Source organism: Protopterus annectens, chromosome 3.part0 (genome assembly GCF_019279795.1).
Source record: "Protopterus annectens isolate FY-2018-M chromosome 3.part0, PAN1.0, whole genome shotgun sequence".
Classification (NCBI taxonomy): domain Eukaryota; kingdom Metazoa; phylum Chordata; order Ceratodontiformes; family Protopteridae; genus Protopterus; species Protopterus annectens.
In genome coordinates this window covers 1,142,365,386-1,142,437,474 of record NC_056731.1, presented here as the reverse complement: position 1 = coordinate 1,142,437,474, position 72,089 = coordinate 1,142,365,386, and positions in this window count along the sequence as shown.

Sequence of the window (72,089 nt, the reverse complement as noted above, 5' to 3'; positions counted from 1 at the left end):
ACACCTGCAGCAGCTGGAGAGACCATAGAGGTATGTCACCACGAAAATTCAGGGCCTCCAAAACATGACCTATATGGAAAGAGTGAAAGCCCTGTCACTGTACTGTGTATCCTGCAGACTGCTGAGAGGTGACTTGTGCCTGGCTTACAAAGCAGTGTCTGACCCTGCCCTAATGGAAATGCTACAGATCTGCAAATCAAATGGGACAAGAGTCACTCACTCCACGGATCTCAAGCTAGCCTGTGATATTAACAGAACATGTTGGAGAGACAGAGGTATCTCCCAGAGATTGCCGCTCCTCTGGAATAAACTCCCAATTCACATGAAGCAGAGCTCCTAAATGAGCCTATTCAAGTGCAACCTGGACAATTGTATGGGAGACTGTAAATTCCCCCCAGGGATGGCACCTATGTCCCTCATGGACAGGGGTGGTTGGTGCTGATCATAGACTCGCTCTGCTAATAATGACCATCTAACCAAGGTCAGTTAGGAAACATGGGTATAACATGGCTAGGGTTGTAAAGGCCCTAGGGCCATTAGCGTAATAAACTCCTGTGAACCTATGAACCTGTAAATAAAATGCCCAGCCTAAATATATGTCACATCAGTGCTCAAAGCATTTGCAGCAAGCTTTCAGAAATGCACTTATTGATAATTCAAAGAAACTAGAATATTGTAAGGTAACACTGCAAATACTAGATTTTCCCAAACCAAAAATCCTCCTAACCCAGAGCCATAGCTAAGTCAGGTGTCATCCTGGGCAGTCTCCAGACTAGTACCCCCTCCTTAAGACAGAGTTGAGGACTTAAACAATGAAGCTGAAAATAAAAAAAAGTAGATAAGAGCTTATGCAAGCTCCTTGCTACAGTTATTAACTACTAAACACATTCATTTAAACAGATACACTATGAGTCTTGGTACTGACTCACACATGGTTGACAAATTTTCAGCACTGCAAATTATTTGCCCTAGCAACCTCCACTCTGGGCAGCTGTTCCACCCTAGTTACAATACTGCCCTAACCACCCTTAAATTGAGTACCCATAGAACACTTTGTATAGTACTGCCTATATACATTCCAACCAAATACTACCATCACTGAAGACTTTCTGCCATGGATAAGTACTGCCATCAAACAGAATGTTGTCATTCTGGGCAACTTATACATAGAGGGGCTAAGAGACCATATATATGCTACAACAAACTACTCAGACATTAACAGCCTTGTCCATCTAAGTCAATTTATAACCATACTAACTTGAATAGTCACATTATCAGGTAAGGAGAGCTTACTATGCTGAATTCTTACAACAAATTTAAGTAAATTCACTCAGTCTATATTTATGCCATACTCAGTAAGTGACCACCATCCTGCTGCGTGAGACCATACCAAAATGCATAAAAGAGTATGTGACAATGCAGTCTGTACTTCACCACATTTTAATGAAGAAACTTTCAGATCACCACTCTACTGTTGTCAGTAGGTCCCCTCGGAAGGCCTCCCGTTTGATGATGGTATAATTTACTTTAATGGAATTTTTCTCAATATAGTTAACTCTACAGTCACACAGTGCAGTTATATAGAGAAAAACCAGTCCCCTGTGGTTATGTGCTGATATCAGGCATGCACCTCACAGGTAAACCATGCCCCTAGCATCCCTCAGAAATATAGACAACTAAGGAACCAAGCAAAATCCTTGTTCAAAAATGACAGGAAAATACGACATCAGCCATGAGAATAACACAATACGCTTCATTACCTCATATAATAGACAGCTCATGCCAGGCAAAAAGTCTAACCCAATCCATTCCCTTCCAAATACAACTTTAGTATAACTTGCAAATTCAATTACACTTTATAAATCCTGATGTTTCTCTGGAGGGAAATCAATTATCTTCCTAGACAACTGCAGAGATATCTGCAGGGAAATGAGTTATCCAGTTGTCCTCCTAGTGGGCCACAGTGATTTCTGCAAGGAAATCATTTATGTGTCAGAGGGAAAGCTCATTAAACTATGAAAATAAGAAGCTTATATCTACTTATTAAAAAAAAACTGAAACATTTACCGAATGATTTAGAAAGTAAGCCAAAGGATTTTTTCCAGTCACACTGAGTTTGCTAAATCAATAGCTAAAAGTATTCTCCACTTGTACACTTTGGTATAGAACATTTAGTTTGACTGCACCTACAGTTCATAGAAGTCGAGGACACTTTTTTTCTGAATACCCCATCACCTACATCAAAGGTAAATCCTCAGCCGCCAACTTCTTCCCTGCACTGAGAAAGTGGACGCCATTATGCCACTCTGAAAATTAGGCCCATCAGACAAACATGAATCTTACAGTCCAAATTCCCTGGCCTATTCCCTCTCTAGAATTCTGGAAAAGACAGTATCACCACAAGTAAACCAGCACATCACTGACCAAGGGCTGTTTTCTAACTAACAATGTGACGCTGCAAAAGCCAAAGCACTGCCAGGATTTTGCTTGCTCTTACTAGCAATTATAAAGGTATCAATACAGGTGAATTAAATGGTGTGATCTTTGAGGATATACAAAAGGCCTTGATACTGTGAACCAAACCAAAAATGACTTTTATAAGAGCTCAACTCTTAAATACATTATATGGAAAGAAATAAAACAGTTTGTTTAACACGCACGATCATGAGAAGTGTTTAGTCAGTACTGAAACATTCTGGTTCGGCACACATGCACATAGACACTACTGACTCACAGATCATGCTTATCCAGTATAATGCCTATTATTACATTGTTCCGTCTTAAAGAAAAGAATATTTCTCGTAACTTTTAACACAGCAGCTGTATCATTAGTATTTTGTACTAGAATGCAATGTAGGCCACTTAAAATAATTATTACATTCTCAGTTTTGTTGTAGAATGACTCTAAAACTCCATCAGGCCACTTTCTGTGTCATACTGAAACTCTTGACTTATTGTACTGGTAATAGCTGGTAGCAGCTGTCCACAGGTAAGGCAATGGCATACACTTTTTTTATTCATTTCTTGTCTCAGAACTGGCAACATGAATCTTATGGTTGTTTCTTTTAGATGTTCCCTGTGATTTCTCTGTACTACAGTGCCTTCTGTTGGTCGAGACCATATGATTGAAGTTTTAGAACTTCGAAATTCTGAACGGAGATCTGCATACAGCGCGGAATGGGAGATTTCCCTTTTCCAGGCAGTAGTATGATCTCGAAGTGGGTATGTTTAAGTAGCGGGGGTGTGGGGGTGCAGAGGGGCTTGCCCCCCTGTAGAAATGTTGAAAAAGTTTTTTTTTTTTTATGTTGGATTTATTTTGGAATCTCGACATTCCGAAAAAAAAAAAAAAAAAAAAAAAAAATATATATATATATATATATATATATATATATATATATACACACACACACACACACACACACACACACACACACACACACACACACACACACACACACACACACACACACACACACATTTATTTATTTATATATGTATATTTCTCTTTACGTTCACAACTTTTGTACCTAATAGGTTTTATATTATTTATATCAATTGTATTTTTTGTGTTTGCCTTTGATTATCTAATTATTTTGAATTTATTGTAACTGTGGAGCTTTCCTCCCTGGGACTCCTCTGAAAAGGGGCAGAAGCACAGCCACACTATCGTTGTCAACAAATGGAACAAATAAATGCATAACTATAATAATATGTGCCCTTCATATTTAAAAAAGAACATAAAGCCATAAGAGTAAGTGGATTGTCAGAAGATAATAATTTATATAAGAGATTTAGAGAGAGAGAGAGAAGGTATCCAACCCCTCTTGCAGAAAATCTGTTAGGGAGGTTAAACAAGCTATGGATGGTAAATATAAACCCTGCATCCCAGATAATTCCCAAGACAATACAATGGATTCTAGAACCTCTGTAGAGAAATCCATGGCCCTGATTGTTTCATATATGGTAGATTTTAAGACCATTATGGGCATGCTACTTAATACTGGAAAGTACACAACTGGCCATTATGAAGACATTTGGTGACAGTCCCCAGTTTGTGTATGATGTGCCAGAATTTTAAGGATAATTTTCAGTCTCTTAAAACAGTATCATTCAGTATTCAGTATGGCAAGAAAGGCCTTCTCTGATGTGGCTTTTGCAAACATTATCAATATACTAATAAAAGTAAAGAGTTTTGTATTGTCCAAGGTTTCTTTAACTGCTCGTCAAAATGTTATATCTATATCTATCTAAATATATATCTATATCTGTATCATATCTATCAATCTATATATCTATATTTTTCTATTTATCTACCTATCTATCTGTCTGTCTATCTATCTATCTATCTATCTATTTATCTATCTATATACAGGCTGTTTATACGTTTATGAGCATGTGCATGCCATTCAAATAGCCGGTAACACTAACACATTATGTAGACATGATAAGAGATGTCCACATTTTACAGAATTTTATTTCTCTGTTATAGATTTTGTTGGTCCTGATGTTATGGACAAAGTTATAAAAGTCATGATATAGTACAAGAATATAAGTGATTGCTTACCTTAGATGTTTACTGCATAACAGACATCAACTGAATGGTAAATTTCAATGTTTGATTACCACAAGCTATATCTAACAAGTGATTATATTTCAGTTAGCATAAGCTACAGATTTAATGTCAGTTAACTGATATGCTTTTCTTACAGATTGTTGTATGCAGCATTCCTTTAAATACAAGTTTTTAATTTCATAATTACTTTTGTTGTCACATGACATGTGAAGTTTCATACTATTAGATGACCTAATATCACATGCTTTTTAAAATAAGTATTTAAATGGTACTTCATATCGATTATCTCACACTCTGATAAGTTCTTAGTGATGAAAATGCCAACTGGGAGAGTCTTTGCTTTAATAAACAGTATTCACACTGGTCCACAGAGTCGGTTTATTTATTTATTGGAACTATCAAAGTACAAAACACTCAAATTTGCTTCTGGAACATATCTGGTTTGTTAAATAGGTTGAATTAAAAAAAAGTGACACTAACAGCATTCTGAAAAGTATGTTGAATATTCTAATATCAATTGTTCAGCCTTTTATAGTGTAATATTCTATACTAAATGGATACCTTCTGCATGGCATTTTATTTCCAGTTTTATTTGCTTATAATGTCAACTGCTTATTTCTGCAGTCCTTTTACATTTTTTTTATTTATGATTTGTTAATTGAATTAATCCTACTAGGTATGTGGTCAGTTTACATGGGAGACCTGGATAAAATACTGTGGCTCCACCTGGGAAAACTACTCTAGTACCAAATGATTCTATCCACACACATTTTAAAATATTTTGCATTACAAAGTATAGAGTTAAATCTCATCCATGCACAGCATGAGATATTAATGTATGCATAATTTTACTTATAAATATAAAAAAAAAAAAAAAAAATATATATATATATATATATATATATATATATACAGTTTGCAGATTGAGTCAATAAAGTGAAGGTTAAGAAGGGTAGCAGTTTCCTGAGGAGTGTTATTTGAGTAAAGGTTAGGGGTTGTAGGGCTACCTGGGTGAAGAATTTTGATGATGGTGCTCCAGACATTTTTTTGATTAAGTAGTGGTTGGTTTGGGCCTTATTGTCGAACTGTTTCTTGTCCTTACTGATTTTGTTTGGTAAGGTTTCTAAGTTTTTGTAGTTTTAGAGGTGTGCAGGAATGTGGTTTGTAGCCAAGTTTTCCATAGGCTGTCCCTTTCATGTATAAGGGAGTGAGTGTTTTTTGTTAGCCGGGGGCGTAGTTAGCTTTTAGGTTCATAGGTGTGTACTAGGCTAATGGCCCTGGAGCCTTTACAAGCAGAGCCCATAGGATTACCCTGGCATCATGTCACCTGACCTTACTCTGTCGAGTAAAGCACTGGAGTGATCCCTGGGGTGAATTTTCTATTTCCCATCTACTCATCAAGATTTCTCTTGAAGAGGGTCAGTGAGGTGCTCTGCTTGCATGTATGGGAAGTCTATTCCATAGCATGGGCAGTCTCTGGGTTATGAACTTGTTCATAGGTTCATAGGTTCATAGGCTGGTGCTAGGCTATCGGCCCTAGGGCCTATGCAAGCCTAGCCATAACAATTCCCTGGATATTTCTTCCCACGATATTTACTTCTCTGGTCCCCTGTCTAGCAGGGTGACTGACATGATCCCCAGGGTGAATTTCCTAAATCCCATCCGATCATCAAGGTTCCTTTTGAAGAGGGCCAATGAAGCGCTCTGCTTGACATGTATGGGCAGTCTATTCCAGAGTATGGGGAGTCTCTGGGTTAGGAACCTATCCCTCCAGCATGTTTTGTTCATTGCGATGACAAGGTTTAGATCCCTGGAGCGCTCCAGCATGTTCTGTTGATTGTGGTAATGAGGTTGAGGTCTCTGGAGCGTGTAGTGCGGAGGGATTGGGATTTCTTTAGATGTAGCATTTCTAACAGAGCTGGGTCAGACATGGCTTTATAAGTCAAGCAGAGATTGCCTCTAAGTTGGCAATATGAAACAGAGAATAGTTGGAGTTTTTTGAGTCTGTCCATAAAGGACAAATAGGTAGGTACATAGGTTCATAGGTAGGTACTAGGCTATTGGCCTTAGAGCCTATATAAGGCTAGCCAAAAAGGTACCCTGGCTTTCACTACCCAAGAAAATTATTTTCCTGTGCCCCTGTCAAGCAGAGCCACAGAAGTGATCCCTGTGGTGAATTTCCTATTTCCCATCCAATCATCAAGATTTTTCTTGAAGAGTGCTAATGAGGAGCTTTGTTTGATATAGATAGGTAGTTTGTTCCAGAGTATTTGTAGTCTCTGGGACAGGAAACTATCCCTCCAGCATGTTCTGTTTATTGTGGTGACAAGGTTTAGGTCCCTAGAGCATGTAGCTCGGAGGGATTTCTTTAAGTGGAGCATGTCCAACAGCTCTGGGTTTTATAATGGGTCTAATGAGTGATGAGTAGAGGGGAACAATGACCTCTTTTTTTCCTGGATGAGAAACCTTTTGTGATGAGGTGTGCCACGTAGAAGGATTTCCTGACTACGGTGGTGATGTGATTATCAAAGGAGAGACTACTCTCCACCTGTGTCCCAAGGTCACTTATCACACTTTCAGTGTTAAGTAGACTACCGTTCATGGGTACAGAGCTTTTACTAAAGGGGATGACAATGCACTTTTTGGCATTGAGCTTGAGGCCATGGCTTTGACACCAGGCATCTGTCTCAGTGAGGCCCTTTTGTAGGATGTCCACATCGTTAGGAGTTTTGATTATGGCTCCTAGTTTGCAGTCATCTGTGAACTTCATTAGCCAAAGACCTTCTGTGTTAGCCTGTACTTCAGAGAAGTACATACCACACAGGAGAGGACCCAGGACTGAACCCTGTGGTACTCCACTTATCACTGGTTTGAAGTCGGATTTGGAGTCTGCTACTTTCACTGTGTGGGTTCTGTCAGTGAGTCAGTTGGCAACCCATCTTGTGACATAGGGATTTAAACCTAGTTTAGTGAGTTTATCTATAATTCCAGAGTGGGGGATGGTGTCGAAAGCCTTGGTGAGATCTAGATAGGCTGTGTGAACCACCTTACCCTCGTCTACGGCTTTGGTGACAGCTTCAAAGAAGTCTATCATGTTTAGGAGACATGATCTGCCTTTTACAAACCTGAACTGGGTGGGGTCCAGAGTTTGGAGATTACCAATGTCTTTGTTTATAAGTTCCACGATGATAAATTTCATGGCCTTGCAGACCAGGCTCATTATGCTAATGGGGCGGCAGTTCCCAAGGTCCATGGTGGCTCCCCCTTTGTGGAGTGGGATAACCATCGCTGTGAACCTTAAATGTTTGAGGATCCTTGGCCTTAAACATTTGTCCATATAGGACAAATGTTTAAGGCCTAGGATCCTCTTTGTGAGGTACTTTTGTGGCCTCTCCAGGTGTTGCAGTTGTTGCAGGTGTTTAGTGTGGTACATGCCAAATGGGGCATTGTACTCAGTGATTGGCCTAATGAGGGAAGAGTAGAGGGAGACAATGACCTCTTTCTTCCTGGATGCAAAACCCTTAGTAGTGAGATGTGCCACATAGAAGGACTTTCTGGCCACAGTGGCAATGTGGTGGTCAAAAGAGATGCTGTTGTCAACCTGTGTTCCCAGATCTCTTATAACTCCTTCTATGTTCAGTGGACTACCATCAATGTGGTAATTCAGGGGAACTGGGTTTTTCCCAAAGGGGATGATGACACATTTTTTGGCATTTAGCTTAAGACCATGGTTCTTACACCAGTGAGGTCTTTCTGTAGGATGTCAACATCTCTTGGAGAGTTAATAATAGCTCCCAACTTGCAATCGTCTGCGAACTTTGTCAGCCAGAGTCTCTTCATGTTGGCCTGGACTTCAGAGAATTACATACCAAACAGGAGAGGAGCCAGGAGCAAACCCTGTGGGCCTCCACTCATGACTGGTCAGCAGTCTGACATGTAGTCAGCTACTTTCACACTGTGAGCCAGTTTGCAACCTCCCTAGTGATATAGGGGTTGATGCCTAGCTTAGTGAGTTGTTCTATGATTCCTGAGTGGGGAATGGTATCAAACACCTTGGCCAGATCAAGGTAGGCTGTATGAACCACCTTGCCTTCATCCACAGCTCTGGTGACTGACTCAAAGAAGTTGACCAAGTTGAGCAGGCATGAGCTACTCTTCACAAAACCAAACTGTGTGGGATCCAGAGTTTGGAGATTCCCTATATCCTTGTTTATTAGGTCCATGAATATGTGTTCCATAGCTTTGCATATCAGGCTTGTCAGGCTACTGGGGGGATAGTTCCCAGGGTCTGTAGTCGCTCCTCCTTTGTGGAGAGGGATGACTGTAGCAGTGCGCCATTCGGTAGGGACAAAGCCTGAGGTGAGGCTGTGATTAAACAATGCACACAGGTGAGATGCCAGTTCACTCTGTAGTTCATGTAGAACACAGCCAGGGATATTGTCATGTCCCATAGAAGCTGTATTCTTGGCCTTGGACAGTGTTGTTTTAACCTGTGCAGCAGTAATACAGGGTGCCTGGCAATCTACTGATATTGTAACTGGTCATTTGGGGGGGGGAGAGGTAAAGTTGGCACTAAATCTGTCAGCCAGTATATTGGCAATATCTGTTGGCTCAGTATAGGAGGTACCCTTTTGCAGTAGCTCAGAGCAAATCTAGGTATTACCGTGGAGATTCTTTACATAACTATAGAAGGCCTTGTGGTTGTCTTTACTGTCTGCTGCAATTCTGTTTTCATAGCTAGCTTTAGAGGATTTGATGAGGGATCTAAACTTTTTGTTGAGGGTGATGAGGGAGTTTTTCCAGTCTTTCGGACTTCTCCTTATTCTGCATCAGTTTCATCCTCCTGTTGTAAAGTTTGTTTATGGCAGGGGGCCACCAGATCGGCTTCCTTTTTTTGGAGGAGAGCATCTTGGTTCTATTGGGTATGGCGAGATCCATGCATTTGTGTATGTGCTTGTACAGTGGTTTGGTGTATGATTCAGTGGTCATGCAACTATTCTCCATTTGCATCGGTGCTGTGAAGTTAGCCACCTCTGTTTTTAGGAGCCCAAAGTTAGCTTTGGAGAAGTTTTTCATGGTGTGTACTTTTGCGGGGGTGGGGTAGAGAATTGGGAGGGGTGTGGATTTCCAAGGTGATTCGTTTGTGGTCGGATCTAACCAGGGAGGAGTTGAATATTTGTGTAGAGCAATGGTCACCTATGTTAGTAATTAACACGTCAAGGATGTTGCTACTTCTAGTGGGGGTAAGAATGAGCTGGTCCAGGGCATTGGAATTAATGAATTCCAGGAAACGTTGGGCAAGTGTATTGGCACATGAGTAGTTTTCCCAGTTCATGGAGTAGTTGAAGTCGACCAGTATGATAGTGTTAGGTTGGACCCTAATATTCTCCCGGGTGATTAGGAATGTGGAGTGTGAATCTTAGGACATGGTTGGGGACCTATAGCAGGCTACGACCTGAATCACTGTCATACCCAATGTTAGCTGCACCTGAAGTATCTCAGATGCATTATGTTGGGCTACCAGTCTGGAGGTGTGCGCATCCTTTATGAATATGGAAACACCACCGCTTTGGAGCTTCGATCCAAGATCTGGGGCAGAAAGGTGTGGAATGAGTTGTAGCCTGGTAGTGCTAGGGTGCTTTCTGCTGCCTTGAACCAGGTCTCTGTTACGGGACAAATGTTGATATTCTCCATTTTAAGGAGTGCTTTGAGAGAGTGCATTTTGAGATTTAGACTTCTAGCTTTGAGCAACATGACCCTCAGATTGCATTTGTTTGTAGCTGTTATGGTGGTAATTTGGTCTTTGGAGCACCACCTAAAAATGGCACTATAGAGGTGGCAAGATCCTTGGCCAGTATCTGGAAGAACAGGGGTGACAGATGTAGGCAATCTCTGGCAAAGCATTAAGGTCTGGCAATCATGTCATCCCGGGCAGACAGATACTGGATCCCCTTTACCTTAAGGGAGCTAAAGAGTTAAGAATTTCAAGAAAAATACGGTTGAATTTTAGTACTGCTTTATTTAGAGGAATGTGACATAGGCAGGACCAGTTTATGGCTGATAGTCTAGTATTAAATGTTTCAGCATTAAAGCTGGAGAGTTTTTGGCAGTCTCTGTATAGGAATAAACAAGAGTACAGCTCTGGTACTGGAAGAAAACAGTAGCTAATAGCAAAAAAACCCCCAGCAAATCAGCCACTGAACTCAAAACTTTTCGAAAAATATGTTTAATATGAAAGGTAGGTTAAAAACACAGTTTAGTGCTTTCATCTGTAACACTAAGACAACATCAAAACTATGTGTGAATTCTGTATAGGTGAGACCTTGAGAGCTGGAAAGAATATCTTTGAATATGGGTGGGAAGATGGTCAGTAATGGTGTTGGATAGAGCACAAGGGTTGTGGCAGAGGTTTGGGTCAGTAGTAAGTATTCAGTGTAGGATAAAGCTGGTATTAGAATTTTTGTTGATGCGGGTAGTGGATGTGATAAGTTGATTGAAACTGTGGAGATAGAGGCTAAGGTTTGGGGAAGTAGTAATTTTTTCCAGTCAGTATTTACGTCTCCAAGGATGACTGTTTCATAGAGTATGTTGCTTGAGATCCATCACAGTATGTGTTCAAGGATGGGGATGTTATTACCTGGTGGGAAGTAGATGGAGGCTATAGCAAATTTTTATGGCAGTTTAAGTGACAATTGAGTAGTAATAGTTTAGCTGGGTGAAAGTTAAGGAGAGGGGTAGGTGGTGGGGATAGTTTAAGTTCTTCAGAACAGAGGATGGCAATACCACCTCTTTTTGGGGGTGGGGGGATCTGTCTAGCCTGTATATGTTATATCCTGGAGGTAAGACTTCATTGTTTGAGATGTGGGGTTTTAGCCATGTTTCAGCTTAGGTTAAGATATGTTAAGTGTTGTGGGCTATCCATGCATGGAGTTTGGAGGTTTTATTGAGTAGGCTTTCTATCTTCATTGAGTAGATGGTTAAATGTTTGGGGATAGAATGGGTTGAGGGGTAGGCTGGTATATTTATTTATTTATTTATTTGCTATTTATTGATTACTGTTTGATTACTGCGTAAGTGAACTGATCACTTGATCCTGTCTAACCATGATTCAGAATCTAATAACCAAATTATAAATAGACTATACACGTGTTCTTAACAACTTCAAAAAGGTAACAGCAGTACTAAAACATGCACAAGTGCAAACAGCAATTATGAAACAGAAAGTGTATGTTTAAATTTATTATTACTACAGAAGCACGAGCTCATATCTTCTTTAAAAATATATTCTTTCAATGTGGCTTTGACACTATTCAAAGTTTGTTATTTCGTAACTTCATTTGAGGAATGATTCCAGGAAGCTGGTCCCAGCCTGGTGATAGCTCTTTCACCAATATATTGGTTTGAAACATGGTCTGATTAAGGTAATGATTTCCTGCTAACTGCATCTGAGTGGGTAAATATTTTTTTGTGAAGTAGTTCTGCTTTTAAGAGAGTGCAATATCTTACTTTAATTATTTTGATTAACACTGGGTTTAGTAATAGAATAGCACTATTGGACAATAAAAGCCAACTAAAACCCTTTAAAAGGTCACAGTGATTGGGTGAATGTGTTTCTACCAATAGTACAAATCTGCATATTTTATTTTTTGATACCTGCATCTTTTGAGTATTGTAATGTAGAGTGTAATGACATTACAGTGTAGCATAATTGTGATGCTGCACTTCTGAGTGTGTGCCATTCTTTTTTTAACATCTTTATTGAATTATCACTTAAGACATAGACAAACAAATGTTTATATAAAATAAAACAAACCATATTGCATATTAACATATTCCTAGTTACAAACAATGTTGTTGTTTGTCTTTCGGCTTTTCCCGGTTAGGGGTCGCCACAGCGGAACTCCGGTCCGCTAATGACTGGCAGTAGGTTTTCACGAACGTCGAGGTGCCAGCTCGATGTTCAAACTTCAATGAAGGCACGCCCATTTACTCATGTCTTTCGAATGCCCACCCAACCACGGGGAGGACATACAGACTCCACACAGAAGGCACTCCCTGCACTCCAGCTGAGAATCGAATGGGAGAACCTCTTGCTATGAGGCAACAACGCTACCGCTGCTATATCATAAATATTCTTTTGTATAACTATCATTAGCCCAAAATTATATAAATTGCTCAGTTCCTGCCTTTCCTTAAACTTCCTTCCTCCTCCAAACATTATTCTGCATGTATTTTTCCTACAATTTCCATTTTTTCTACCCTCTTCTAAAGGTCCAACTTCTAGTTATTTTATCTGTCTTACAATACTCAATATTTCAAATACAGTTGGTATACACTTTGATTTTCCACTTTATAGTAATTGTTTTTGTCTTGGCAGACACCAGAATTAGACTTAACAAGACCTCATTGTGTCTATGCAATTCAGATCCTGTATCCCAGTTCAAAAAAATAATTTCTTAGCTAAACCCATTTGCTCACCCAATATTTCTGACAGAGTGCTCTGTAGGGAATTTTTAAAGTCTGCCAACTTATTACATTCCCTAAACATATATTCCTAGTTACCTCTTTCCTCCCCATTACACCTCCAACATTTCACATCTATCTGAGGAAAAATTCTTTGGAGTCTACTAGGGGTATAAAAATACCAATGCAAACACTTCTAAGCAAAAATCCTAAATGTTCTAGACTTTGTTGCATATTTGGTAGCCATACATATGTCCTCTCATTGTCTCCCTGAAAATTGCTTATCCCATCCCTCTTCCCAGATGTTTCTAACCTCCACTGACTGATTCCTATAGTTATTGTGCAATATTTTATATGCCCTACTAATTACCCCTGCTATAACAGTATCTTCTGTTCTAGATTCAACTAAAAACTCTACCAGAGCAGCAGGTTTTCACTTGGATTCATAAATCCCTTTCTTTTTGCCTATACTCTGATATTAGTCCCTCATAATGAAGGCAGTCTTTACCTTGCAGTCCATATGTCTTCTTGCCCTCTTCCCATTCTATTAGCTTTCCTTCTCTGTTTATTTGCTCCTGATATGCTGGTCCTGAGTGTGTTATTCTTCAGATGAGACATTAATTCGAAGCCTAACATGCTTGAGTTATCAGTAGCAGCCCAGCAGGATAAAATCACTCTCAGCAAACTAAAGAAACAACTCAGAGGACAAATAAAGTCTACCAAAGCCAATTTTGAGGTAAATTTAGCCTTCCAGGCCAAAAGCAACCACACAGCATTCTTTAGCTATGTCCACAACCTCAAAGGCAATACACAATCATATGCAGAGCTCACTGTTAATGAAGACACCTATAATGAGCCAGAAGATCAAGCAAACATACTGGCCGACAAATTTAGCTATAACTTCACCCCTCTTTGTCCCCCACCCTGCCCTCAAGAAAAATACCATCAAATATAACTCCCTCTACTATCACTAGGAATCAGGTCCTCAACGCTATCTCAAAGGCCAAGAATACTGCATCAATTGGCTCTGACAGTATTCCAGGCTGTCTTCTAAATAGCATGAAACATGAGTTGTCAGTAGTATTATAACATAGCCATCTGGAATCACGATTAAACTGTAGCCTCCAAACAGATTTCCTGCTTCATGAATGGAGAACAGCAACCATTATTCCACTGTACAAAAAGGAGGCCATCTACAGACCCTGGAAGCTACAGACCCATAAGTCTCACTAGTCTCATATGCAAAACCTTAGAAAGAATTATCATGGACATAATCAGTAATGACATAGGAAACTTCCAGACACTGCAGCTAACCTAGTTTGGATCCGTCAAGGGCAGGTCATGACTACACAACCAGGATGACTTCTTTGAGAAGGTCACCAAAGCAATAGATGATGGCACAATCTTTCACACTGCCTACCTTGACCTGGCTAAGGCACTTGACACAATATCCTAATTGGACATTGCTGACAAATTCAAAAGGTTAGGTATAACCTTTATGTTACCTGGTGGATAGCCAGCTGGCCCAAAGATAGGACCCAAGAAATTAGAACTGGGGAGTCTAACTTTACAAAGAGGCCGGTCATCAGAGGAGTGCCTCAGAGACTAGGACTGCTCCTTTTGGCATCAATGTCCTTCAAGTCAAAACCAATGTCAAGGGCCACTGGCTGACCAAATTTGCAGACTATTGCAAATTAGGAGCAGTCATAGTATCCCCGAATGACACTAATGTTCTCCAGGAAGAGCTGACACTGACAAATAACTGATGTCAGAGCCATGGACTAAAACTAAATGCCAAGAAATGCATAATAACATCCTTCAGGAAGCCATCCTTCCCTGGTAACTATCATACTGACAACAATCCCCTAAGAATCAATCCAGAAGTCAATGACTTGGGGACACATATAGACAGTAATCTAGCCTTTGACAGTCACGTGTGTACACTATTCTATGTTGTGCAACTCATACACAAAGGTAATAGCATCTGCGTCCAAGGACATCATTGTTCCACTGTATTCAGTATTCATCAGATCAATCATTGAGTACAATGCCCCCTTTGGTAGGTACCTAACAAGACATATGTAACAACTGGAATGTTCACAGAGGTTCCTCATTAAAATAATACAGGGTGTAAGTAACATGTTCTATGCAGAGAGCCTCAAAACCCTATCCCTTTATTTTACCTCCTACAGGCTGTTAATGGTAGATCTATGGCTGGCATACAAGTATTGCCGGACCCCACCAAGATGGAAATCCTGCATATCCACAAAACAAATAACACCAGAATTACTCATTCTAAAGACTTAAACATTGCCTATGATATAAATAAAACTTAGTTAATATAATACCTACAATTGCAATATGTTTATATGTCTTAGTCTGATGGTTAATAACTTTTAGTTATGTACGGCTAATGCTCTATATTGCATTGTATTACGACAAATTCTTTTTTATAGGTTCATAGGTAAGTACTAGGCTAGCTGCCCTTGTGGGCCATTTTAAGCCTGGCCAGGTTAATTTTTTGTGCTCTAATTAACCCATCCCATTTTGTTGGAGGTTGGCCTTACCCAGGGTTGCCAGACATCCCTATTTGGGCGGGACTGTCCCGAGATCAGCAGCCTGATCCCGAGTCCCGCACTGCCGGTTTAAATCCCGGGCAGCCTCTGCTTTGTTTTTTTTTTTTTGATTGGCCCATATACCGGCATACGGGCCAATCAAAAATCGCTAAACACGGAGCTTCTTGTGTTTAATGTGGAAGTCTGCATTAAACAGAAGTAGCTCCATGTTTAGCGATTTTTGATTGGCCCGTATACCGGTATACGGGCCAATCAAAACATCGCAAAACAGAGCTAATTCTGTTTAATGCAGAACTGCGATGTTCCACATTAAACAGAAGTAGCTCCGTGTTTAGCGATTTTTGATTGGCCCATATACCGGTATACGGGCCAATCAAAACATCGCAAAACAGAGCTACTTCTGTTTAATGCGGAACTGCGATGTTCCGCATTAAACAGAAGTAGCTCCGTGTTTAGCGATTTTTGATTGTCCGTATACCGGTATATAGGCCAATCAAAACATCGCAAAACAGAGCTACTTCTGTCTAATTCGGAACTGCGATGTTTTCATTAAACAGAAGTAGCTCTGTGTTGTTTATTTTTGATTGGCCCGGGCCACTTTTAGTCCCTACCTGGTCAGTTGGAAATCTGGCAACCCTGGCCTTACCCATCCCATGTTCAATAATTCTATATCACTCCTAATGATAATAACTGGGATCATACCATAGATAATTTGAGAGGACTCATGCATGGGATAAAGTAGTTAGGAGCTGCCTCTGTCTATTAGTTGTACAGGGGGCAGTGCTGGGGTAAATCTTCTGTTTCACATCTGTAGATCCAAGTTGAGCTTGAATATGGACAGGGATGAACTTTGTTTCATTTGTGTGGGGAGTCTATTCCAGTGAACTATACCTGTCCCTCCAAACCATTCTGTTGATGTTGCAGAAGAGGTTTAGATCCTTAGACCAAGTATTTCTGATGCCATTTGATTTGCTTATGTGCAGTAAATCCATCAGTATTGGTCAGAGGATGTCTTATATGCCAGACACAGGTCACTTCTTAGCAGTCTATAGGATACTGAGTATAGTGACAGGATTTTGAGTCTGTCCATGTAGGACATGTAGATTAGTCCTTGTATCCTTTCAGTAAGGTACCTCTGTGGGAGTTCCAATTGTTGCATGTGTCTGGACAGATATACATCAAAGGGGGCATTGTATTCAATGAGTGGCTTGCTGTGGGCTAAGTAAAGGGGGACAATGACATTCCTAGATCTAGACACAATCCCTTTGTTTATAAGTGGTGCAATACACGAAGGACCTTCTACATCAATGGGTACATATTGCCCAAACATTAGGTCACTGTCTACATAAATTTCCAAATCCTGAACAACTGGGCCAACACTTAGGGGAGTAGTGTCATTGGGTTAGTTCCCTAGGATAGATGACTTCCCAAAGGATACAATAATGCATTTTTTGGAATTTAGTTTTAGTCCATGATTTTGGCACCAGTTATTTTTTTGGGACAAACCTTCCTGCAGGATAGCTAAGTAATTTTGGGATTCAGTGACTGCTCCTAGTTTGCAGACATCTGCAAAATTAGTCATCCAGAGCCCTTGGTATTGACTTTTACTTCAAAAAAGTAGATGCCAAACAGGACAGGTCCCAGCACAGAACCCTGGTGGACTCCACTGATGGCTAGTCTCTTTGAAACAACTTAAAATTATTTCAGTGCTAGTCTATCTGTTCTTTGAAATACTACTTTATGTTATTAATTGTAATTAGGTAGCAGATGTAGAAGGGGTCCTTTGGTCCAATCTGCCTCAGTTGCTAGAATAATAACTGAATACTATATGCCCACCATGGTAACTATTTGAAATGGAGCTGGTAGAACAAGTCCCGAAAGATGGCGGCTGAATGGCCAAAAGAGCAGACTTACATATATTAAGTCCAAGTTGCCAGTTCTTTCTCAGAAGTATGGTGATCTAGGAGTTGGTATATATAAGTTCAGGGGTGTGGGGTGGTTGCCCCCACAGGGGGGTGCAAGACGTTTAAAGGATAAGATTTTTGAAGTTCACTTTTCCTGTGTTTTTTATCTCTGTTTTTTTTTCTACTTAACAGCACCTGGCATTATCAAAAACAGTTTGAACAAGACCACCAACTTGAAACTTTATTATTGCAAGGATGGCAAATTTGAACAGTTATGTCTGCATATAATTTCAAATGTCTGCATAGATGCTGTGTCAGAGAAGCTATTTCAAGTGTGCTGCCAAGGGGGACTGCCCCCATACCTTTAAAAATAAAAATTACTGCTACTTTAAGGTCACACAGTCACCAAAACAATGCATAAACTGTATATTTCTACTAGATTTTCTGCTGCAGCAGAAATATGGGCATTTAAAGTAATGTGCAAGCATCTCGCTGTCTAATATTCCAAGTTTCAAGATGACAGTTATGACTGATCATTTTGTAAACTAGCATAGTCATCTTTTACTATATGGCTGAATGAGATTGCTTACTGATAGTTACAACTGCGATATCAACCCTGCACTTTTCATCTCACCATCTACTTTTGGATATTGTTTTTTTGTGCAACTGTTCGTAACTGTGCTTTATATCATTTGAATCATCCTGCCTGCTTTCCTGGCTATCAAGTTTCACTGCAGCATAGAGATGTCATTCAAGTGGAAAAGTTGCTTAATGCTTATTGTGCCTGCTTTATCCATTAGCTGGCATTTCTAACACATTTATTGGAGTACACACTGGAATCTTTGATATAACTGGTTAGCATGCTGTTAGCTTATCTGCAACCGGGTTTATGTATATTTTTGGCCATTAATTGTGTGGGTTAGAGTGTAGGTTACTTTAACATTAGGTGAAGATAATTAGTTTTGATTTGAATTTAACTTGAAAGTGTGGGGTTTTCCCTCTTTATAATTATAGAGCTTTTAAATTAAGCATTACTCTTTGTAAGCAGGTTTTATATCTATTTTCATTTCACTATTTATTCCATGTTTGTTCTGGCCTTGTTGTACTGTAATAGCCTCCCACTCTATGAACCCTCTGGTTGAATATCTGATATAACTGACTGCCATGCTGATAGCTTATCTGCAACCTGTTTTATGTATTTTTTGGCCATTAATGTATGGGTTAGAGGGTAGGCTACTTTACTATTATGTGAAGATATTTCAGTTTTGACTGGATGTTAACTTGAAGGTGTGAGCTTTCTGTTTTGTATTTACAGAGATTTTAAATTATGTATTCATAGATTCATGGATTCATAGATTGTTATTAGGCTAATGACCGGGGGGGGGGGGGGGCTGTCTAAGCCTAGCCAGGTTTTTCCAAAAGAATAATGACATCTTGTATCCAAATAGGACATTGAGGGCCAGGCATTTATAAGATACCTCTGTCCATAAGGGCCATGAGTGCCAGGTCCAGTGTCAATATCCTTTTCCTTATCCACTGGTCTAGGTTGTACTTAAACTGGGTAATAGGCAAACTCAGCTTCTCATGAATAGGAAGCCTGTTCCATAGGAGGGGCAGTCTCTGGGACACGTATCTGACTCAGCATGTTCTGTTTAAGTCACCAAGAAAATTCAGGTGTCTAGAACTTGTATTTCTGGTATTGTTTGACATAAATATGCAGGAGATTCATAGAGAGAGAAGACAGATTCCAGTGAAAACCTTTAGCTAGCAGGTTGTGTATTTGTTTTTACTTAGCTATTCATTGCAGTTTTGTTCCTGTCTTGTTTTATTTTAACAATCTCCTTCTACAAGAACTTTCTCATTACCTTTACTCTTTGCAGCTCCTAACTATTGATTGTATGACAAAACCAGGTGCCACCAGAGTGTAAAATGTAATCACAATAGGGTTTTCCTTGGCTGGATGTAGTAGCTGTGGTGTTATAAATCCATCTGCATCCTATCTACAGGACCTGCGTCTATATGGCTCTGTGTAGGGCTGAGCGTTATAATACCAGGCCAGTTCAAAGCAAACCTGGCAGTTACTTTGACTTGCTTCACTTGACCAGCCTGGTATTTATCACAGAGACCTGGCTGGATAACTACTTTGGACCCAATTTGGCTGTGTTCTTTCTGCAGATCTCCATCTTATTTATATCCCTAGACAGAGTAGCATCAATGGTCATCTGGCCATTTGTTGTTCATCCTCACGTGAAGAATTCTAGCTGAACACTGGAAGATCTAACACTTTTGGGTATGTCCAGGTGCAGATGTGAAGAGCACATTCTTCTTGATTTATCTTCCTCCAGTTATGTTGGGTCTTTTTTGTAAGAGTTCTTAGATTTCCTTATCAACCTTATGCATGCTCATTTGAGATGGTTAATCTCATGTGATGTTTATTGTCTGGCTCAATGACAAATGTAATAAACTTGTCATGCAGCCTAGACATCTTGAAGAGTTTTGGCCTCACTCACATGGTTACCACTACAAGTAATTTTGAAGGGGTCTATATCATATAATCAAAAGATGACAATGTAGAATGCTCTGAAGAACGAAAATGCCAGAACTCGAAGTTCTGTTATTGAGATTGCAGTACAGTGAAGATTGGAATATTTGCCCTTTCCTCACTGTAGTGTGATCCCAGAGGTGGAATATATATTTAGCGGGGGGGGGGGGCACAGCCCCCCACAATAAAAACCCATTTTGAGGACACTCACCAGACTAGATCTTCCAACCTGGTATTGCTGTAAGACAGTTAGATATGGGGCCTATCTTGCCATCTGAATTGCCTCATTCACTTCTATTCAGCTCATACTAGTTGAGTTCCACCCCCCCCCCTCCGCTATTCAGCTGGTGCTTGACAGAAATATGCATGGTATCACCAACAGCATTATTATTCCTTTGATGGACTAGCTCCATGAGACAATCAGTTGCTGTTTATTGTGATGACTATTGCCTTGGTTTAGGGTGCCCCAGTACGTATATGCCATAGGCCTTTGGAACCTTGTAGCCATGGTACAATTCTGAGCTTTGTGAGAAGCATAGGCCTTGACAGCATTAGAACACAAAAGGAGGAAGACTGACCTGTTGGCTGACAGACATAATCTGAATATCCATTGTCTGTACACTAAACAGAGATTTAGCAATTTTGTAGAAAAAGGCAATATTCTTGTCTGGTGATATTTTATTTTGTATTTAATTGTCCATTAATGTTCTCCTAGGTGGTGGACAGACTGTGTAGCCTTTTAAACTCTAATTGTGAAGATGGTCATATTATTGATAAGGTTACCAGGATCTGGCAAATCTTCCCCAAAGATGCACCTGTTATACACTGCAGCTGTCTTGATGTGGTTAATATCTGTTTGGCAAAGTTTAATTAATTAATTGTTGCATGTAAGGAAGCCGCATTCTTAGTTTCATGTTTATATGCTAACTATTGCCAGCTGGACCCTGGGTCTACATTATTTGTTAAATCTTGCTTTAGGCCACTCTATCTAGTTATTTAGAATATTGTCCAGTCCTCTTTGAAAAAGAAAATTCCATTTTGAAAGGGGCCTCAATTACACAATTTTTCAAGAAATCATCCTTGGGTCCAAGTAGTTTTAAAAATTACCGCCAGAGTGTTTGGACTTCCCCCTTACTGATAAAATGAACATGGTGGTATTTCTTGGATGTGTGACAGTCTACTTTTATATAGCACTGACGTGGGTTGTATTGGCATTGTTAGCATTAATATTATTCTAGTGGCCTTCTTATGGTAAGAGATCAGTGGTCATTACTTGATCTCTCTGTGGCTTTTGATACCATTGCCCATACTATTTTGATCAAGTGCTTTGTAACTCTATGGTTTTGCTTTTAGTGTAGGTGAATGCTTTGTATCTCACCTTTTAGGGCATACATAGTGAGTGTTTTGTTCTGGAATTAGTTCCTCTGATAGCCATCCATTGACTTATGTTTTTCACAGGGCTTGAACTTAGTCCCATTTTGTTTTTGGTGCGCTTGTCCCTTTACCAGATCATGAATGATAGAGATGTTAGCTGTCAGTGTTATGCTGTGCTACTCTTGAAGACTGTTCATATTCCCTCCTTCAGTTAATAACTTCTCAGTGAAAACATGCTCTGCTATTGTATGCCACCATCTGATGTTTGTATGTTCCCTTGCATCCCTCCTTAATTTTAACAAATAAGTGACCACTTGGAGATTGAATAATCTGTACAAGATCTGGGTGTTTCTTGTTGAGAGGCACAGATTTCAGTAATCATCACGATATCTTATTTCTAGCTGAAAATGATCATCTAGCTTAGGCTTCTTATTCAAACTTCAGACCTTGTGACAGTGATTCATGAATGTGTGTCTTTCTGCCTTGGTTACTTCAATGCCTTTTATCTCAAGGCTTTTGGATAGTGACCTGGTACAATTGCAGTGGAAACAGAATTCTATGACCATGCTTTTACAAGGAGGTTTTCACTCCTGTCTGATTAATTCTGTGCTTCATAATTTTCACTAATTGTCTGTCGCTGTTAGGGCTTTGTACAAGATCTTCCTGATTACCCCATGTGCCATACATAGTCTGGGTCTTGTTGGTTTATAACAACTCCTGATGCTTTATATCCTAATGAGACCTCTACGACCATTAGGTGAGAGGCTGCTACCAATTGCTAGGATCTATATCCAGATTTCAGGTAGGCACCCCTTTGTCTATTTGGCTTTTGGTCTATGGAGTCAAGAACTTTCCCTGACTTGGGTCTCCTTCTGAAGGTCCCCATAATACCATCCTGTTAAGTGAACTTATTTAAATTTTTATTTAGACTGGTCCGTTCTTAATTGAAACTTATTTCACTGTACCTATTACAATCATTTTGCTTTTTTTGCTGAAATTTTGCTAATTTATATGTAAAATGCATAGATTTAGGCACTTATCTATGGAAATAAAACTAAAAAAATAACCCCCAAAATATCACGGTGACATTAATTCCCCCTGCCCTCCCCCATGCATCAGCTATGTAATTGTTGAAAACTCTCATTCCTTGGTTGAATATTACTTTTTCTGGTAGTGTGCAATAGAAAGATCCTGTCAGGTTGTTAGGACTTCACCTCACAGCAAGAGGTTCTCTGGTTCGATCCTCAGCTGGGGTGCCTTATGTGCGGAGTCTGCATGTCTTCCCTGTGGTTGCGTGGGTTTCCTCCGGGTGCTCCAGTTTCCTCCTACATCCCAAAGACATGCTGTAGGTGGATTGGACACTCTAAATTGGCCCTAGTTGTGAGTGCATGCGTGTGTGTGCCTTCTGTGGAAGGTTGGGTGCTGGGCTGGCAACTCAACACTGTAAAACTCCACTGCCAATCATGAGCAGGCAGGTATTCCACTGTGGTGACCCTTATCCAGGAAATGCTGAAAGAAGAAGAAGTAGAAGATTGTGGGCAGGGTAACAAAGTTGCTAGAGTGGCAGAGAAATATTTTAGGTAACCACCAGAGATAAATAGTAGTCTAAGGAATTTCTCCTTTAATCTGGTTCAAGTCATGGGATTTTAATATAATCATTTCCTTGTTTAGGAAGTTGTGTTGACCTATTCCCCTTGTCTTATTGGTAAGTCAAGCTGTATGTAGTCACATGGATGCAACAAGGTTAGTTTCACAGGGCTTATGTTCTGTTTTATTAATTATTGCCTATCTGATATCTGAAAACAGATTCTGGTGGAGTAGGTGTGAGAATATTGTATGGGAGTCTGTTGATGACCCTTCTTGACCTTTAGTTCTGCCAGGTATAAAACTGCTTTCCAATGACTCCACCAGGCAACAGTTCATTTGAAACATTGGCAAAATACTTTTTAAATCTGGCTTACCTAACAAGGGATGCCTCCTAAGCACGGAATTGTAGAGGAAACAAGGTGGGAGAATGAGGTTATATTTCTGTGAGTTACCCTGCATGTGGCTTTTATTGTTGGCAATCTAGAATTATTTCAGAATATCTGCTTCTTTTTAATGATTGCACATCTGGGCTGTGGTAACCATTTGAAATGCTGGGACCAGCTAGAGCAAGTCCGGAAACACAGAGACTGAATCTCCAAAAAATAAATGGCCTTAATATACCAAGTCTAAGATGCCATTTCCTAGAATATTCCCTTTTCTCCAAGGTATGATGATCTCAGAGCTGGTATATATAACAGGTGTGTGTGGGGTGCAGGGGGGTTGCCACCTGCAAAAAAAGAATTTTAAAGGAGAAGAGCAATGTTCAAAATCCATTCTTCTCCTGTAGTTTTTAGTCCTTTTTTTTTTTTTGGTTTTGACATTATGAATGCCAACATTCCAGTATGGACTCCTGGGCAGTTATTGATTATAGACAAAAAATGTACAATCAACTGGTGGAAGCAGAAGTACCAACTCTGTCCGTAGCAATTGTCCTGATTTATTTATTTATTATTACTATTTAGCATTATGGTATTTCGAAATGAAATGCACAGTAACATAATGGGAACGATTCCCACCGTATTAGTTTGGAAAAGTGGGATTTAATAAATGTCTTGAATCTAGCTACTGTAGGTTCAGATGTAAGACATTTAGGGTCTTTGGTGTGAAGGCCAGTCTAGCTGAGTTGACTCATGGACAGTGACTATTTATTTGCTTATTCAGATATATTTTATTAAATGAAGATTATTTGATTTTTGTATTCTACTCAGGTGTGTTTTGAGTTTTTCTCTGATGCAGGGAGCTTTGAAAGACTATGAGCATTTTTTGCAGTTTAAATTAACTGCATTGCCCACACCATTTAGATAACTATCCCAGGTATAATTCTTGGAGTTTCACTGCTTTTCTCCTTCCCTAGTTGTGCAAAAGAGTACATTTCCTTTAAAAAGAGCTGCAGCAAAGGTGTGACAAAGGGGGCAGCACTCATACCTCTCAACTGTACAGATTTTTACAGAATGTCCAGATTTTTGCCTTATATTTTTGGTCCGTTGTTCATAAAATTGTGGCTTTCTGGCAAATTAGTGGCAAATCATTAAAGATTGAAGTTAGAAAATAATGACAGTTATTTGAGTTTTAGACTTCATAACCTTCAGAAAATCCATGCTAATGCAAAACATGTCATTCTATCCACTTTCTAAATTTGTTAGAGCAATATTTCAAAATTGTCCCTATTTGTACCACTTTTTTATGGCTTTGTCCAGATTTCATACTCTAAGAGGTTGGGAGGTATGGGCAGCAGCTCTAGGTGCAGGTTGTGAGGGGGCAGAATCGGCTTTGTAGAAAAAGTGACAGTCAGTCATTGCATGCAATGCATACAATCATTTAAGCAGTTGTGATTGGGATCATGGCTGCTTAAATGGCAGTGAGTAGTTGGCGTGCTGTAAGAGTACACAAACAGCAGGTAACATGTAAGAGTTGCTGAACTGTTCTTGATTTGCATGTTAGCAAGCAACGTGATTTCTATTACTGCTTGCAGACTTGCAGCTCTTCTCTGTAATGACAGTTGTGCTCTTATCAGTGAATGCTTGCATGTGTTAGGTGTAGCAAACAGTTATTACATATATATTTATGCAATGGATACCTACTAGTATTATTTACCTTTGACTGGACAGCTGAAGACCATTTTTTTTTTATCTTCAACTTTGGAAAGCTTTTTTTGTCTGAGTATTTGAAGTTGGTGACTCTGCCTTTAATCTTTTCCACAAAATCATTCTTGTTTGGAGTGGCTATGCTATAACTACCAAAGCGGCTATGCCATAATGACCAAAGGATTCCTTCTTCATCTTTAACCTCCCCAACTGTCTAAGTATTGCACTCCTTGCCATTTTGTGTAAACAAAAATTAGAAACTTTGCAAAATGCGTCCTTAATTTTAATTTACACTATCACTTTATGCTTCACTCTACCACATATACAAACAAACAACTTCAATCAAAAGAACCCTCATTCTCTATTAAAACCCATGAGCCAAATCCACTTTTAATCCATACAACCATAAAATTATTCCACTACAAACAAAAACATGCAACCTCATACAAATATGAGTTTCAACTAGTGCAAGCTTATCAAACGTATAAAAAGCACTGACCTTAAATGACCTCTTTTCAATTCTTCTTCTGCCATGTCTACCAAGCAACATAAATTTCTGTTCCCAGCTACTCTTAAAATTTGCTTCCTAAATGCTGAAAGTATTTAGAACAGTTGGATTCCTTTTTCGACATTTTCAGCCTTGACATAGCTGGATAAGGAGTTTTTTTCTGTTAATGTATTTATTTTTTTAAAACAGATTTGTTGTGATTTATAAAACATACTTTCTTCAAAAACATTCGATCTTTTCATAGGTAACCATCACAACAACCATGTTAAGTATTTTATAGATCATATCCAAAGCTAACCTTGTTAAGATTTCATTCTTAAAATGATGGTGAAGGGGAGGAGGAGAGCTAGTGAGATACATTGCAGAAACTATACTCCCTTTCTACTATCTTCACTGTTAATTTCCCCATATTGTTCTCTGGATACTGCATCCATGGAAGTCACTTGTAATTTTTTACCTACCTCTGGAGCCGATCAACCTTTCCTTATTCTCCATCATACCTTTAAGTTTGTGGACTTTTGGAAAATTTGTAATTTCCATCACCAAGTTATTACATTTTTGGCAGTACCAACATAATCCATAATATTGAACAATTGTATACTTATAACTCCTGCACTTCATATATTTCCAGACAAAAAAATACATCATGGCTCAGCTGATTCTCCATTCCCAATACCTTGTTAACTTTATCCCGCAAATCCTGATGAAAACCATGAATAGCTGTCAAGACCAAAAATTTGACTCTAGTTGCCTTCTGCACCTGGTAGACACCTCCATCATGCATTCCTTAAAGTTGGGAGCATTTTGCAAGCATTTTACATCACAAACCATACTGACACACTCCCAGTTGCAAATATTATGCATCACTTATATTGTGTTAGTGTGGTTTATTTTCATTTATATAAATGTATGATTGCTGATGTTGTAAGTGATGGTTTAATAAAGATGTTTGTTTAAAAAAAGGGGTAGGAATTGAATAATTTATGTAATGTTGCTTAGATTATATGATATATAGCAATATATGTGAAGCATAATGTTTGTTCAGTTTAACTTATTAATACAGTTTGATTACTTTTATATAAATATAAATGTTCCTATGTCACAAGAGATAATTCAATAAAGGTGTTTAAAAAAAGTTGGGAGCATTTTTCTGGCCTTGCTGGTGTAAAAAATATTTAAGGAGGTGCTGTGACTGAAAAATCATAAAGCTTATGTTCCCATTTTTAACATGGCAAATGATGTGCTCCATATTTGCTTACCTGTTATTATCTTCAAAAACATCTCCCACTCTGTTCTAAAGCTGAGTGGTCTTGCTCTTTTAATCACATCTAAACCTGTATATGGTCTACAAATAAGACATTGACCCATAGCCGACCTTAGTCATAAGCCAACTAGGTGGCGACCTAGGGTGCTCCTCTAGCAGGGGCACTTTTCCAGTAATAGTTTATTATTTTTATTTTTTTGTAGTAAACAAATGGTTTCTTTAAAATATGTTGAATGAAAAAAGGAAAAACTGAAGAGTAAGTCAACCTGTAAGAAAAAAATGAAGAAAAAAAGTAATCTGGATGGTGTACGTAGATCAGGATGGAGGCACTGGGTGTTTGGGAAGGAGCTGTGGTGCCCTTTTGCCTAGGGCACCAGCTGACCCAAGGCCGGCCCTGCACTGACCCAACAGTTGTATGTCTCTAATTTTCATTATCCATTTAACCAGTACTCACCATGCCTCTTGACTCCTTAAAGCATTTAATATTATGTTCAGAGCTAATGTAAGATATTCAAGATGGACTTCCCAAGGAAAGATAGCATCTCACTTGAGCTTACTGCTAAGACCAGATCTTCTGTTTTGTAGCATCTGACCCCAATACAAAGCTGCCAGAAAACTACCAGTTCCTAATTTTAGTTTTCTTCTTCATATCCTCTGCTGTTCTATCAATAGGTAGAAAATCTAGAAGCAATTTCTTAAGTTTTTTATATTGGTAATTTTTTTTTTTAATTCTTATTGCTGAGTATTATTGGGCGACATATTATATCTTGACATCGCCCTAAAATTAGTCCTAACCAGGAATAGCAATTTTCCAAGTTTTTGTGGATGGGTACAGAAAAATAATAAATTTGTATTGTCTGTGTACTGGAAAAACATACAAATTTCATGGAATTTAACATCTGAGATCAGACCACTCATTTTCCACAACCTATACTTTTCTTATCATATGCAGTACTTAGAATAGTATCACCTTAGCTTATTCAATGTTCTGTACACAGTCTGTTTTAATGTTTAAATTCTGAAAAAAAAACATATTTTATATATATATATATATATATATATTTATATATATACACATTAAAATTATATTGAAATCACAGTAATAACTAAAAATAACACTTAAAAAATCACTGCTATTGCTTCTTATTCATCTTATATCCTGAAATCTTCCCAGAAACTTGCATAATTTTAAGTAAACTGAAGATATACTTTAGGGAATTGCTCAGCAAAAGTAATACATTATCTATGAAAAGTGGTATTTTAAATTTAAATCTTCTCCATTTAAATCACTACAATGTGAAGTCTTATCTTAATCACCGGTGACTTGAGATAAAATGAGAACAAAAGCAATGATAGGGGACATCCCTGTCTTGGTCCCCCTTAACTGAGCATCTTGTATTATCATTAAAGCCCCCACTACATTGTTAAATCCTTCTTCCTACAAACCTGCTCTGTTTCAAATTTAGCTGGCATCATATTTTGTTTTGTTCCCCAAGGATTGTAACTATGACTCCTCCATCTGCACCCAGTTGGCTCATGTGTTTGGTGGGGAGATGGGACTCGGGCATTCCTTAGTTAGGAAAGAGTTTTACGGCCCATTCATTCATGTCTAGGAATCCTCATCAGCTCTCAATTAGCAGGTGAGAATTTTGTGTTAGGGTTGTAGGGAGTGGGTCAGCTTTCACTTTCCCCATTGTTGCCTCTAGAGGGGAAGTTTTCCTCCTCATGGTGACATCCCCCAGCTTGTAGTGTGATACCCCCAGAGTATAAATATACTGCCACTGAGGTCACATAAATGAAGAGAAAGTATACATACACTCAGACAGACAGAGCCTGTGTAACTGAGTTTCTTGCATTTGAATACACAAAAGAGCATTTAGCTTTGAGCATATAAACTGCAAACAGATTAAACCTGATCAAGTAAAAGACAACCTCTCCAAGAATTTGATACCTGCTGAGATTTCAAATACCTGGTCTATTAACAACCAAATCCTCAACATTTCTTTCCTTAACAGATTCCATATCTCTATGTAATTCTTCAGGAGAGTTACCCGCTGAGTTCCCATCACAACATTTAGTTCTTTCATCATAATAGACACTCTCACTAGCTGTGCTTGTTATTCATTAAGCTGTAGAAACTCTGTCATGTAACTATCCCACTAGTCATTCCATACTGTCAGTTCCTTTTTCCTCTAAATTATGCAAGTCCCTAAGTCTCTATAATATCCCCCAAATACTTCCAAGATACCACTGCAGTTCCCCAAGGCATAAGAGGTTGTTGGGAATTGATAACATTTTTGTATCAGTAGAACATGTGAACTACAACAAAGGAAACTGAAGTTCAAGGAGTTTATTCAGAGATGTGTCATGCCGATATCTGCCTGACAATGAAGTCAATGACAGCATCTGGCCATGGAGAGACATGATGAAGCTGCATTCTGCTCCATATAAGTGGCTAAGTTGTGGTATTGTTCAATTTAGACAGACATCCCCAAATATGTTTGGGTCTCTCTGCCATGATGGTTCACCTTGCAGACAAAAGTAGCAAAGGAACAGCTCACTGCATATATGTAAAATACAAATTAAAGGCACACATAAATAAATAAATAAATAAATAAATAAATAAATAGACCTCAATTATTTTGCAACTCCAGAATATCAGCCATGGACCACCACCAATGACAAAGACAAATAATAGTATTGACACTACAAACTGTGCAGTAATACCATATTCTGGTTAGCCAGGACCACACCTCATAATGCCCTTTCACCAACCCAACATTCAGCAGGGTGTCAGATGGCCATCCTCCTTGATTCCAGTGGCAATATTATATTCAGATTAGGCATCATTACAGATTTAATTGCTGTGGGTTAGGACATAAGAACACATTAGGTATTGGAGACTTTCCATTTATTTGCTATCAACCATTTTTTATTTCTAAGGGTCAAACTGAGCAGGTAGTAAAATTTAACTCAGGGAATCTGTACAAATGTAAAACCAGAGTAAGTGTTAAGATATTACAAAACAGGATTGCAGAAATGAACAGGATGACATCTGATGAGCAAATGAAGTTGAGTGTGTTTAAAAAGAAGCTGCAAATTTATACTTAAGACAGATTACATTTTCAGAGAACTGGAGTAAGAGGCGTGCATTTTGTAAATTACACCAAGTCACTTCAGTTTTTGGCAGTTACATTAATGAAACAGAAGACAGAAAGGATCATTTTGAAAATTAAAAATATGCTTTCATTGACTTCATTGTCAGCCAGATGTCAGGAGGCCATATCTCTGAAAAAATTCTGTGAACTTCAACTTCCTTTCTCTTAGTCCACAGTCTACTGATATAAATATTTTATCAATCCCGGCCTACCTCTTACAACTTGAAGAGCTGCAATTACAGAATTGTGGCCAAAAGATAGTTACCCTGTCCTGCCTCACTATTTCCAGGTTATTGTCACATGCATATCACTAGACCATCCAGAAGAATGTTTCTCTATAAATCCTGTTGTACAACTGAAATTCAGAGTCAATCCCTCATCAAAAATGACCACGATCCAAACTGTATAATTCTATCCACTGACTCAGACAAAATACAGCAACTTTAAACTGTGGTCATACCTCTCTGCCCCCCTTTCCACAGCAAAAACAAATGGGATGCTCTAGTAAAATAAATAATTAATGCAACACCATTCTCAAAATCTCTACATAAGCCTTCTTGTTGCCCACAATTATGACATTAATGAAATCTTAGCAGCTAACTTTGGTCTGCAGTAACTAGTACAAGAACCCACTTAGCCAAATCAAGTAATATCCCCCACTGCATCTCTTCATTACAAGTAGTTCCCCCATCTGAAAAGTAACCACCTAATATATATATATATTTATGGGTTACCTTCATTTGATCGACAGCCCATTTGACTGAAACCCATTTGATCGAAATTGCATTTGACTGACAACTAGTACTTCAGTGCACTTTAAGGCAAATAACAGGGATTTGTCCTGTTCCCCAATGCAGTATGACCCTGGAGTTGGTATATGTAGTTAGGGGTGTATGTGGGGGGTGCAGCCTCCCATATTGGGGGGTGTGGGGGGCAAAGGACCCCCACCTATTTTGGTTTAAATTCTGTACTTTTTGCGTTATTTTCTTTTTTTAAATGACACTAGGTGGGGGGCTGTGCCACCCGCACACCCCCTAACTATATATACCAACTCCAGAGTCGCACTATATTAGGGAAGGGGACAAATCCCTGTTATTTGTCTTAAAGTGTACTGAAGTACTAGTTGTCAGTCAAATGAGCTGTCGATCAAATGGGTTTCAGTCAAATGAAATTTTGATTAAATGAAGGTAACCCATATATATATATATATATATATATATATATATATATATATATATATATATATATATATATATATATATGGGTTCCATACACTAGATTGAATTTTCACTAATTCGAAATATGCATGGAATGCTCACTGCAGTGAAAGTGCACTTAATCGAAAGTGCACTTACGCAAAGTTCAGTACAACGAATGGGTGTTGTACTGAACTTCCATGCAGTACTCACGGACCTTAGGGTTAGGGCATGGGTCATAGTAAGGGGATAGCCCTACCATGACCTGTGCCCTAACCCTAAGGTCCGTGATGACTGCAGCGCAGTGAAGGACATAGCAATGCCCTCCACTATGGTGTGATAGTCACGAACCTTAGGGTTAGGGCATGGGTTAGGGAAAGGGGATAGCTTTACCAACTATCCCCTTACTCTAACCTGTGCCCTAACCCTAAGGTCCGTGACTATCGCACCATAGTGGAGGATATAGCTTGTTTTTTATGTCCTCCACTGTGCTGCAGTGTTTTCGGTGAAGTGCAATTACGGAAAAGTTCCCTTTCGTTAAAGTGAACTTTCACAGAAGTAAGGCTTCCTATTACAAGTACGAAGTAGTGAACTTTCATTCTTGTAATAAGAATCCATATATATATATATATATATATTTATATATATATATATATATATATATATATATATATATATACACACACACACACACACACACACACACACACACACACACACACACACACACACACACACATATATATTTCTGGGCAAAATTACAAAATAGAAACAATAGCCTACAAAACCACCACTGACTGATTGTGTTTTACTGACATGATTGATAATCAGTCATCAACAACCTAGCATCTATTATGTTAAACATTCAGAACTCATTCTTTCCAATTATAACTAGGCTCTTAAAACCACAGTTTAGTTATTGTGTCACTCCAGAAATGAAAGTTCTCTTTCAACTTGGGGATGAAACTTGGTCCCATTGAAAGAAATCCAATTGTCCATCTAAGTATGAAGGATTTATAACACATCATAACCTTGAAAAAAATTCTGTAAGATGGTGCAAGACCATGTCATCATATAGAGGTGTAGCTACCGTACTGGTGCTCTGGGTCATTCCCCGATCTGGTGCCCACTCAAATTTTATTTGAGGTCCATAAAACGTCCCTCCCATTCTTGAGAACAACAAAATAAAGGTCTTTGCTCTTTTTATCAAACAGCTTGCTACAGCTTAACAGTTTATATTTAAAACACTCTCAAAGCACAAAAGCACTTCAGTCCTGAATGCAAGCGCAACACGGGCATTCAGTTCTGAATGTAGGTAATGCACTCAAATGGCAGTTGTGCCCCGTAACATTTTTTGCCCCTTCAGCCGTAGCTATGCCTCTATCATCATATTACAGTAAACCCACAGTCTTTCCAACCTAAAACAATTCAGGAGGTATCATTTGTTACAAGTCAACATTACAAAAACAACTATACGCCGCTATCCCTTATTAAAATGAAAAGCAAATACCTCTCCTGTCAAGACTTTTTAAAAATTATTTTATAATCTACTTGTTTCTGAATCTACCATCTCAAAAAACAATATCTTGTCTAAAAGAACCACCTGATTCTTTCAATTTTTATTCTACCATTTTACTGTTGCTTTCTAAAGAAAAAAATTCCAGTCCTCTTAAACAAAATTTCACATGACACCACTCCATAAAGTGACCAGTTATAGCTCTGGTTCATCTCCCTTTGTAAAAGTCTCCCCCAACTTCCTTCATTACTTTTCATTTAATCCCTGACAAAATGTTGTACCCTCTGTTTGGAAGTCTACAATACATACATACATACATACGTACATATGGGTCTGTATCAGATCGCTGAAGTTTCAAAACTTTGAACATCACACAGCCGAGACTGTATGATCGAAATTTTGAAACTGCGAAACTAAAATTAAAAAAAATATATATTTTTTTAATGTTTTTGCAGGGCCCACATCCCATGGTAATTAAATATACCAGCTTCAAGATTGCACTACAGTGAGGAAAACAGTAAATTTCCCGTTCTGCACTGCATTTTGAGATATAGGCATTAATGGTAGAGCACAGGCTGGTTTAAAAACCTATGTCTAACAGAAACTTCCAGGTAAAGAAACCTTCACTCTTAGACCCACCCTCTCAGTTAAAGGAGCTCCTCAGTGTGTCAGTCCTCTGTCCACTACGTTTTGATGTATTCATTCACAGACTTGTGATCAGCCTTTCCATCTTTCCAACAGTCTTTTTGCCAAAACTACATTGTCAATAGTCTTATTTGCCACTGATGTGGTTATTTATAGACTAGAATCTTCCACTAAAACAACTAAAGAACGTCTAGATTGGGAACTTGCACATCTTGACACCTGGCTAAATCATATGAGTCCTATTCTCAACCATAATAAATAGATAAACAGACAAACAAAAATGTAAATAAACTAATGCTACATTATTTCTGACCCAGCAAAGGCTAGCCTGTATACCAGTTCTACTGATACTATCAAAACCACTAACACATTCAGGTATCTAGGGATTTGGTTGGAGAAAACATTAACGTTTCAATATCATGTATAAATGACAAAAGGAAAATTAACAAATTACTCTTATGGGCCTGAGAAATTAACTTTTTATGTTATTTTTACTCCTGTCCTTGCTGACCTTCAAAGTTCCCCCTAACTGGGTATCACCCTTCCTTGACCTTACCTAGAATTTCACCTAGAATTTAGGAGAAAGTTGTCCAGAAGACCAAAAGGGGCTGTCATTGAGGTAGCCATAAGGATACTTTATGTCTTCATTCGTACCCTGGTAATAACATCAAATGTAATTGCCCACTTCTTCCCCTGGACTCAAGGTCATATGATTCACATTATTGCAGAGACTCACAATACCTTCTACATGTGAGTGCACACTTCTGCAGAATTGCAATGAAGGTTAATGCCAGGCTATGGATTGGTGAGCCCAGCATCTCCTCCCAGGCTGCATATTTGTATCACCCCCTCCTCTGAGGGATTGTGACAGTGTGTGTGGCCATCCTTATTTTGCCCTCCCCCTCAGGAGGGCCATACCCATTCTCCACTGCCAGCTCTGTTGGCTACCCAAGCCATTAACTGAGCTTGGATGACCCTAGTTATTCCTCTTTGTTTCTAGAATTGGTGGCCTGAAATATTTCTCATTTCTTTACCCCTGTACGTGGAGCAGCAGTTGGAAAAGGTGTTAATTGTCACACTGAGTGCAGTGTTCTTGTTATTTCTGCAGCTCCCTAGAAAGGATGATCCTCTGTTTGGAAAACTTGTAAAGAAATGTGTCCATTTGTACCTCATGCTCCACATCAAGAATATGACTGCTAGGTCCTAACAAAAGACAAATGCTTTTCTGTCCAGCAGGTAGCAGATCTGTTTGCAGGTCCTTTCTTTATAAATTGCTTAAATTACATTAATTTCCCTTTTTCATAAGCAGGCTTTCAATCCAGCATTCCAAGTGCAGCCTTAGGTCATTCCCTCTAAATAGTTAATCATTCTATACCCCTCATAACAAACTCGGTTGCAGTGGCCAGAGCTTTTCAAGGCTAGGTCACTAACTAAGGGAACAGTTGCTTGCTTAATAAAACGTGATGAGACATACCCAGTGTTTGGAAACAAACTGTCTGTGCTGTAAACAGACAAATGCAAATACTTCTTGGATAAATACTCCTCCCTCTATAACTTTCCTAGCTACTTCTGCTTCCTCTGTTCCTAAACTCAGTCTAACAACAGTGATTACTTAGATGTAAACTTTAAATTCTTCCAAAAATCCTAACATTCTTACTTCCTCTCTCCCCAAAAATATGATATTGGGAGTTTTTTTTTCCTCATGTAGTATATATTATTTATTGCTGTACTTTGTAATTTATTTTGTGTTATCAAGTAAGTATGTATTTCCTCATGTTTCCCTATGTATGATGAATTAAGTATTTAAGTATTTCAAAAAAAAAAAAAAAAAAAGGAAATGGATAATGTTTTTTCCACTCAAAAGTCTGGCCACCAACAATCCTATCTGATGTTATGGCTGCTTTGAAAGATATGTAACCTAGCTAGTGAAAGATATGTAACCTAGCTAGTGAAAGATATCACAGATTGCTGAGTGTTTATATATTTAAGGCAGTATCCATGGTACTTTATAGGGAAAATAGCTACTGCAATTAAAAAGGATATTAAAGATACAAGGGCACTGCAGTGCTTAATTTATTTTTAACAAATTGGGTAGCAAGTACTGCTTTTCATAAAAAAGGCATTTCTTTGAAAGAAAAACAGACATATTATTCTTAAGAGCATTCCTTCCAGCATTTCTTGCATGCAAACAACGACTGCCACTGTAAGCTTAGGTTCTGGTTAATCTTTCTGCCTTTGCCTTGACAGTTGTCTCCCACCTCTCTTGACTGTGGTTAACCTATAAGGTGTCCCTTACAGAACTGTGTTTGACTTTAGATGCTGACTGCTTCCCATTTGATGTGCTTTAATCCAGAGCATAGTAATCATCATGACTCGTCATCACAACCACTTTGAAGAGTAGACAGTGATGGATGTTATTATCACCAATGAGGGAGGTCGGTCATGACATTTTGAGCCAGGTTTACTTAAAGCTGTGCCTGATAATTGTTTTCTACATTTCAAGATGACAGTTTACAGCTATTTCTGGGAAAACAGAGATGCACTCCCACCATCATTCTGGAGAAGAAGGCAGCATAGGCCATGTAATTCTGTTTTCATTGTTTACTTGTGCAACCAACTACAAAATGAACCAGCTGAAGACACAAGCAATAGCTCCCTCTGAAAATTTATACAGATATTAGTGTGTATTAAAATATGTGAGCATAAAACCAGATAACATGAGTCACCTATGCAGATGTATTTTCCTCTTAAGTGTAATGGCATAGAACTTGAGATAATGTATTTATGTATGAACATTAGTGTTTATTCTTCTGTTGCATATTTTAGGTCACCAAAATGCAATTCCAAGAATTTTAGTTCATTGATTAGAAACTTAATAAATAATTGCCAATATGCCATATGGATTTAAAGACAGACATCCTAAAAGATCCTTTGTACTAATACTTCTGGTGACAAAATGACAGCCATAAAGTTTAAGGAAACTTTTTTTTTCCTACAGTACTTAAGAAGCTTTAAATTCTTGAGCTGTTTATTCGTCTCCATACTCATAAGGCTCTGTTCTATGCAACAGTAATGACTGTAATGTGAAAAACAATTATCCTATAGAGGCAGATGGAGAAGTTATTTGATAGTGAACTACAAAATTCAGTATTTGCTATTTGCTGTTTTAATCAGGTTATTGTTATCATATGATAGTGTGCCCATAAAATATAAATTATTTTGTATTAATATGTATTTATAGACTTTTAGCACTGAAATAACCTACAGTTTGGTTAAATTCAAGAATATGTGCAAATTGATACAGCATAGATTTTTATTTTAGTTTGCCATTAGGCTGTAGGAGTACTGTGACTTTGAAATCCATTATGCAATTCGTCTCTTGTGTACTGCAAGTCCAGATTGATCCCTGTATTCCAGTCTTCCCTGGGAAGGACAAAACCTTAATTTCCATAAACCAGGCAGGAAAGTCAGGTAATTATTATGTATAGCATCTTCCTTACTGAATGCTGGGAGGTTTGCATTCCAAATCTTTAATCCTGCCCTTGTTGTCCTTCAGTTGCTGAGCATAGCTTGTTGCGCCATGCTTAAGATGGATGTTTACTTCTGCACATCTGTTGTGCCCAGCAGGAGAGCAAGTTATGTTGGATGGGCCTGCAGTTCTGAGTCCTTGTAGATATTGAGCTGGCTGAGATAATGAGACTCCCCCCTAGATGGCAGTCTTGCAGGAGACCATAGTAGACTCCCTGTCAGCTAGGATAGTTGAACCAGCATTGGCCATTCACTACTATCCCTCCATGGCTAAATCCTCCTGTGCCCAGGCCACTACTCATAACATGGTGACGTGGGCCACAGTCAGACCTTTATTCTTCTGCACCACATAGCTGGTTAATTTAGCATGGCTGTTTGAGGAAGGGGCTACAAATGACAAGTGCTGAGGTAACAAACATGATTGTGATTTACTTGCATGCTGTGAGGCTTTAAGCAAATTCCTTCACTTCTGCAATACTCACAGACCAAATCAAATGCTGCCAAGTGTGTTGGCTTCATGGCATAGAGTGATGTAGCCTTGTCAGCAACTAGTGTGACTAGGATTTGATTAATGGCCCTACCACTGGGGAAGCTAAACAGAGTGTGGGGTGTTGAGGGGTGTGGCCCCTCCTTGTCCTTATGTGGGGGTAGGTTGGATTACATGCACTCAGGAACACCCTGAACTGGTGCAATTTCCCTAGTTGGAGACAAGAAAAAAATCATGCTCCTAGGGGATGGACAGGGCTGTCTGGTAGTAAATAATGACCCTTGTGGAAGTGAGGGGATGCACTTGTGATGATAGGAAGTACTGCCAGCCATGCCAGAAGAAATAGGGCAGTGGATTTGTTACATATGCCAGCAGAGCTAGCTGGAATTTTGTAAATAATTATATGTTGTTTGTATATCAAACTGGTTTGTACGGATGTTTGTGCTGAAAATGTATTTGTGAGTTTGCTTGTATTAAAATGTATCAACAGTGTGCCCTGCTGGAAGGAAAAGAGATGTACATGCATTATTGTAATTGTTTAAATGTATACATTGTGACAGGAAATACTGGAAGTGAAGAGGTTAATCATAATCCACTTGACTTTGCAAAATATTCTTGAAATTAAATTACTTTATGGGTTAAGCCATAAATATATTATCCCACAGTTTTTGATGGAGCCAGAGACACACTGTCTGTGCTAGAGAATAGGTTGTAGCTCTTGTATGAGGAGTGAAATGATTTTATGTTTTTGTGACTTCCAGCAGCTGTACCACATCTGAGAAAAGTATGTGTGTGTATGGTAACACATAGGTGCTAAAACCTTGGCAGCATCTAGTGATGGGGGATAGTGCAGGAAACAGAGTCAGATGACCAGATGTATGTGATGTCAACCTGTACAGAAATAATGTTTTATATTAGAGGAGACTGAAGTTTCAGGGGCAGTCTGTTCTTGGAATCCTGACTAGAAAGACACTTACCCATATCACCTTGCCTTGCTCTATTCAGTACTTAGGAACAGTCATTCTTTTAGTCAATCAGGAATAGATAGTGAGATTAGCTAAATACTGTTTTTCTATAAATGTGTGAAACTTTCCATCTGTGTTATTTTAATATTCCCTGTGACTGAAACTCTGGTGTTACCTGTAAATAGATATTTAGTATTTTCATGTTATTTTATTATTTATTATTAAACATATTTAAACTTTTCATTGTAGCTGTTCCTTTTAGAAAAATATTTAAGTTTTGAGAAAATTTGCATATATTTATTTGGTGATAACTCTGGCCACTCCTGAACGCCTGGCTGTTTGCTCAACATTACCATTTGTATTAATATTAACTTCACTCAGTATAATTGGATACCCTTTAAAGAGCCTTATAGTAACTGACTGGTGGCAGTGAAACTATCTTATAGTCTGGGCAAGGGTGGTAGAGCGGGTAATCTGTGCCAGCCTTTCCCAGGTGTGTGTGTGTGTGTGTGTGTGTGTGTGTCTGTGTGAAAAATTTCAAAGAGTGTGTGTGTCAGCTACTTGGGTCAGGGACAAAAAGCACTGGTTTCACAGTGCCAGTGAGGAGCCTTAATGGGGACCTGGAGGGAGACAGATAGAGAGACCCAGACCCTGGGCAGCGTGTGTTGTGTGTGCTCTTAAGGGAAACTGTGCTTGATGCAGTGAGGTATGCATCTGGAAATATTGATTGTATCCATTTGTATTCCAAGTGAGCATTTGTCTCCAGTGTCAGTGGTGAGGATTCAGGCTTCTTGATTACTGGCCCAGAGTGGGGGACATTACAGTGCTCTGTGGTCAGCCGATTGCAGGTAATTTCCTGGTTTTTTGCTGAGTATGTGCAGGTGGTGGGGCTGCAAAAACATGCAAATATATTGAACTACCCCTGATGATCATAGTACTTCCTAGACAGCCCTCAAAAAAAAAAAAAGAAATCAGGTAATTAAATGTGGCTGTTATCAACAATAATTTGAAATGTATGTTTTCATCTCCTGTAGATGTGTCCAAGCTATGTGTGATAGCCATAAAACACAGTATGTAAGGCACCTTTTTTAAACTCTGGACAGCTTTCAGTCTATTGGTTAATAAGTATAGTGTATAAAGTTACTGGATTGTTTAAAAAATAACAATTATAATTATTTTACAAAGAAAAATTGTTTATGTACTATTATTTATTTATTTGGAAAACATATTCCATGCATACTAATTAAAATGTTAAATCTTACATTAGTAGTACAATTTTCCTAATAAATTGCCCTGTTTTAGGAAAATGAGGTTCACTATAGTTTTTATTTCCTGCCTGGTGTGAAACTGAAGAGTTTTGATCTTTTACCTCATGCCAGTATTAAATCAGAAGTAGTTGCTTGTATGAGTCGAAGGGTCTTAAATGCCGCAGGCACAATAACCTAATCTAGGACCTGGAGGTAAAGACTTATATGGTACTATGATTATGCTCATGCCATATAATCAAGATATGTTTAAACACTGCACTAGCATCTAAATCTACAAAAATACTGACATGTGGCAACACTTAAAACATCACACATTATTCTATAACAGTTATGTTTGCAGGGATTAAGGCCCCTGTATCCTCCCAGTCTTGCAAAAGCAAAACTAAAACACAGCATTTGCAACACAGCCAGATGCCTGTGCACTGCCTGTAATCTTTCTACTTTGGCATTTTGGGCATAGTGTACCCAGATCTTATGCTTAAATGTGGAGTGCAATACAAAGCCTTCCTCCTCCTGCCTTATGCAACCTTCCATGTGAAATTCGTAAGAGCTTCAGCTGTGTTTCACTTTTCTCCTCAGTATTGCATATCGTTAACAAAATACAAGGTATGGAATGTCAATAAAAATGTAGAAATGTGCATGCATGTAATGTTATAGAAACATAGCTGAAGCCTAAAACTTGTTTATTTTGAAGCACTCTGTTTTTTACATTTAATGTAGTCCTGTTACACTATATTGCCTTTGGGAAAAATGAGCAAAAAATTACACAGAAGGTTCTAGAAAGGAAACAGACACAGTTCTGTTCACTGATGTGAAGCACTCTTGCTCTTTTGAGTATTACATTAATATACTGAGTAGTACTACAGAGACATGGATGACAGAATACTTGCATATGAAATTCCATACCTGGCACATGGCTTGATTAATGTAGTGCCGATGATAAATTTAGACATTGATCATTTTCTCTACTTATTAATATGATACTACATTGCTGATATGTCTATAATAGAGTTTATATATACAGGACTTTTCTGAATTATTTTTCACAGCTGCATTGTAAAGTATTGGACATTAATCAAGTCATGTCCCATGTGTAAATGCTGTGTTTTAGGGTGTGGGGCATCTATAGACTTTAATGGCTGCACCATCTCACATTTGCAAAGATGCATTCATTAACGTGTATGGAAACACCTCACATTATTCCTCAGTTGATGTCACTGAGGGATACGTCAAATTTATTTGGTCCATGACTTAATGAAAAATTTTGAACCTTTTTTTTATTAAAAGTGGCTCAAATAAGGAATGAAAGTAATACAAGCACATCATGGCACTTAACTCATTAAATGTTACGATGTACTTAGCAGAATGAGCAAATTGCTTTAATCTGAGACAATACTATTGCAGAGTGCACTTTTATGCATTATATTGAGCTCAGCTCTCTCTCTCTCTCTCTCTCACACACACGCACACACACACACACACACACACACACACACACACACACACACACACACACACACACACACACACACACACACACACACACACACACACACACACACACGTTGAGTGTAGGCCATACAGTCCATGGTGAAAAGCATAGCTTTCAACCAAACAGAGACAAATCTCAACAGAATCAGAGACAAATTCAGAAAAAAAAAATCAGGGACAATTAGGGACATTTGTAAAATATTAGTTCTATTAGCTCGAGGCATTATCATTTCTTGAAGTAAAATAAGCCTGTAACTCTTAATTATTGTCATTATTTATTAAATATAATTCACCACCTTTTGTCCAAAAAGCACCAGTGCTAGGAGGGATTTAACAGGGACAGAGCTGAAATTTGAGTCAAAATCAGGGACGATTGAGAGGTATGGTGAAAACACCCTGTTACCACAATGTGGTATTTTGCGATTTATAGACACATTAACTGCAATGTGGAAAGACTTCCTTTGACTCACAGATAAATACCACTAAGTGCAAATCAACACTTCCCATGGAAGTTACCTGTGTGGGGGGCTGCATTGTGTAAGCACAGGCACCTGTAACCCCTCAGTAAGTTTCCCACACACACAAGCTTACAGTAAAACATGCACATGCACAGCCAATACATACACTTTACCTGTCCCTGCTGTCAGAAAGTTACTAATGGCTCCTTTACCCCGCCCAGATAATTCTCGGATGTTAACAGTCAGGCCATAATGCCAGACAGTCAAGTGTTACACTTCATATCTTGCAGTAAATGCATGCTAGGACATACTGTTTATGAGGTGGAGAGGTATGCCTAATGTTTCCTATACCACCCTCATTCGGCATGACATGTTGCAGGCATTACATAATGTCCAAATAATCATTATTGCTGCACTAAGATATATCTAAAAGCAATATGAAATATTGGTAATCAAGGTACTTGCATGTCTTCAAACTATATGAGAAACTCAGAGGCCCCAGTAAAGCCTACACTAACACAGCAAGATCATGCAAACATTACGCAGAAGACATCTCAGCCAAGAACGACATCAAAGAGCCAAGCATTGTGTAACAGGACCGTGGTGTCCTAGTGGTGAACAGTTTGACTCAAGTTCATTTTATTCACTCTCTACAACTACTACACAATGCTGTTTTATCAGAATCACAGATATAGAACCTCCAGCTTTTGCATTTTGCTTTCATATTTCACAGGTGCAATTATGTATCCATTACAAGCTCCTTTCTACTTTTAAAAATGCTTAGTACTATTTATTCACCCAGCAGTATATTTGCAGATAATTCCTCACTCTCTTTCATGGAAATCATCAATAAAGTAGCTTCTCTATCCAACCCCTTTTACATTTCACTCCTACTACACCTGATGTGATGCACACAATGTCTCTATCAGTTCAGTGGGGCTTGTATTTAATCCCTCTTTGCTTCCTGCATCCTCGATTTTGGAAATATTCTGAAATCTTTGTTTGCCACCCTGTGCTCAGTATTTAATATACATCTTTGTTCTGTTATTTTTCTTTTCTCTGGTTCCTACCACAGCTGTCTGCCATCAATAGTGTTCCGCAGCCCCTCCATCGTGCACTCCAACACTTGCTGGCAGTTGTCTACCTACCCCTCACAGACTGGGGCCCTTCTGGAAGGGAAACCTTAGCGTAGACGACCATGGGAATTTGCAGAGACATCGGGACATCCTGGTATCATGCTTTCCTGAGAGCTGGGGGAAGACTTTTCCTTTTGGTTTGTCCTATCCACTGTCCCAACTAATATGCAGTGTGCATTATGTATCCTTATGCCGTTGGACTAAAGTCCTTGGTCTGCATTGAGAACTAGTAGTATTCGACTGGAAACCACATTCCTCCTCCCAGGATAGACGAGCTAGTACAAAATATGCTTTTGATTATTTTTTTACCTCTATATTCTGTCAGTGTTGCCCTTTTCATAACATTTTCTACATTTTTTAAGCATCATCACAGCTCACCTTTGCAGCAATGTAGGAATGCTTGTTTCTTAAGAGAGTTGGATGACAGCTTGTTGCTAGCACACTCACCAATATATTTTTGTAATTCTATACTTACCAGCTGCTATTACTATGGGTAATAGTCTTCCTAGTCCTTGATCAAGTGTTATGTCTTCCTTAGAGAGCAGTCCATTTTGTATACTGTCACACACTATACCACGTTCAACTCTTTCACTCAGGGCATCTCTTACTCTTCCTAACTTGCAGTTCATAGTCAGTCTAAGCAGCTACACCATGGACTCCAAAATACTTTTATGACCCACTTTTCCTGGGATCCAGGAACAAGCATAATGTGGCTGCATAAAAGCTACCAAGGTAGGGCCAGGTTGCTTGATGTGGCTGTAAGATAATTATTAATTAAAGAGGGATTTAATGTCTCACCTATTACCTAATTAAGAAATAAACTCATGTAAATAATATTGCTGGGAAATACAGTAGTGTACCACGGCTGTAGCTGCAGAATTCATGAGGAGTATGCGTGTTCACATGTGCAATACTGTACTGCTATCAGAATTGCTGAGAGACATATATGTGTCTCCCAACAAGATCCTTAACAGTTGTACTCGTTTAAGTAGGGTGGAAATGGGAGCATAAGAAAGTCAGAAAGGGAGAAGAGGAAGGGTGGAAACATACAGAAGGACACAGGAAGGGGAGGAAAGGTACAATTTTTTTTAGATAGGAGCTTTTTATTTTTTCAAGAACGGTATACAGGGAATCATGTAAAGGGAAGGTAGGGTAAAGAAAGATGGGCATAGGGATAGAAGAAGAGGCAGGCAAACAAACACAAAACACAAGCAAAGACCAATGGGAAGGTACTGATATGGGGTAGGGAAGGATAAATATATACTGACAGAAAGGGAAAAACTGGTGATTGAGAGGACAGAACTACAAACACTGGAGGGAGATGACATACAAAGAAGTGCAACACCAGCTCCCTTTCAAACTACCTTGGACAAGACCCAGGCAGAGGTCATTTCCCTTCCTTGATTGCCCTCACCTCTGGGTCCTGCCTCTGATGGCACACTGGATAGTACCAGGGAGTGGTGCAACTCTGCTAATCTCAAGATGATGTTCTCCATGTGGCTAGTGTGGGCATCAAGCCACAAGTCCACAAACTCTGCCATCACCTCTTACAACCCCTGGTAAGTAACAAAATGTGACGTACCATCAGTGTCACCATATGATGTGGCAACTCCCTCCAGTAATCTATATAACACCAAGGAGCATTCAGGTTGCTCCCTGCTGTAGATCATATGCCAGCCAATGATGAGATAGGCTTGGAGGCAGATGCAGACTCATCAGGAAAAGGCAGAGCAGGACATTGGCGCAGGGATTGCTGCCACACCACATGCACAACTGTAGCTGACACTGCATAAAATTGAAAAAGGAATAGAAAAACAAAACAAAACAATAAACATCAATTAAATTGTAAAAGGAGGTAGTGAAAAAGACAGGGAGGAAAAAAAACAAAAGCATAAACTTAAGTATTTTGTCTATGTCTGACTATCAGCTGTACAGATACATAAAGGAGGACTAAACCTGTTATACAATGCAACAATGCCAGTAGACATTATTTTAGTAGGCATACAGTGTGATTTGGCCCTACTGGAAGACATGTGGACAAGGGTTCAGCTGCATATTAGCAATGGCTGTATGGAGCTATGTGTAACACTAGTGTCTGCAATGTGCTGGAAGGCATCAGAGATCATGGAAGGTGTGTGTATGTGTGTGTGTGTGTGTGTGTGTGTGTGTGTGTGTGTGTGTGTGTGTGTGTGTGTGTGTGTGTGTGTGTGTGTGTGTGTGTGTGTGTGTGTGTGTGTGTGTGCCAATGAAGATATGTCATGTGGGACAGGACAGAAAAAGGCTATGTGTCCAAGAGCACTGGTGCAACATGTGGAGGTCAGCATGCTCACTGCACCAGTGTGTTGCATGACAGTCTGACAAGACATTGCTAGTAACATGGGCAGCTGTCCTTATATGGTAAATTAATACATACTTTTGGCCATAGCAGTCATAATGTCAGAATGTTATGGGTACACCATTCATAAATGGTTTATACATGTGCATTCTAGGGAGAGACATATATCAAACATGAGGAGCTGTGTACCTTGCTTGTTGTAGAACTGCCTGAGTTGTGACAAAGCCCAAAGCACGGTAATGGACCAACAGCCTGGATGTCTGACACTGCATCACAGTAGGCATGCTATAAAGGCATGCCATGCCAAGCACATGACTGAAACCATGAACGTGTGGAAACTACTAATATGTCTTCTATGAGTGTTGTGTATCATGCCAGCACAAGCAGAGCAGATGTATCCAGCAGTACATACATGTGCCATGTATGGGTGTTACAGTTACCTCCCCATAATTATAACATTGGACAATATACTGTTGCTATGAGATATCCAATAGTTGCCTGGAGTAGCCTTACTTACTCCTTCATCTGGTGCTGGTTGCCCTCTATCTGCAGAGTATAAGCAGAAGCATCATGAATTATATGTCCTATTACAGCTCTTGTGCCTCTGTAGATAGTAATATAAAATGACATGATACACATACTTAATGCATATGTCAGAAACATTCTTAATTACTGCTTCTTCCACTGAAGTTGAAGGTCATACTGGCTGCAAAATATTGGCTCCTGCTTTGGTTTGTTGTTTGTTGACTTACATGATACTGTTTTGGGGAAGGGGGTTGACTTTGTGGGTTGAAGTGGCATCAAGTGATCTCTGTTTGAAGATATATGTACATGGTTACGTTTGCCACATGGTATGGCATTTGTGTGTGCTTTTATTAATGACTTTAAGTGACAAATAGGAAGATATGATGTGCACTATCATAAGTGGGACACATAGGCCCTGTTTTTTAGGCCAAGGACTATGTGTATCATACTTCTGGCATCTCTTACTTGGTGTGTGTGTTGACCGTATGTAACTGCCATATCTTTGCATATATCTTGCAGTTTACTCTAAGAGAGGGGAAAAGTTGTGCAAAGGACATTACTCACTGAGAATTTTGCATAGTATGTTTGTCTGATAAGGGACCAGTCATATAGTACCAGTAGTTTTTCTGGTATGTGATTTGTATGGGTCAGGTAGTTCACAGGCCTCTGTGATGTGACCTCTGACAGTGGTGTGCCTCACTCACCTTTTTGAATCACTTCCTATGGAAGAGTGTGGCTATGGGAGATACAGAGTGTATATGTGTGTGTGTGTGTGTGTGTGTGTGTGTGTGTGTGTGTGTGTGTGTGTGTGTGTGTGTGTGTGTGTGTGTGTGTGTGTGTGTGTGTGTGTGTGTGTGTGTGTGTGTGTGTCTTGGTAGGTGGGGGGAAGGGGGCCTTATATACCATTGGCTAAGTTAAATGGCATGTTAATACTCCATGGAAGCTTGTAGCAAAAACAAATTTATTTTTGGTTTCTGGTACTAATGTTGGAGACGGTGGTCATAAGGCCTATGTAGCATTTATGGTTGGTGTCTTACTAAATGTATTTCTTGGGTGTTATATGCCTGTGTTGGAAGTGGGGGAAGGGTTGGTCCTCCTCAAATACTCATGTAAGGGGACTTCACTAATATACTGACAAATGTCATGTTGTAGGCCACAGCCTATTATTATGCTACACACATACTGAGGGCAGGAGGCATATCTCAGTTTTGTATACTCTGGGGACTGACATACTGTGCATGTCATTCATGGTGTATGTCAGTGGCAGAGTGATGAAGTACAGTGCCAATCAGTTACATTGCTAGGTCTTGTAGCAGTTCTACAGGTCTGGGAATAGACAGGGTGAATGGAAACTTACCTGCTCCCATCTACCTTTGGGGGGATCCAGTTTATTTGCTGCTGTGGGCAATAGACACAGAGACTATATGACATGCACCAAATATCCCTAAGTGTCTTCATGGCCTCCTTTGCAGGGTAATATTACCTTGTGCTGTGTGTTAATACATCAAGTACCATCTCTTACTGACTACCATTGAAAGGCTGGTGACCATACAGGTGACTTGTGCCTCATTGTGGGTAAGACATAACACAGGCCATGGTAACATTGGACATTTTTGTATGGTGCTGAGATATGGGTGGAATGTATTGCTTACATGTCTGTATCTTTTAATTAAGCGATACAAAAGAACACAACTCACTGCTGAAGACGTTCTCACCAAATACAGGATAAAAGTGAATGTTGAAAGATGAGAGCAGTCACCACGAACAATATCAACAATGCAAATAGAGTCCAAAGTAGCCCACGTTAAAATCCAAAAGCAGTCACAGTAGAAATGTAAAAAATCATTTATTTCGGAACAAAGAATGAGCGCTTTCGCATAGTCTAGCTATGCTTCATCAGATACATTAACTCAATACAATTTACCAAATATATATACCCAGCATTTTGGCGGGCTCATTAATTCTATCACTCATTATCACCTGAATCAATTAGTAACCATAGAAATAGGTTCGGGTTGAAATGAAGCACATTGTATTTCCTTTTTAGTCCACTAAAAATCATATATTACTAAACACATCATATTTTAAAAACAACGGTACTTGCATACTCCGGTAATGCACGGATCTTATAAGCGTCGTTCAAGCAAATAGGTACCTATTAGAGCCACTAGAAAAAATATACTAGTGCTTACAAGTAATACCGCTCGCCCCTTGATATAATATCAGTAGCATCGGTACATTACTTACAAATACATTCCATCGCTAAACAACTTGTGCGTATAGCTTGAATTGAACATCTATATTGAAACTGCACCATGATCGCAAGCAACTTGATAAAGAAAAAGAAAACAAGATCTTAGTCCACAGTTATCTTCAAAAATGCATACATACACAAACATCAACACTGTGACGTTCGCTGTAGAGTTAACCCCTCCTTCTATACGCAAATGATGTCACATGTACTTAGAGCTCCAATGGAGTACCTCAGGAAGTTAGTTGGTGGTCTCCCTGGTCCTAGTGCCAACATTTTAATCCATATAGTGAATGTTTAATGACGGCACTTCATTCAAAACAACTTCAATCATAAGAGAAAACATATATTCACTCACATGGAACATAACAATTCCGATGACACTCGGGTACTGATAGTAATTCTAGATGCATTAACTATAGAAAAGTAACCGTTATATTTACAAACTGGTATTTCATGACTACTGTATATAATTATATACACTAAATACACATCGTAACTTTTAATTAAGATATGGCTAACACAGGAGGAAGAACAAGAACAACAAAAAAGATTTGCCAGGTGGAAAATAGCATCCTGCTACAGGATGTCCATGAATATGGACTATGTAGGCTTCAGAACAAAAGAACAGACCAGGCGTTTTGGGTGCATGTCTGAAAGAATCTTGTGGAGCAAGTGAATGCAACTGATGGCAACAACAGAACACATGAGCAGGTGTAATGAAGGGTTTGTGACATAATTGGTTAAGGGCCTTGGGTGGGGTGGTGATCATCTGCTGGCATAGTCACCCTTATGACACAAAGGTGTTCCTTGCATTTCTGTCTGGTGGGAAGTGCTGAAGGGTATATTCATATGCTCACTTATGTTTATGTATTTCCACAAGTGCATTATTGTTAGGGTTTTCCACCATGGATATACGTATGCATGATGTTAGAGGATTGTCTGAGCCTAATAATGATGACAGCCTAATAGTAATGGTGGCAGTGTTGGACATGGATAAGATGACAGCCATATGCATCCCCTTCTCCAGACACAGTTCTTGTGCTTGTGTAGACCACCTCTCAGTCTCAGGATGCCACAGAAGGACAGGAGTAGGCTGACACATCAGAATCATCCTTGGTTGCTGCTAGCTTCACTGAACAAGGTGAGGGCAGAAAGGGTCATTGTCCTAGTTGCCAGCAATGCTATGGGTATTGCCCTCCATCTGAGATATTTGTCTTTATGGCAACCACTCAACATATGTACAGGCCATTGTGCAGGTACAGATAGACACCAATGCAGATGTAGCAGAGCTGTTTGGGGTGGTAAGTAGATTGCATGACAATTTGTATGAGGGCCTGGCCCATTTATGTTGCATATTTGAAAGCCAGTGTAGGGAGTCTGTATGCTGCAGATGTACTTGTGTGGTCACCTCCTTTCCACTTCTGGTGGGAAACACAACCACAGAAGGGTGAGGGCATGGTCTAGTTCTCATACTGCTACCACCTCCAAACCTCCGTCCAGTGTTGAGGATGCAGGTCATCATGGACACAGACATGGATGGGGTGTTCATGCTGAGACTACCTATAGTACATCACACTATTCATGCTGTCATGGAGTACTACAACCTCTGTGCATGCAGTGGCTAGTTCCACATAGATGACACCCATGTGGAAGGAGACATATGCAGCTGGCACACAAGACATGTCCATCAGACACCAGAACAGTGCTGCATCTTCTGCTGGAGCTGTGTCCATGCACACTAACATCCACTCACCCCCTCCACTCACCTCTGCCTAGGGACACCACACTGGGGACACCACCACCTTCCCAACCAGCCTTCTAAGCTCCCCATAATCACCAGATCAAGAAGTACTCACTTACCAACATCATTAGCCTACAATCCAACCCCAGATATACACACACACACACACACACACACACACACACACACACACACACACACACACACACACACACACACACACACACACACACACACACACTACTCCATTGTTGACACCTCTCACTGTGATCACCCCATCTCTGAATATGATGACATCTTTGTCTATTACCTGGGTAGCCCATGTCTGATGCACAGCCTCCTTGCCAGTCCATGCATGGTATAACATTGCCTTATTTTAGCATTGCATACTTCTCTGTTACTGTTGTATGTTGTATTTAATCTGGTCAATACTTGTGAACCAGATGCTGCCTTATAGCTAGTGTCATGGTGTGCTGCACCTGCCTCGATCTCCCATGGTCATCCCCCATGGCTGACTCTTCCAGAAGTACTTCAACAGGCACTTCAAGCTGCTCTGTGACATAGAGGGATAAAGTTCTGATCACATTATTGATGACCTGAGTTCAAGTAGCAGCCTGGGCATCTATAGAAACTGATAGAAGAAACTGGACATGAGTGACCACTGCCTGATCTCCCATAATGGTGACACCTAGTGGGAGCACTAGGTGCCCACCCTGTAATGGTGAGGTCCATCATGCATGTGCTGCTGCTGTATGCATTTGATCTGTGAGTTGAGGGGAACCCTTGAAGGGTAGCTATAGAAGAGCTCGGAAGAGCCACTACAGGGGAGGGGATGATTCACAAAAGTTACTTTTTTGACAGAAACATACAGTAAAAAGCATGTTAAGACACTATGCCAGCCCCACAAAAGTAAAATAAGCATAATTTCTCCACAGAAAAAATGTTTTCAGTTACTTTACAACAATTTTAAACTGACATAAAAAAGCAAGCGCTCCATTTAAAAGCATCAGAGGAGCATACTATTTGGTGGCAGTAAAGCTCTGAAGGGGTTTGTACCCAAACTTGTCTTTTAGTGAGCTGGGCTTGAGCTGTCTGACAGTTTGGGTGCATGGGAGGTGCCCTGAAGCTTTGGAAGCTGGCTGGCTGTTATATCGCAGGCAGGATATAACCCATATAGCTTAAGCTACTGCAGCAGTGATCATTCGAACAGCTATTATGGTAAGTTTAACTTGCACAACCATACTTTACTGAGAATTAAAGAATCTGGAGAGTATTCTGTTTTCTCAGGAGTTCTGCCGAGTACACTACCTCATGGCAGGGGCAGCTTGTGGTAGTGGCTCCTAGGCTGAAGCCCCCCCTCCCAGTGAAAAGAAAAAAACAAAGAATTAGTTATTTTCTTTATTTTATTTTATTTTTCTGAATTACTTTAGCTTGATTTTTTTTTTAAGTACAGAACTCTGAATGGTAATAAAAAAAAAATTAAATCAGCTTACTCCATTTACTGGGCTAAGTAGAACAGCCAGACATCACAACAGGAAACTGTATAAGCAAACCTGGATAGCAATCCTGTTTAAATCAGAGTACTGAAGGTCTGCAGTTTTGCCCGGAATGCCACAGTGATCACCAGGGGTTAACAGACAGCTCTCAATCTCTCAGTGCAAGACATCTGGACAACATAATGGGGGACAATGACCCAGAAATAGGGAAATATTTCACATATTTGCTCTTTAGAAATGTGCTAGAATAACCAGGGGTTTGTGTTAAGATACGTGTTCTGAAGGATTTGAAGTTTGCAACTCAAATGTATGTAATTATTGAGTCACATCAGTCCTGAGATCATCCCAGTAATATGGCAGAAAACCGCAAATGTATTTATTTATTTACATTTGTTTACTGGGAAATTCCAACTAGACACAGGTCCTTTTTTAGTGGAGGCCCGGGGAGAAAAGCTCCACAGAACAATAACTGAGCAGCAGATTACATGAAGAACAACTGAATATACATACCATAGCAAATAATACATACTGCAGCAAACATTAGCTATACATTGAATATGAAACATAGTAATGAACAGCTATACCAATATCTACCTAGAGGCCAGGAATAAAGGTAGGATGTATATACAGATGGATACTGTCTCATATACCTAAATCTTATATACAAATACTGCACTAAACTCAAGCAGATATAAAGCAGAAGCTCCACACGAAGGTGGAACAAGCTAGAAGGGCTAATGGGATGGAAGGGGAAGATAGAGGAATAAGAGAGTAGACTGAGTGAGTAGTATACGTGGTAGTGAGAGGAAGCTAGGTGCAAGTCAATTGGATATGTATGTGGAGTTGAGATTAAGTGAGGTAGTTAAGCATGTTATAATAGGTCTGAGAGATTGAATGAGGAGGGAAGTGGAGTGTAAAGGGTGAGTCACAGCCTACAGAGGAAGTAATGCAATGATCAGACAGTGTGAGGCTGGGTGTCTAGGGGAGGGGAGAGTAAGTTGAGGTAAAATGAGGGTTACTAATCGGGATTTGGTGCATGGGCATAACCAGAGACTTTTTAAGTGAGTTTTTAGTGCAGTCTCGAAGTGACTGCAAGAAGGTAGTGTGGTTATAGAGGGGGCAGATTGTTCCATAATCTGGATATGATGCAGGAGAATAGTGATTTGATAATTTGATAAGGAACACACCAAAAGATATAAAGGCAAAAATCTGGACATTCTGTGAAAATCTGGACAGTTGAAAGGTATGATTGTTAAGTATATGATCTAATCACAGTACAGGACAGTGTATCAACAGTGCAGATTATTGTGAAGTCCCATTCCTGGAATTCTGTATTGAAGTTGTGTAAATGATCTGTAAGGGTACATGGACTGCTATGTGAAATAAACACTCAGGGGAAATGTGTGTATTGAATAGGGACACACAGATGAATTGTAGGAATGAACACACAGAAAGAGGACAGGTGAAACAACCTAATGTACAGCAGATGAGGGCATATCAATGGAAGACGGATGTTGCAGCAGCATCCATCACATATCAGTCTGGTACAGTAGGGACTTTACAGTGAATATGTGTATTATGTGACTGTCACACAAGGTGACACAACAATGGGGAGGATGTCTGTGTGAGATAATGATCCTTACATGAATAATGCAGAGGACAGCTGTGATGATAGGAAGTTCTACCAGCACAGCTAGCTGGAATTTTGTAAATATATGTCATTTGTGAATATCAAACCGATTTATACAAGATGTTTGTGGTACAAATGTATTAGAACTGTATGTAATGTGTATATCTATCAAACTGATTTGTACACATGTTTGTGTTGATAAGGTATTTGTAAAGTGCTTGTGTTTGAAATGTATCCACAGTATGCCCTACTGGAGAGAACAGAAATGTACATGCACTATTGTAGCTGTTTAAATATGTATGTTTTAAAATAGGAAACTGGAAGGTTAACCTCAATGCAGCAAACTTTAGAATATATCTGAAATTTAATCACTTTACGGGGTAGGCCATAACGATGCTATCTTACAGGTTTCAATACAGCCAGAGACACAAAGTCTGACTAGGAAGCTTTCTGCATTGTCTTTGGGGTGAACTAATTACTACTCTGGAAGCGTGGAGGTATGAAATTGTTTTATGACTTCCAGCACCTGCCACAGATCTGAGCAAAAGCCCTTGTATGTGTATTTTTACAGGTAGGTGCTAAATTCTGCCAGCTTCCAGCAATGGGAGTTTGCATGGGAACTAGAAGTCAGATGATCATAAGTGATGTCATTCTGCAAGCTATCCCAGAAGTAATATTTCAGACATTATTTTGAGAACTCTCTTAGTGAGACAGAGCATTCTGTATTCTGTCTTGGGCCTGACAACAAGAAGGATCATCCACCACATCATCTGCCTTGCTCTATTAAATGAGTAGGGAATAGTATAATTATCTTAGATTCAGTCAGGAAAATAGTGAAGCTTGGTTTAGAAATTGTTTTTCTTTATTTGTCTGAGCCTATCCTTCAATGTTGCTTTAAATATTTCCTGTGATTTTAAACTTGGATGTCACTGTAAATATATACTTAGTATTTTCTTGTTCTTTTACTATTTATTATTAAATATATTTAAGCTGTTCATTGTGGCTGATCTTTGTAGAGCTATTTAAGTTTTGAGAGTATTTGCAGATTTATTTGCTGACACTGTGTGGGCCACTCCTAATAGCCTTTCTCTTGCTCAAACTACCATTTGTATTAATTTTAATTTAACTCAGTATATTGGGTACCCTTGGAAGAACCTTAAGGTCGCTGGCAGGAGTGTCTGGTGGCTGGCATAACTACCTTATATAAGCACTGGTTGGACAAAGAGGGTACTGGAGGTCTTGGCTTGGACACTCAGCTGAGATCTCAACTCTATAGCTATGCCAGTGGGGAGTCTTGCTGGGTATCTGGAGAAAGAGAGAGAAACCAGACCCGGAATGACTGTATTCCCTTTGTGCTCTTAAGGGAAATTGGGCTTGATTGTGCTTGATGCAGAGATCTGCAGCTGGAGATACTGTGGGTATACCTGTTATCCTCCCAGTGAATGTCCCCCACTGGTGCCAGTGGTGAGGATTGAGTCTCCTTGATTACTTGCCCAGTGGACAGTCGTCACATATTAGTTGGCAGTGGGGGATCACCATATCACATATTGGTGAACAGTGGAGTGGATATTGAACTTCTGTAGCCTGTAAGCAGTTATCACTAAATAAGGTGTTTGTGCTCTCAAGCAGCCACATGGTGAACATTCAGAGTTTCATATCACAATAGTTTTATTTATTTACTTTTGTTAGCTTAGTTAGTCAGTGAGAGCTGGCAAGAATGTCAGCAGAGGATTATGGAAAGCTGACAAGGAACCATTTGGTTGAGATGTGCCAAGCCAGAGGACTGGTGCATGTCAACCTGATTAAAGGAGAAATTATTGCAGCCTTAATCACAGCTGCATCACAGACCAGCAACCAGGAAGACAGCCAGACTGGACTTGGGGAAGTACAGTTCTCTGAAACAGGACAGTTCAACTTTTCCTCAGAGGACTTAAAATTCCATCTGGAGTTAAAGAGACTTAATTGGAGGCCAAACATTTGGAATTAGTATCAGCAGAAAGAATGCAGCAGGAAAAACAAATGGAATTAAAATCAGCAGCGAGACTGTGGCATTTAGAGGCTGAAGAAAATGAGAGGCAGAGACAATACGAGAGGGAGATGTTGACTCTTTGCCAGGGTCATAGAGGTAAAGGGGAAAGGAATAACTGAACCCCAGAAGCAATAAAGATCAGTAAATTTCTTCCACAATTTACAGAGGGTGATAATATTGATAGTTTTATTCATATGTTGGAAAGGGTATGTAAACAGTATAATGTTGACCAAGGGCTCTGGGTACGGTTCCTAACCCCCTTATTCCATGGTTAAGCTGTAACAACTGTTTCTAAATTGTCTAATACTGATTGTTTAGACTATAACAAAGTAAAGAAATGTTTATTAGAGTGTTTTAAGTTAACACCTGAAGCTTAAAGAAAAAAGTTTCATGAGCATAGCTGCAAGGCAGATGAAAGTGTGCGTGATTATATTGCTGAGTTAAGCACTTATTTTCATAGGTGGGTGAGTGGATGTCAGTTAATCACTTTTGAAGCCTGGCAGAAATTTTGGTGAGGGAACAAGCCCTTAGACTTTACCTGAGGACATGGGAATCTGGTTGGCAGATAGGGAATGCAACTCCACAGATGAGAGGTCTCCAGCAAGTGGGACGCAAGTTAAGGCTCATGAACAACATTAAAAGAAGCAAGCACAATCATGGACAATATCAGAATAATAACCCCATGCCTCTGACATAACATATGAGATTCAGAGTGACCAGAAATGATTCTGCACAAACACATTTATACAACTGTTATGATACCTCCACACTCTATGAGGTTAATCCTGCACACTGTCCTGGCACTGTAACATCTGCTGGAGGTGTAAGGAGGGACACTGCTATATCTGTATGTGTCATAATGTTCAATACAGGCTAGCTGCTGGTATGCAAGGCATATTATATGGCACAATAGACACTGTCATGAATGTTACCCATGCCATTAATGTTGTCAAATACCTATGTATGTACTGTGTGCATCAGCAGAGCAGGTAGCACACATGCATGGGGTGTAACAACTTGATAGGGACTCCGCACCATCATACTGTAATGTTTATGCCACAAAAAGAATATCTACGTATGACTGATAAGATGTGTGACAACTCACTGTGACAAAGGTGGTGCACTTTAGTTACACATCACTGGAAGATGTGTAGGGAGGTCCATGAAGAAGGGTTCATTGTATTTAGTTATTGGTGTGATGAAGGTTGTGAACTATGGAGGTATTATGGCGTCTGATGTGGATGCCCTTCAAGTATTCAGTAGTTGTGTTACATACAAGGGATTAGTCAGCACTGTGACCACATGCTGGTGGACGTTCCACTTACCATCTACCCCAGGACATGGGTCACATACCTATTGGTCTGATTATAGGGTATGATGTCTACATTATACCTGGATTGTGGGTTTGTTTTATTGACATAATTAATGCCCCCATGTTTTCTTGTCATTGAAGGTATTGTCATAGCTGTGGCAGGAGTCTTTGGTGTGTGTTGATACTATTTGTATTATGCTAATATCACAGCTGGAGTCAATGATTGCCCACAATCTGTAGTCCTTCAGGCAGCTGTTTGGACACAGGATGTGTACATCATCTGTGATGCCCATCACTTAAATAACAGACAGGAAAGGGCCTAGCAGACAGCCCTGATGTACGGACTGATCACTGGACCTGAGATATAGGTCACTTCACACATGTCAATATATTTAGATGCCATGTATGCGATTTACTGGTCTACCCACTTGGTGATATAGGTGCATATGGCCACATCTGACAGTGGTGAGTGAATCCCTTAGTGTGGATTTGTGTCAAGTGCTTTCGACTTGTCAAGTTCAAAAGGGCTGATAGCTGTTATGCATGCCCTCAATAACCTCTTTGAGGACATCTAACAGATGTAACAGACATAATGTACCATTAACAACTCACATAGGTCTGTTGCACACAGTCAGGATATTGCTAGTATTCATTTAAAAAAGGTCCGTGATGACATGTTGGTCTACCTCACAGATGAGGAGAGTCAGAATGTGTCTGTACATGCATGCATTGGGTGGTGTCTCCAACAACTCACATGGATGCATGTTGAAAACACCCTTCTACAGCAACACAGTCTGTGTGGAGGGCATGTTGAAGTGTGTATTCAACCATGCCAAGAAGTGTATGTGATGAGGTGAGTGATAGGTGATCTGTGATCTTGTCACAGCCCATTGAATCTGTGTGATAGGCCTGGATGAAGCTAAGACAGTGCATACTGGCTATCCTCAACTGGCCTAGGAACTGAACACAACCCCCCATGCAGGGATCATTGAGAAACTCTCCCAGCTGGGGATTAAATCACTAGATGGGTAACCTATTGGCTCAATGGCAAAACCCATACTGTGAAAGCTGGTGAATCAACCTGTACAAGTAGATCTGAAACCATTGGTGTACCCCAGGGATTTGTGCTTGGCCATTTACTGTTTGGATTCTATTTCTCGATAGTTCAGGCAAAAGTATACTGTGTTTGGCTTACAGTGTTTGCTGAATCTTGCATACTGGGTGCAATCATTGCATCCAGCTATGATGATAACATGCTGCAGGAGGGGCTAACACTGACCGTGGAATTCCTGCTGATTACAGCATTGACAACAGTCTTCCTATGCTGAAAGCCAGTGCTGCAAACACTGGGAATGCACATACATAACACTCTGAACTTTGACCAAAAAGTATCCACACTGGTATTGAAAGTCTATGTTGTGCACATCATAAGTCACACCATCATATTCAGATTTCAGGATTATGGCGGTATTAAGCCGTCTGATGTGGATGCCCTTCAAGTATTCAGTAGTTGTGTTACATACAAGGGATTAGTCAGCACTGTGACCACATGCTGGTGGACGTTCCACTTACCATCTACCCCAGGACACAGGTCACATACCTATTGGTCTGATTATAGGGTGTGATGTCTACATTATACCTGGATTGTGGGTTTGTTTTATTGACATAATTAATGCCCCCATGTTTTCTTGTCATTGAAGGTATTGTCATGGCTGTGGCAGCAGTCTTTGGTGTGTGTTGATACTGTTTGTATTATGCTAATATCACAGCTGGAGTCAATGATTGCCCACAATCTGTAGTCCTTCAGGCAGCTGTTTGGACACAGGATGAGTATGCCATCTGTGATGTCCATCACTTAAATAACAGACAGGAAAGGGCCTAGCAGACAGCCCTGATGTACGGACTGATCACTGGACCTGAGATATAGGTCACTTCACACATGTCAACATATTTAGATGCCATGTATGTGATTTACTGGTCTACCCACTTGGTGATATAGGTGTATATGGCCACATCCGACAGTGGAGAGTGAATCCCTTAGTGTGGATTTGGGTCAAGTGCTTTGGGCTTGTCAAGTTCAAAAGGGCTGATAGCTGTTATGCATGCCCTCAATAACCTCTTTGAGGACATCTAACAGATGTAACAGACATAATGTATCATTAACAACTCACATAGGTCTGTTGCACACAGTCAGGATATTGCTAGTATTCATTTAAAAAAGGTCCGTGATGACATGTTGGTCTACCTCACAGATGAGGAGAGTCAGAATGTGTCTGTACATGCATGCATTGGGTGGTGTCTCCAACAACTCACATGGATGCATGTTGAAAACACCCTTCTACAGCAACACAGTCTGTGTGGAGGGCATGTTGAAGTGTGTATTCAACCATGCCAAGAAGTGTATGTGATGAGGTGAGTGATAGGTGATCTGTGATCTTGTCACAGCCCATTGAATCTGTGTGATAGGCCTGGATGAAGCTAAGACAGTGCATACTGGCTATCCTCAACTGGCCTAGGAACTGAACACAACCCCCCATGCAGGGATCATTGAGAAACTCTCCCAGCTGGGGATTAAATCACTAGATGGGTAACCTATTGGCTCAATGACAAAACCCATACTGTGAAAGCTGGTGAATCAACCTGTACAAGTAGATCTGAAACCATTGGTGTACCCCAGGGATTTGTGCTTGGCCATTTACTGTTTGGATTCTATTTCTCGATAGTTCAGGCAAAAGTATACTGTGTTTGGCTTACCGTGTTTGCTGAATCTTGCATACTGGGTGCAATCATTGCATCCAGCTATGATGATAACATGCTGCAGGAGGGGCTAACACTGACCGTGTAATTCCTGCTGATTACAGCATTGACAACAGTCTTCCTATGCTGAAAGCCAGTGCTGCAAACACTGGGAATGCACATACATAACACTCTGAACTTTGACCAAAAAGTATCCACACTGGTATTGAAAGTCTATGTTGTGCACATCATAAGTCACACCATCATATTCAGATTTCAGGATTATGGAGGTATTAAGCCGTCTGATGTGGATGCCCTTCAAGTATTCAGTAGTTGTGTTACATACAAGGGATTAGTCAGCACTGTGACCACATGCTGGTGGACGTTCCACTTACCATCTACCCCAGGACACAGGTCACATACCTATTGGTCTGATTATAGGGTGTGATGTCTACATTATACCTGGATTGTGGGTTTGTTTTATTGACATAATTAATGCCCCCATGTTTTCTTGTCATTGAAGGTATTGTCATGGCTGTGGCAGCAGTCTTTGGTGTGTGTTGATACTGTTTGTATTATGCTAATATCACAGCTGGAGTCAATGATTGCCCACAATCTGTAGTCCTTCAGGCAGCTGTTTGGACACAGGATGAGTATGCCATATGTGATGTCCATCACTTAAATAACAGACAGGAAAGGTCCTAGCAGACAGCCCTGATGTAAGATCACTGGACCTGAGATATAGGTCACTTCACACATGTCAACATATTTAGATGCCATGTATGTGATTTACTGGTCTACCCACTTGGTGATATAGGTGTATATGGCCACATCCGACAGTGGAGAGTGAATCCCTTAGTGTGGATTTGGGTCAAGTGCTTTGGGCTTGTCAAGTTCAAAAGGGCTGATAGCTGTTATGCATGCCCTCAATGACCTCTTTGAGGATATCTAACAGATGTAACAGACATAATGTATCATTAACAACTCACATAGGTCTGTTGCACACAGTCAGGATATTGCTAGTATTCATTCAGAAAAAGTCCGTGATGACATGTTGGTCTACCTCACAGATGAGGAGAGTCAGAATGTGTCTGTACATGCATGCATTGGGTGGTGTCTCCCACAACTCACATGGATGCATGTTGAAAACACCCTTCTACAACAACACAGTCTGTGTGGAGGGCATGTTGAAGTGTGTATTCAACCATGCCAAGAAGTGTATGTGATGAGGTGAGTGATAGGTGATCTGTGATCTTGTCACAGCCCATTGATTCTGTGTAATAGGCCTGGATGAAGCTAAGACAGTGCATACTGGCTATCCTCAACTGGCCTAGGGACTGAACACAATCCCCCATGCAGGGATCATTGAGCAACTCTCCCAGCTGGGGATTAAATCACTAGATGGGTAACCTATTGGCTCAATGACAAAACCCATACTGTGAAAGCTGGTGAATTAACCTGTACAAGTAGATCTGAAACCATTGGTGTACCCCAGGGATTTGTGCTTGGCCATTTACTGTTTGGATTCTATTTCTCGATAGTTCAGGCAAAAGTATACTGTGTTTGGCTTACCGTGTTTGCTGAATCTTGCATACTGGGTGCAATCATTGCATCCAGCTATGATGATAACATGCTGCAGGAGGGGCTAACACTGACCGTGGAATTCCTGCTGTTTACAGCATTGACAACAGTCTTCCTATGCTGAAAGCCAGTGCTGCAAACACTGGGAATGCACATACATAACACTCTGAACTTTGACCAAAAAGTATCCACACTGGTATTGAAAGTCTATGTTGTGCACATCATAAGTCACACCATCATATTCAGATTTCAGGATTATGGAGGTATTAAGCCATCTGATGTGGATGCCCTTCAAGTATTCAGTAGTTGTGTTACATACAAGGGATTAGTCAGCACTGTGACCACATGCTGGTGGACGTTCCACTTACCATCTACCCCAGGACACAGGTCACATACCTATTGGTCTGATTATAGGGTGTGATGTCTACATTATACCTGGATTGTGGGTTTGTTTTATTGACATAATTAATGCCCCCATGTTTTCTTGTCATTGAAGGTATTGTCATGGCTGTGGCAGCAGTCTTTGGTGTGTGTTGATACTGTTTGTATTATGCTAATATCACAGCTGGAGTCAATGATTGCCCACAATCTGTAGTCCTTCAGGCAGCTGTTTGGACACAGGATGAGTATGCCATCTGTGATGTCCATCACTTAAATAACAGACAGGAAAGGGCCTAGCAGACAGCCCTGATGTACGGACTGATCACTGGACCTGAGATATAGGTCACTTCACACATGTCAACATATTTAGATGCCATGTATGTGATTTACTGGTCTACCCACTTGGTGATATAGGTGTATATGGCCAAATCCGACAGTGGAGAGTGAATCCCTTAGTGTGGATTTGTGTCAAGTGCTTTCGACTTGTCAAGTTCAAAAGGGCTGATAGCTGTTATGCATGCCCTCAGTAACCTCTTTGAGGACATCTAACAGATGTAACAGACATAATGTATCATTAACAACTCACATAGGTCTGTTGCACACAGTCAGGATATTGCTAGTATTCATTTAGAAAAGGTCCGTGATGACATGTTGGTCTACCTCACAGATGAGGAGAGTCAGAATGTGTCTGTACATGCATGCATTGGGTGGTGTCTCCAACAACTCACATGGATGCATGTTGAAAACACCCTTCTACAGCAACACAGTCTGTGTGGAGGGCATGTTGAAGTGTGTATTCAACCATGCCAGGAAGTGTATGTGATGAGGTGAGTGATAGGTGATCTGTGATCTTGTCACAGCCCATTGAATCTGTGTGATAGGCCTGGATGAAGCTAAGACAGTGCATACTGGCTATCCTCAACTGGCCTAGGAACTGAACACAACCCCCCCATGCAGGGATCATTGAGAAACTCTCCCAGCTGGGGATTAAATCACTAGATGGGTAACCTATTGGCTCAATGACAAAACCCATACTGTGAAAGCTGGTGAATCAACCTGTACAAGTAGATCTGAAACCATTGGTGTACCCCAGGGATCTGGGCTTGGCCATTTACTGTTTGCATTCTATTTCTCGATAGTTCAGGCAAAAGTATACTGTGTTTGGCTTACCGTGTTTGCTGAATCTTGCATACTGGGTGGAATCATTGCATCCAGCTATGATGATAACATGCTGCAGGAGGGGCTAACACTAACAGTGGAATTCCTGCTGATTACAGCATTGACAACAGTCTTCCTATGCTGAAAACCAGTGCTGCAAACACTGGGAATGCACATACATAACACTCTGAACTTTGACCACCAAGTATCCCCACTGGTATTCAAAGTCTATGTTGTGCACATCATAAATCACACCATCATATTCAGATCTCATGATTATATTACAGGATGGTACTTTCACCTCATTAGAACACTGATACAGAGTATAATGCTTTCTTTCACATGTACCTCACCAGAAACATGCAGCAGCTGGAGAGACCACATGAGTTACCCACCAAGAAAACACATTGCATACAAACCATGCCATGATGTATGTGGATAGACTGAAATCAATGTCACTGTAATCTGTATCATATAGGATGAGGTGACTTCTGCCTGGCCTCCAGGTTAGCCTCTGATTCTGCCTTAGTGGGAATACTGCACATCCACAAATCAGCTATAGCTGATGGCATCAACAGTGTCTGGAGAGGAGAATATGGCAATAACAGTATCCCACATGCTGGGGTAAAAGGCTCTTCACGCACACACACACACACACACACACACACTCACACACACACACACACACACACACACACACACACACACACACACACACACACACACACACACACACACACACTGGTTGACTGCAGTGAAAATAGAACCTCTACCTAAGTACACAGACTACATAACTCTGTATTTAGGGCAAGCGTCACAGCTCAAGTCTGACTTCGAGTGTCTCAGATAACACTTTATAGCCAATGACATCAGTGGTGTCTGGTGAGGAAACTGTGGCAATAACAGTAATCCAAATACTGTTGTAAAAGGTTGTCTGTAATGCGCACGTGTGTGCACACACACACACACACACACACACACACACACACACACACACACACACACACACACACACACACACACACACACACACACACACACACACACACACACACACGCACACACACGCACGCGCACACACACACACACACACACACACACACACACACACACACACACACACACACACACACACTTGACTGCAGTAATAACATAATCCCTACCTCTCTAAGTACACAAACTACAGAACTCAGTACTTTACTCAAGCACCATGATACAAGTCTGACTTTTACAAGACTGGTCAACTTATAGTGGATGACATCAGCAGGGCATGTTAAAGAGAAGATGTTGGGAGGCCTACAGTGGTTCATAGCTTCATAGCTTCATACGTTCATAGGAGGTTACTAGCCTAATGGCCCTAGGGTGTTTACTTGTCTTGCAGTGTAAAAATGCAGGTACCCATATTGAGCATAGTTAGATGGTAGTTGTTAGCAGAACAATTTTATGATCAGCACCAACTGGCCCTGTCTTTGAGGGACATAGGTGCCACCTGAGGGGTGAATTTACAATCACCCATCCAGTTTTCAAGGTTGTGTTTGAATAGGGTCTTTGAGGATCCTTGCTTCACATGCAGTGGGAGCCTATTACAGAGTAGTGGCAATCACTGGGATATATATATATATATATATATATATATATATATATATATATATATATATATATATATATATATATATATATATATATGTCTCCACAGCATATTCTGTTTATGACACAGGCTAGGTTGAGATCCCTGGAACAAGTTATTCTTGTCCTGTTTGATTTGCAGATGTCCAGCATTTCTAGTAGAGCAGGGCCTGAGACTACTCAGTAGACCAGGCATAGGTCACCTCTCAGTAGCCTGCATGATACTGTGTACAGTGAATGGTCTTTCAGTCTTTCCATGTATGTCATGTTTTGGAGGCCCTAGATTCTCCCAATCACAAACCTCTATGTATTCTCCTGTTGCTGCAGGTGTCTGGTGAGGTATAGACAGAAGGGAGAATTGTACTCAGTTAGGGTATCGCCAGTCCGATTCTGGGCTGGGGTACCTTCTGTGCAGAGTCTGCATGTCCTTCCTGCATTCATGTAGGTTTCTTCTGGGTGTTCCAGTTTCCTCCTATGTTACAAAGACATGCATCTGAAGCATTTCTCCCTGAGCCTCCGCTGAAAACTGGCTTCATTCCAAGTCGGACTTTCCTGGTAAACAAATGTTAAATAAATAAATAAATCGTGGTCTGATAAGGGTAGAGTACAGCAGAGTTATGATTTCCCTGGTCTTGGATTTGATGGCCTTATTTATGAAGCAAGCAATGCAGAATGTGTGTCTCACCACTATGGGCACACAGTGATTGAAGTGTAGATTGCTGTTGACATGTATTCCCATCAAGTCTTGCAACACTGTGTTTGGGCTTAGAGGGATGATATGTATATCATAATTAGCAGGGATACTTCATTGCCAAAGAGGACAATGAGGCATTTTTAGGTTTAAGGTTTAATCTGTGAGTTTGTCACCAATCATTTGTCTGTCAGCCCCTTCTGTAATATGTTAACATAGTTGGGGGACTCTATATGACTGTGTCCAGCTGACAGTCATCTGCAAACTTGGTAAGCCCCACACCATCTACCTTTGCCTGGACTTCAGAGAAATTGTTTCCAAACAGTTGTGGGCCCAGCACAGATCTCTGTTGGATTTCATTGGTAAGTGGTCTAGTGGTGGAGGTGCAGTCCCCAAATTTGGCAGTGTGTGTTCTGTTGATGAGCAAGTTGGCTATCCATCTAATAATGTATAAGTTAATCTCCAGATGGGAGATTTTCTCTGTGATACCTGAATGGGGGATAGTGTCAAAGGCCTTGGATAACTCAGCATAGGTGGTATGTTCTGTTATCCCTCATCCATGTCTTTTGGGGTCAGTATCAAAGAAGTCCACTAGGTTTAATAAGCAACATCTACACTTGACAAAACCAAAATGAGTTGAGTCAAGTGTGTTGAAGGTCACCTATGTCCCTGTGGATAAGATCCATGCTGATTCCTTCCCTAGTCTTGCAGATAAGGCTTTTTAGGCTTATGGGTCAATAGTTCTAGTTCTGCATGTTAATGGATTGATGTGTATTGCATATCACACAAAATTTGATATTCATTTCTGTAGTGTAGGTGATATATGTGTGAAAAATGTACTGAAACACCAGGGTTTCAGTGCTTGGATGGAGGCAACACATGACTGTATTGTAAATATGTGGCATATTGTTAGATAGGGCCTTCAGTTTGTTATGTTTCCACATCTAATTTCATGTCATAGACAGAACAAGGACAGTAAACAGCAGTAATACATTATAATATTTACTTTTCTGTAGGGTGGCAAGCAGTCAGTTTGAGTGTCAGTTGGCAAAATGTTTGCTCATGTGAGATACACATTTCCAATACTTTGCATGTTTGTGCATATTTAAGCAGTGTGGAAATGAGAGCTGCATTGCTAAAGTCTGAGAGTTATTACTGAGTAGGAACAAAACAGGATAGATCAGGTGAACAAGCGTTGGTAAAATCAACAAAACAAATTACTAGATAACACTAATATAACCAACCAAACACAACCATAACATAGATAAATCTGTTTATTAGGTAAGCAGTTTTGTGCACTCACTATGCAGTTTGTCCGACCATATAACAGCAAACAAAGCAGAGTGAGTGTACGAAAGCGCTTACCTAATAAACAGATTTATCTATTTTATAGCTGTGTTTGGTTGGTTATATTAGTATTTTCTAGTTACTATTGAGTCTATGAAACACACCTGCTAGTTAACTGACTCTGTGGTAGCAGGTGTAAATGCATTGACACATTTCTTTTTAAGACAAGATGATACTGGGTTCAAATTCAAGTGTATCTAATATTTCTAAATACTTTTAAAAGAACAGTGATAATGCAATGGCATAAATCCTATATAGTACATGTGTTGCTGTATGTTGGCATAGTGCAGTGGGGCTAACTAAGATTGGGTGGAGATAACTGCATCATTTTACCAATGCTCAAAGTCATCTGGCATTGCTGCATGACGTGAAACTCCACTCAAACTTAGAGGTAAAAAGTGAAGGGATGAATTGCTTTTACTGCTACTTGTGCATGCTGTGTGTAATTCTATTTTTTTAAAATGGGGTAGATAGGAAAGTGGTGAAATGGGGAGCAAGCAGGGGGAAGAACAAAAGGAAAGCAATACAGGAATGTGCAGGAGGGAGGTAGGAAAGAACCCTAACTATCCATTTCTTCAACAGTAAAAACTGATCATATGTGCAGAATATTAGCTGAATTTGGACTGTCACCTCCAGAGGTAGGGGTGACAACAATGTAATCATGCTGTATAGCCAACTGGACTGAATGGGTCTATATTAGATCATCGAAATGGCAGAATTTTGAATGATCTAATATTTAACCCAATATAGCAAACACTGAAAACAGCGAAGCTGCACAAAACCAAATTCTTTCCTAGGGAAAGAATTCAGTTGGCCGTTGTTGTGGCTTTGCTGTTTTCAGTGATGCGGTGGAAAGCTACGGATTGGGTTAAGGTAAGTGTGTGATTGTGCGGAAGTTTGGGTTAGGGCTTGGTTGGGTGAGTTAGGGTTAGGGCACGGGTGAGGTGAGTGTGCGATAGTGATGGACCATAGGGTTAGAGTCTGGGTTAAGGTAAGTGGATAGATAGTAGTGTATGTGCAGTGTAGTGTAGGGTTAGATGTAACTTTTAAATGTATGTGTGTGGATTGCTGATTTTTAGTGTGCTTGTGGTGTGTGTGTATTTCTCGGAACAGCAAATTTTTTTCCCTGGGAAAAAAATTTGCTGTTTTGAGGTTTCGATATTGTTAGGGTTCGGGTTTTGCAGTTCAACGTTATGGCATTCGATAATGAGCCATTTCTATGATCTGATATAGACCTGGAACGAATAAAGTGCGTCAAGAAAATGTGTACAAAATGGAGAGCTTTGTATGGGGTGGTTTTGTTCTATGGGACAGGTGCCCATTTTTTTTTAATTCAATAAGAGAGGACTGCTGGGTAAGGGACATATGTATGTCTGGGTCAAGGTAAGTTGGGTAGGTGAGGAAGCAAATGCAAACAAACAATACAAGAGACAGGCACTGTGAGGGACACAAAATGATGGGATACCATGATTGGGGTGAGGGAGGGGGCAACCCAGGCTCATGATCATCAAGGTTGGAGACAGTGAAAATTGAGTCCTCACCCATTAGACTGTCATTACTATTCCTTTCCTCCACTAGTGGCTGGAGTGCTTGGCATCTTCTCCTCCTATGGACCTTGAGGGAGTGCAACCTCTTCATCTGGCATAGCCATACACCAACGGTGCAGTGCATGACCCTACACACCAACACTGGTGTCCCCCAGTGGATGATGAAATCATCACCTCTGCCACTACCCCAGAGGGCACCAACACACCAGCTTCTGAGACAGTACTACCTGAGGACATAGATAGTGCAGGGGCAGCAGAGGCAATACTGCTAGTTTGGCTCCAGACATGCTGGGCATCGGCGCTGGAGCCGGTAGATGGGGGCAGGCTGATCCACTGGGGCTGGCCTACCTCACTGTGCTGTGTAGAATTTAGTGATGTGGTACCCATGGATAATATAGAGACATTTTGATGACACATAATAGAAAATAAAAAAAGAGAGCTAGTGGTTGGGGTAAGAGAAGAAATGAAAAGAGATAAAATTAGTACCATCATATTTGACATACATTGCATTAATACAATTATACAACTCTTTTATCTGAATTATTATATTTAAGTCTTAACAGATTTGCACTATACTACAGATCGCTGAAAGTAATCCTTGAAATGTGCATATATTGCACATATGAGTGTTCCAATTATACAGATTACAGTTTGCAGCAGGCATTTGTACCACTGGTATAGAGCTTTTAGTTTAATGTAAATATTATTAAAGAAATAACAGTATTTTATAGTTGTGAATCATGGTATTTGAACTCACAACCTTTGACTACAGTCTAATATTGACTCCTACAATTGGTTTGTGCTACAGACTGATGCATCCATACTTGCTTTTACAGTTGAGATATGCATGCTCAATTTGATACAACTCTATAAAAGACCAAAAGAGCCATCTTCAAACTTTTAAAGCTACAATAACACTTCCCTTTTGCTGCATACACACCACTTGCTTCCCTCAGTCACTCCAATTGAGCAGCATGAGCCTGCTGCTTGAACTCACATTTGGTGGAAGATGGGGAAGGAACAGAAATAAACAGAACAGCATTATGCATACCAGTCTTGCCTATATTTATCTTTCTAAGTCTTACAAGTACTCTCTTATTGTCATACTTGCACACCTATGGAATGTCTGCAGTCTCAAACTCATTCAACCAACTGCTGAGAGTATCCCTCTTTTGTCTGTGTAGGTCATTAAAATGATGCCTACATTTCCAGTGCATGGGATACCAGTGGCACTTGATACAGCCTGGGCCACACTATTCCATGCTTCAGACTTGTACTGGGAGACAGAATAGCCCCCTACAGAAGCCTTTGGCTGTGGTGCTTTACCAGGAGTCCAATAAATATCCTAGACTCCTGGAAACCACACCTCTGTGCACTAAACTTGGTGTCTTCCTCTCCAATGCCAGCCATGTCTACCAGCCAAACTAGAGCAATGGAAACTGTGCTTTCCTGCCAATTTCAGTTATTGTGTTTACTGGTAGTGCGCAAACCCGAGCAATGATGCCAAATGCGTTTGCATGATGTTAAGTGAAGCACACCAGTGCCAAGAAGGGAAGAATTAAATAATTGAAACTGGAAGGTTAATCTGACACTTGGCCTTAGTTTGAGGGGTGTCTACTAATGGAGCCTGGAACTATATATTTGAAATTGGAACGTAACTGTTAGGTGAGTTAAGTTTGCAGACATGCACTGGGGGCATAAATGTAATGACATGACACATTTGTTTTTGCCTTTATATACTGAGGAAAATGTATTTTTACACTGTGTGATTCATACTGAGGCATAAGGAACAAAACATTTTCTTCCACAGCATTGATTTCCATCTTTGCCACAGAAGAAGTGCTGCTTAGACATAGTCTGGAATCATACATAAATACAGGTGATAGTTTGAATTGTTACACATGCATGTGTGTGACCTGACAAGATTATTGGATATAATTTCAGTTGTGCATGGGTCTTATGTAATTGTGAAGCCATGCAAGTCCAGATAGCAGAATTATATTTACAGAAATATAGTAGACAGCATACCCTCAGTCATACATCTGAAAACACAATAATGGTGTCTCATCTCTCATACATATAATTCATATCAGCTCCATTATCTAAAGTGTTATAACTGAGAGTGAATATAATGGGAAGTGGAGCAACAGTAAAAGTGTATGGAATATCCTATATTAGAACCCAGGACCACATGTGTGGCAGTCCTACACTTACACATGTTGCCACAAGAATGTTGAAATAACACTTGTGTATTTTTCAGTTTACTGCTATAAACCACACTGTCACAACAGTAAAAATAGGTTGCACACCCTATACTAGAACCCAAGACCATCTGTTATCAAACCTTACTCTTACAAATGCTGCCACAAGACTAGTTACATGACATTTTCTAATTTCCTAATCATTCTTAGGCTCTCTGTGTTAACTGCCTTGCAATGCTACTTAGTGGGTTTGTGCAGTGCCCAACAAAATTAATTGAATGCATCTGGTTTCAATCATTGGCTGTCTGAGTCTTGTCTATAAGTGTTGGGGAACTTTGCTAGCTGCTGCACAACACCGCGCAATGCTAAGTGCAGTTGCATGATCGAACACAGGAATTGTAACAATGTATTGTTTTTATCTTTGCCCTTGTACAGATGCTCTGTTTGCAGGTGTTCTGCAGGTGTTCTGTCTGCTTCCTGGGTGGGCCTCTAGTCCAATTTGCGCACTGCCATGGTTCATGCAAACGAGATAAGTACAGCCAAACCTGACAGTCATCCCATGTTTGTGCCAAGCAGGGCATTGCACAAACACCTTCCCCCCCAAAAAAGGAAAGACAAAGGCAAAATAAAGGGAAAAGTAACCAAAATACAGGTACCAGGTTGAATCAACAAGCAGAATTAGCGCACAGAAAACTTTATTTATGCTTTCATCCTAAGACTTCCTCAGAATAGTAATTATCCACAGCTATAAGTTTAAATACAATTAATCGTTCAATAAAATCACAACATCAATAAACAAATGCTAAAACATTGAAGCTATAAAACTCTTGTAAAACACTTTAAATAAATTACAAATACATTTCATTTATGCACATATAACCTACGACCTTTCAATTGCAAAAAGACATTTCTTAGAATTGTGACAGTTTAGTGTATGTCTATAAAATGCACTTTTGGTATATTTTTTCTTTATATAATATAAATGTTCTCTTATTCTTAAACATAACATTCTAGTGGTCATCCCTATATAAAATGCCATACAACCAGTACATATCCCAATATAGACCACTCCTAAGCTTTTTCAATTAAAGTACCCTGGTATTTTGATATTATAAGAAATTTCCTTTTGTAGTTCTTGAACAAGCTCTTAAGGATTTGAGAGGCAGGGATTTTAAGAATTATTTAGAACAAAAAGAAGCCTTGTGGCAAATAAAATTATATTCTTATATAGAACCTCGGTTAAACGATGTAGTTATCAAGTGTTTTTTGAAAAATCGTAGGTTGTATGTGCATAAATTAAATGTATTTGTAACTTATTTAAAGTGTTTTACAAGTGTTTTATAGCTTTAACATTTTATCATTTGTTTATTGATGTTGTGATTTTATTGGACAATGAATTGTATTTAAACTTATAGCTATGGATAATTAGTACTCTGAGGAAGTCTTAGGACGAAAGTGTAAATAAAGTTTTCTGTGCGCTAATTCTGATTGTTGATTCAGCCTGGTTCCAGTATTTTGGTTATTTGTTCTTCTTTTTTGCTGGGTTTGAATGGATTTGTGTTTTTTTTTTAAGGGAAAAGTAGCTGAAATGAGGAAAAACAATCTATGACATTCACACTACAAAATGTAAGTTCACATCAAATATTTCTACATGGGTCTGGATTTGAACTCTCACTCCAATGAATCTTCAGAACACAGTAAAGGTGCCTTATCCCTCTTTGCTACACAAACTCTTTTGTAGCAAGGAACTGAAATCATTCTGCATACAACCAACTGCAACATCATCTACAGTACTATGAAACCATACAAGTGTTATGTGTACATTTATTATTTTTGGATGTAGAGTAGTGAGTGATCATGAGTACTGATTGCAAATATGCAACTCTGGGGTTCAGGTGCTTAGGCAGACATTTTCCTGTGGTACATTTGGTTGGAGACACATGGCTGAAGTAACATTTAGCTGCAGAAAAATATGTCTTTTTATGAATTCTCTGTGGGCAAAGGGAATCACGCACTGCCTTTCCCACAGCTTTAATAACCAAGTGCATGGGGGCAGAAGAACTAATGAGTATTGTGCTCAGTGTACAGTACATGCTTATATAACTACAACATGTGGAAGTGTGCTACAGCATGGAGATATCATACAAGCTACTGTACATTTTAGGTAATGTTCTCTAGATACTGTGAAAGGAGTAGTGGTTCACACACACCACTTATAAAGGAAACTACCATACTGCCTGCTGTCTCATGTTGCCTTGTGGGCCATGCACATTATTTTCCCCCTATGCATTTGGTTATTGAAGTTGTGGTCATGGCATCACGTTCTTCTCTTTACCCATGGAGAATTCACAACAGCCATATTTCTCTGCAGCTGAATGTCATTTCAGTTATGTGTTCCCAACCAAATGTAGCACAGGCAAATGTCATGTTGCCTAGGTGCCTGAACCTGTTTTAAACATTTTTTTCTTCAGTGTCTCACTGCTATTTTTCGTCTGTGTTAAATATTCTGTAGTGTTTCCCACTGAAACTAGGGTAGCCAGAAGTTGTAGCATAGTCCAGATCCAGGCCTTCTGCTTCTGGAACTGTTTGTAGCTGTTTATTTGTTCTGAGCACATTTTCCAGGCCATCTTGGCCATCTTTCAGGTTTTAGCATCTGGTTTTTAGGCCGTGTATCTGAGCAGGTTTCTGCTTGTTTGTACCGAGATGAACCGAGGTGGGCTACCAGCCACAACTCTAAGCTGAGATACCAGATGACCAGAGGCTTCTAAGCTTCCAA